This window comes from Bidens hawaiensis, unplaced genomic scaffold (assembly GCF_021521415.1).
Source record: "Bidens hawaiensis isolate Kalapana, Puna unplaced genomic scaffold, B.hawaiensis_p1.1 tig00017242_1, whole genome shotgun sequence".
NCBI lineage: Eukaryota > Viridiplantae > Streptophyta > Magnoliopsida > Asterales > Asteraceae > Bidens > Bidens hawaiensis.
In genome coordinates, this window is record NW_027492610.1 from 355,890 (window position 1) to 427,978 (window position 72,089).

Below are 72,089 nucleotides of genomic sequence, written 5' to 3' on the forward strand. Positions count from 1 at the left end.
TCCAAATCGGCTGCCAAAAGTTGTCTTTTCGTTTAGGTTTATAACCCTCTTTATATATAAACGTGATGGGCCTTAAATTGCAAAATATGGCTGATCAGGATGCCTAGGCGCCCCACGACCGGCCTAACCTTCCCCGTCGCACGGCGCGGCGCCCTCTAGGAGGAGATTTTCCTTTTTTTTTAATTAAATATCTTGTAAAATCTTGATAAATCTTCTTCCTTGAACTTCAAGTAACGCTTAGAACCTTCTAGACCTTCTTTTCCTTGACCTTCAAACCACCATCTACATGCAAACAAATCAAAACACTAAGTGGAATAATCATGTAATTATTAACGAGCAAAACGAACTTAAACTTCTTATGAGATGATAGAAAGAATTAGATTTAACGTTCAAGACACCAAATGATATAAGACATGATAACTATAAATAACTTGACTCAAAACCTTAAATAATAAAAGACTAACAAAACACGAACTAAACCAAACTCAAAACATTAAATAAACATAACTTTATAAGGGATTTGAAATGTATAAATAGACGTATATCAAATATCCCCACACTTACTCTTTTTTCGTCCCTGAAAAAGTCTGATGCAGTTGGATCAGAATCAGAAAATATAGTCTTACAAACATATAAGTTAATTTTTAAAGCTTAGAAAAACGCAAAAACCGCGATCACCGATATTGTTGTCCAATTAAACTCATGCCTTAATCTTTACCAGGACAAATAAGACCCGACAATAATATTACTCAGTGGTTTACACAATTAAGACCCGCCTATTTTCAGCTTTTACCGGACCAGACCACCCCAACTTGACTTAACCTCAAAATTAGCATAATTAAAACTTTTGTTGCTCTCTTTTTTTTTTTCATGAATAGTTAAGACGATCAAGGGTATTGTTTATCCACCTAAGCTTAAGCATCAAAGTCTACCAAGCAGCCATTAGATACTATTAAGGTTCAATTAATTAATAGCTAGTGTTCCCCACAGCATGACATGCCCCCGTTATCAAGTAATACCCCGAAACCATCACCGTAGGTGAGTATGCAAAATTTCATCTGTAGGGCTTACATGTAGCGTGTCCCTTGTGGTACGTTTCTTAATGGTAATGAGACGCGAGCAAGGGGACCCCACATGGCTAACAGCATGGATGATCAAGTCTGTAATGTATTTGTACTTTTGTACACTTGTGATCATGTTTATAGACTTATAAAGGTTTGCTCTTTTAGGCTTAATTTTAAATATTCACAACCCCACTTAGGAATTGTGAATACCCAGATGAATAAATTGCATACAGACCCATGGTCTCCGGACCCGGGGCATCCCATCAATACAAGATTTAAGGTTATAAAACCATACGCCAATGATGTGTAAAACACTAAAACTAAGCAGTTTAAGATTTATATCACAGGCTACACGGCATACTCTAACGTTAAACCTACCCAAGCATCATATGATAACGTATTCAGATTTTTAAAACTTATAATATTTCCACTTTTCATACCAATAATTGAGACTTGAGTATGGCCCGACCTTTCATTACTTATCTTCCACGGACAAAACGCTTTACCCACAAGAGATTTCCATTTTAACCATTTTATCAAATTACCCTTTCATTTTCAAGGCTGAGCCTACCGACAAATCCCAAGTTAAGTGTGTTTTCTATTATTTATCTCATATTATTAGTAGTTTGAAAAGCTAATTTCCGATAAATATCATCATCTCCCACTTTAACGAAACAAAAACTAGATTCAAGGGACATTTTTAAACATTTTTCAATTTTTTTAAAAAAATATATTATTTGTTTTATTTTTTTTATTTATTTTTCTTCATTTAAAGAAAAATTAAACTACGACTCAAATATCCTATCACCACACTTAAATTATGCATTGTCCTCAATGCAAGGATAAGGACGACTTAAAACACAAAATAAAATAAAGTCGGACCACAAAAACTAAGACTCTAAAAATTATAAAAACAAAAAAATAAAAAAGTTAATATGCTAGATAATGGAAAAGACTTAGCTGGTAATATGCGCATGAAACATGATGCCAAAGTCTTCTTCCAGGAATGCTCTCCAACTACGAACGTGCTCAGCAAATGGTAACTCCTTCTCTCACGAACGTAAGCGGCCAAACAAAACAAATAAACATGTCTAAAAAATGTATCTTATCATAACGATAGATATTATGCAATTAAAGTATTTTACCAACCAACGAATAAATCATGAATAATTAGCAGCAAATAAATAAATAAAAAGTATACGGCTCGGCTGCTCCATCCCCACACTTGTCTTTTTCATTATACTCTTCCTTGGGGATCGTCTCTCTAGCTCAATCAAACTCTCTACTAGCAAAACTTAAAAACGCAAAAACAAGACGAACTACAAAAATTACATTAGTAACTCGATTAAATATACAAACTCCGCGAAACCTCCCCACACTTGAACTTAATCAGGAGGTTTCTCCTTGATCTGGACCATGTCCAACCCGTTCAGTTCCACCCGTAATTTATCAAACAGTAATATATCAATAATGGAACCACAAAAAATTAAATAAGAATTAAAAATCATTAATGGGTCATACCACCTATATTTAAACTTACCTGGCAAGAGCCGAATGCATGGCATGTATCGAGAAGACTGGTCGTTCTTGAATTTCAATGGCTTCTTCTGTCTCGTAGACCATATCCTAAAATATACGCAAGTTTGGTTTTCAGGTAATTTCTCATCCTCGACCTTCTCCCGTGGTTTTAATTCCCGATAAGCATTCAAAACACAGTCCACGGGCTGGAAATAGTGTTCTTCCTCTAACACCACATCCTCATCTACACTATCCTCTACAAGTCGGGCCTCGAAAAAAGCAACATCCTCATTAACGTCTAATGTGTCTTCCCCGTCATAATCCGACAATCCATCCAACTACAGATTCAACAATTCATCTTCCTCGTTAAGCTCATTATCAACCTTAACCATATCCTCAACACCAAACATTAGCTAGTGTGACTCTCTCAATTCTATCTCTTCCTCAAACACAGGTTTCACCATAATTGATCTCAGATATGCAGCCCACTCCTCCTCGTCACAATCATCATCGGAGTCACTAAAAAACTTAGTACAATTAGCAACACATACCTGTGAAACCTGAGGTGGGACTTCATTAGCCACTCGTGTCTCCGTATCCGGGACGAGCTCCTCTTCTTCATCTACATATTCCATGATTGGCCCTTTCCCTTCTTCTGGAAACGTCAGGAACAACTTGCCCAACTGATTCATGTATCCCAAATAGTTGCCTTCCGCATCATACTTATAACCAGGTGTCGGTTGCTCCTCCAGCTGCACACTCTCCTCCTCGATTTCTCGAATAAATTCACACTCTGACTCGTACACGCATTGGGAGATCTGCTTTGGCCCTTCTTCCACCTTTGTCAGTTTTCTGGAGATTTCTTTAACTTCATCTTGGATCCTGTAAAACAGAAATTTGATTTCTTAGTATAGCATCATGTTCAGCTAATGTTTGTTGGTATTGGGCATCTTTCTCCAATGGTTGGGTCAACAACTCCTCGATCTTATTCAAATACACCTCAAAACCCCTGTTGGGGTTGCTCTCGGAATGTTGGCCATAACTTTGCCCTTGGTTGTATTGATTTCCCTGATCTGGTTTATTATAATATGATGAGGACCCCTGTGAAAGATAAGACTGTTGCTGCACATAGGGGTTAGTACGATTATATGGACATGCACGAGTCATATGAAAACCACAGAATCTATAACAAATAAAGCTAGAACCCTTATATGGACAATCATAGGTTAAATGAGGATCACCACACGTATCACAATTAAGGTTACTATTGTATGGACATTTAATGGTAAAGTGAGGTCCATTACAAATTTCACACATAATTACAAGAATCTAAACAAGCAAAAAACACGGACAATTAGACACCTACGACTCACAATAAAAAAAATAAAAATAAACACGTAAAAAGCTAATTAACTAAAACCCTAAAAACTCAAAAGCAAAAACGCAATAGCACGTATATAGAAAGTAAGTCCAATCAAAACTAATAACGCAATCGCCAAGAGTCCCCGGCAATGACGCCAAAAACTTGATGTGGTGAAAACAGTCAATTAAATATTAACTAAACTAAACAAGTAATAAAAACTAGACTTAAGACTCAACTACACAAAACACCGGCAAGTGAACCGGTCACTTGTACTAAAGCTAAGTAAGTCCGGAATATCGAACCACAGGACTCTATAAATTACGTTAATTAACTAATTAGACTCGACTTACGACACGACTATTTATTATTATTGTTTTAAGGGGGTTTTTAAACTAAGATTAAACTAAGAAAGCAAATAAACAAGTAAACTAGAAAACAAACACATCGAAACCAATCAGAGAAGGGATCAACCTAGGTAAGAATCCCAGGCATCAACAATCATCAAGCAATGGACAAATAACATGATTATGGAAACTGATTTCTAAACATATTCATCTAACAAACCCTAAAGGACCCTTAACTGAATCAAACGAAATCCCAAAGAATGATTATTAGATTATTAAGCAATCAGTTATATCGATCTCCTCACGGTTATCAAGTAGGGTTAATTAATAGCATCTAAAGCAAGCAATCTTACGAAACACTAAACCCTAGATAACTTGATAATCTTATCACGACATCATGAACAAGGATCAACACAATAAGCAAGAATATTGTCACTAATCTATCCTAGCATGCAATTGACCAAGACACATGAACAACTATTCACCTTACAGCTATTGGAATTTACCAGGACATTCACAACCCTAACCAACTATCAACAAGCTTCTATGATCTAATAGGCCTATTCAATCACAATAATCAAAACACCAAGTAATGATTAAACATAAATCCTAAATCTAAAGAACACAATCAAAAGATTAAAGATCTATGTGAAGCTATAATTAACAATCAATCAAGATAATAAACACCCATATGCATCATGAAAGAAAAATCAAGTCTTTACTATTAAATAATGAAATCCATAATCAAAACAATTGTCCAAAGCAAGAATCAAGTCAACACATGTTCATCAAACCTAGGTAGACATGAAGTCTAGTCTAGCATAGTCATAATCAAAGATAAATAACTAAAACCAAGTAAACAAAAGAGATTCATAATAGATAATGAACAAAGATGATGAAAAAGAACGAAAGAACCCTTCTTAATCGACCCTTGAACAATCGTATGAAAGCTCTATGATCTTTAATGCAATCAACCTCCAAAAACCCTTCAAAACCTTGGTTTCTTCTCTCCAAATCGGCTGCCAAAAGTTATCTTTTCGTTTAGGTTTATAACCCTCTTTATATATAAACGAGCTGGGCCTTAAATTGCAAAATATGGCTGATCAGGATGCCTAGGTGCCCCGCGACCGGCCTAGCCTTCCCCGTCGCTCGGCGCGGCACCCTTTAGGAGGAGATTTTTCTTTTTTTTTTATTTTATTAAATATCTTGTAAAATCTTGATAAATCTTCTTCCTTGAACTCTAAGTAACGCTTAGAACCTTCTAGACCTTCTTTTCCTTGACCTTCAAACCACCATCTACATGCAAACAAATCAAAACACTAAGTGGAATAATTATGTAATCATTAACGAGCAAAACGAACTTAAACTTCTTATGAGATGATAGAAAGAATTAGATTTAATGTTCAAGACACTAAACAATATAAAACATGATAACTATAAATAACTTAACTCAAAACCTTAAATAATAAAAGACTAACAAAACACGAACTAAACCAAACTCAAAACATTAAATAAACATAACTTTACAAGGGATTCGAGATGTATAAATAGACGTATATCAGTGATCAAACCCAGTCTTCCCATGAACATTCCAATTACCCTCGTTATTACCATTTTGCCCATGATCTTGATCATACCAATCCCCTTCACCTTCATACTTTGTGTGAACACTAACATAATCTTCATCATGGTTCAATTGGGTTCTACGACGAGGGGTATTGTGTGGAGCTGATGGTATGGGTTGACGGCTGCTTTGGTTTCTGGATTGTTGAGCTGATTTGGTATCAATAGGTGCATTTGGGTGGTTTTCAGGTTGGTTCTGTTGGTTTCGCTTATTGTTGTGGTTGGGACGAGAAAATTATCTTCATGTAAGGGTTTTGAGTATGGTTTGATCTTCATCTCAGGTTCTCTTTGTTGAGCTTTGTATGGTCTCGATACTCTTTCAATCTCTAGCTTAAAGGCGAGTGGTGATTGTCTTCTTGAATGACGAGTATGCATACACCTTTCACCTGCATAAATAACACACCATGCGTAAAAAGGAAACCAAATAAAACTAAGTTAAAATAAAAATAAAAATAAAAATTTAACTAAAACACAAAAATCAAATCTCACAAGAACACTAAGCGCACAAACTCTCCGACAACGACACCATTTTGATCAAATGTCGAAGGACCGGATAAAAATAAGAATAACTTAGTGTTCCTAATCACCCTAAGCTAGTTAGGGCAAGTATGGTGTCGAACCAAGAGGAGTAAGTGGTCGATGCGTAGTGTAAGTTTGGAATTAGCAATACTTAACAAATTTGTAAACAATAATGAAAAACTAGCCACACCCAAGGTTCAAGAATATAATCAATCAGCAATATCATGTCATATATGCAATTCAATCATTAATTGGCAAATATGGTTTAACAGAAAAAACCCTAATCTTAGACATCAACAATTTCTAACACACGGTGCTGGTAACCAAAGGTTCTTTACTAGCATGACACAACTAAGGCAATTGTATGCTTCATTAACTAACATAATCAGCAAACCCAATGAAATAAGTCTCACAACAATTGGCAGACTAATCGTTCTGATTGAAATAAACCTAAACCGACTAAATACTCAACAATACCAAACATCAAATATCGTAGATCGCCGAACAATTACATGTAAATTAATTCAAAACATGATAAAAGCTAAAAATATTACAATTCTTTACACCCCAGGAATGACTCGAAGGAGATTAACCACTCAAGATCATCATTTGATTTTCAATTCTTAATGTCCAAAGTTCATCTCAAAAAAGGCTATAGTGAATTCCTTTCTATTGGTTCAATATGGGATGTCTCAATTACCCAATTCAAGATGGTAAGTATTCAATAAAAGGTTGAAGAAAAAACTTAGATAATAATAATAGTAAACATTGACATCCTCGTCACTAAAACAAATTATACAAATAAGAACTAGTAGAATAATAACTTGCCCTAAACTTCAGCTACCTTTATTAGTAGAATAATAACTTACCCTAAATTTTAGCTACTCGTTAACCCACTATCCCCTCTTTTGATAACTAATTTGACCAAGATATGGAACTGTATCAGTACATCCCGGTCGTATAAATGACTTGTCCTCAAGTCAAAAATATGATAGCTGTTCCAAGCGATCAACCATTCAATTGAAGGCTAAACCGCTTCATGGATCCATCCATAAGCTAGAGCAAATTTTGAAGGCCTAGCGATTTCCTTGTCTTTTACATCTATACCCCCCTTGATGACGTTTTCATTTTAGCCATTTCCTTATAATAATGTGTGTCCCTGTAATTGAAGTTGGCTGTTCAGAGTCGGTGTTATTTCCTCTTCCCCTGATTCCAACAATTTGCATGTTTGGAATCGCCCGTGCTTCATAAAAGCATATATTCATGGAGGGATTTTAGGTGTAGATTACGATGACTGAGTAACAACCGATTAGTTAGGTTTGACGGAAGGTGTTGCTACGAGATTTCTGTAGGGCTTTGTATTGCCAACTTTTCACTCAAATTCAAGCGCCAAACTCATGGCATTAGGTTTATCGGATTTACTTTCCAAAATCGGCATGACTATTCTGGTTATAAGATTTGACCATCTCACCTCTTTTGTCAGTCATTAAACTGCCGTCGCCCTCATGTTCTTCCGATCCTTATATGCTTTTTCATAATAATAATAATAATAATAAGAATTGATATCCTTTTCATTAACAGGACCGGCTCGTGGAATTAGGCCTCCACCTTTCACATGCCTCAATTTTAAAACGCGGTGAATTTAGTTGATGTGTATATTTCTTTTTATTTAGGAAAATTGGATTTAAATAATCCCACCTTTAATGGATTGGCCGATAATAATCCCACCTCCGGTATTTCCCGCTGGCAGTCCCACCTTTTCAAGGTTTTTTTGTTTTATGATCCCCCGTTAAAAATAATTAACGGGGTTAAGTTTTTGCTGATGTGGCTAGTGACTTGGCTTTTTCATTATCCTACATGGCTTTTACCTATATTTTTATTTTCCTACATGGCTTTTACCCACTTTCCAATTTCAATATTTCTTTCTCCTTCATCAATCAAACCCATATTCAGATTTTAATTCCAATTCCAATCACACCATGAACGACCTGCTGACTAAATCCTTCACCAGCTACGTCGATCTCAAGAAAGCCACCATCAAAGACCGAGACCTCGAATCTGGACCCGACTCCCACCTCCAGATGCAACCCATCAAGCAAAACTCCAAGGATGAGAGCTCAAACCTTGAGCAGAGTCATTTCCGGCATGCCACCAAACTTCTTCCTCTTCTTCCTCCTTTGCCACAAAACTCATTTCCGGCAGGCCACCACCTCCGTCTGTCTTCTCCGATGAACGAAAGTCACACATCACACAGCCGGCTCACACCATCTGCAAAATCGGTGGAATAGCCCTACCTTGGAATATCCCTGAAAGCCCTAATTTCCACCTCAACTTAATTAATAAACCAAGTTTCGTTATGGAGCTGCAAAATTCCAAGGATGAGAGCTCAAACCTTGAGCAGAGTCAACGAATATAGAACACGGACGCGCGGTAGAGTGTTGATTGTCGCGGCGGAGGAGGCACGTAGTGGTAGAGCAGGTGCTACTGCATGTAATGCAAATGGAGGAGCTTAATCGGAGATGGAACTTTGGTGAGTAGATCTGGAATTGATCGGAGAAGACGGACGGAGGTGGTGGCCTGCCGGAAATGAGTTTGGTGGCAAAGGAGGAAGAAGAGGGAGACGGGAGGTGGGTTGGGTTAAGTTATAATTAAATAAATAACATATTGTGTTTTTTATGTTTATATCAAATACAATTTTTAAAATGCCAAGTCATTAGCCACGTCAGCAAAAACTTAACCCCGTTAATTATTTTTAACGGGAGATCAAAAAAAAAACCTTGAAAATGTGGAAACGCCAAATGTGGGATTATTATTGATCAATCCATTAAATATGGGATTATTTAAATCCAATTTTCCTTTTATTTATTTTACTATGTATCTTAATGTGTGAGGGGTGGTTTTTTATTAACATGTGGTAACGGGAAACAAAGACTTATAATTTTGGCTCCTGTTGAATTAATATTAGTCCTATTGAATTAATATTACCAACTATTTTCAACTTCAAGTGAATATTTCTTGTTCTTCGTGTGGTTAGTAAATTACTGCAAGTATATTATGATTATGAGTTTTTTTTTCTTAATAAAGGCTCAAAATTGATATCTTGTTTTAGATCTTTAAAGAGGTTGAGCCTACCCTACTCACTAAAACAATATAAGCACTAGTGAAATAATAGTTTGTCCTAAACATCACATAAGCTACCTTTTATTAATAAAATAATAATAGGCCCTATAAATTTCATGTAAAGTACATTAATTAACACTATTTTCTCTTTTGATAACTGATATAATCAGGATATGGGACCGCATCGGACAATGTATTTGTTTGCTGCTCTTTAGTTGAAATTATTATCATGAGACTATACGGGTGGGTATCGATTTGCCGCCCAAACAGCACACGTGGACAGCGGCGCCGACGGCAAACACCATCCCTGCCCTCTTGGTGCCACTGGCGGTGAAGTTTGGGTGGAAATTTCGCCGGTCAAATTGCCGATGAACTTTGTATTCTCTGTTTAATTTATACAGCAACAAACCTACAACTTACTTGACAAACTAAAGTAAATATGTTTTCATGTTTTGTGTTTTTGGTGAGGATAACGAGTTTCAAAAATGGTGGAATTTGAAATTTGTGAAAGAAGACACGAGATGTTTGGTAGAGAATATAGGGGGTGTTTGGTAGGTAATATGGACAACATATATTGAATGGATGTACTCTTATTTTATTTGTTTGTTTTTTTAGCTACATTTATATTTATCAGTTATATCTTTTTAGGTTTTAAATTAAGTAAATTTTATTCTTGTTACTTTTTTTTATTTTGAATGAATGTAATTATAATTTTATTGTATTTTTTATTTTAGATATTATAAACTTATTTTAGTTATAATAATTATTTTTTTTAAACGAGAGAATGGTAAATTGGTGACCATTTCCTTGATATTATGGAAAAGAATGAAGTGGAGTGGGGTATGATGTGACGCTGATGTGACAGTGTGAATTAAGAAGTATAATGGTGTCCACACCCTTTAATCTGATCATAAAATCATACATAAAAGATGCTTTTTATAACATGTTTATTTGGTTGTTTAGAATTGTATGTGTGAACAAATTAGTCTGCATGCAACCAAACAAAAAGAAATAGATTTAAGATTTTTTTTTTCTATCAACTCATTCTCTTGTGTGGTCAGGAAATGCAAAAGCACTCCCAACATTATCTCCATAATATCGTTTTTATATCTATGGCTGAAATCAACTCATTCTCTTGTGTGGTCAGGAAATGCAAAAGCACTCCCAACATTATTTCCATAATATCGTTTTTATATCTATGGCTGAAATCATGACAGATAGATAGCTTAACGCTTATATAAACCAAACACATCCTCCATCTTTAAACACCCAAATATAAATCTTCACAAATATCCTTTTAACTCTATTTATATTTAAATATTTATTTCTCTAGTAAGAATGGAACCTTCTCTTGCCATAGAAGTACAGAATCCCCTAGAGGTGGAAATTACATCTCATGCAGCAGCACTTCCATACAGTTGTAGTAATGGTGAAGTAGAGTGTGACACCATCAATGGTGTGTGTTTGACATGGAAAGACTTGTTGGTTATGGTGCACGATGGACAAACCAGAGGAAGCCGATCCATACTTCAAGGTGTTACGGGGTATGCCAGACCCGGAGAGATCTTGGCTATTATGGGTCCTTCTGGGTCGGGCAAATCGACACTCCTTGACGCCTTGGCTGGTATATGATAATCTTCTCATCATGCAAACCTTAATCATTGTTTTGAAACATCGCAAAAACTATACAGTTTAAGTCTCTAAACCAATTTTTTTGTATGATTCAGGGAGACTTGACCCCAAGACTAGGAAGAGTGGTGATATTTTAGTTAATGGAGTTAAGAAAACCCTAGCATATGGAACATCGGTAACCACTAATAATATGATTATACTTATTTGGTTCATCTTATTCTTCTTGGACTAATTTGGGATTTTTTTTTCTTAGATTAGTAGCTGGTTTAGGATTCATTTACAACGTACATTTAACTATTTTTTTCTTTAAGTTTTCGTATTTGTAGGCTGTTATTTACCCTTGCAACTTGCAAGAGAACATATGCAAGTTAACAAGGACAGTTCACTTCTATCATAAGCAAACTTTATAAAAAATTTCATCGAGTTCGCTTGACAACAAAGCTAACTTGCAAAATCCGCTTGTAGGTGTAGCGAACTGCCAAAGAGTACATGACTTTCTAAAAAGTACCTAAAAATACATAGCTTAATCCTTGATCACCTAAAAATCTAAAGAGTCGGTTTTTCTGTGGATAACACGAAATAAAGCTATACACATCTATATACAGGCTTATGTGACTCAAGACGATACGCTGATCACAACACTTACTGTCCGTGAAAGCGTCTACTATTCAGCGCAGCTCCAACTTCCGGACTCCATGTCTAAATCTGAGAAGAAGGAGAGAGCGGAAATGACCATCAAAGAGATGGGACTTCAAGACTCGATGGACACGAGGATTGGAGGGTGGGGATGTAAAGGGTTGAGTGGAGGACAGAAGAGACGAGTTAGCATATGTATGGAGATCTTAACTCATCCTAAGCTTCTCTTTCTTGACGAACCAACAAGCGGCCTCGATAGTGCTGCCTCATTCTACGTAATGAGCAGGATCGCAAAGCTTGATCAGCACGAAGGAAGGACCATCATTACATCCATTCACCAGCCATGCAGCGAAGTATTTGGGCTTTTTCATAATCTGTGTCTTCTTTCTTCTGGAAGAACAGTTTACTTTGGGAAAACAAGCTCCGCAAATGATGTATGGTTGTAACACAGATTTCAATTCATATGTCTTGTTGATTTTCTCTTTAAAAGAAAGGTAAAGTAATTTAGAATATCGATAAGCTAAGTTTATATCTTGTTTGGATGCAGTTTTTCACTTTGAATGGCTTCCCTTGCCCTCATTTCCAGAATCCTTCTGATCACTTTCTTAGAACAATTAACAAGGATTTTGTTGAGGTAACATCTTTACCCAATACTTGTACTTGTTATTTTATTGTGTATGATTCTAACATACTATTGAAATTCACAGGATATCGAACTTGGTTCGGCTAGAAGGAAACCTACAGAGGAAGTGATTAATGCCTTAATAGATTCATACAAGTCATCTACCACTTACCAAGAAGTTAACAATATTGTTGCTGAAATATGCCAGAAGGTGAACTAGAAATTCATAAGGGAAATCAACAAAATAAACATTCGGGCCCATGAAATTAAACAAATAGGCATTGAGTTTATACTTTTTAAAACAAGCATATCCAATATTAAACAATCAGAGAATGTCAAATAAGTGGAACCGGCTAAAGGCTGGAATTTAGAGTCGCAAAAATCAATAAATCCACAAAACAAAAAAATCAAATCTAAGAGCATTCTCATTGAATTCCACATCCCCATCTCTATAATTACACTAAAAAACACTAAATTTCTCTCTTCTGTTCAATTAAATAATATTTTTTATACCATTAACATTACAGTTTTCTCTCTCCTCTACTCACAATCAACCCAACAAATATTAAAAAATAAATAGGGGCAAACAATGTTCCACAAATGTTTCCCCAAATTTACAAAAAATCACTACATTTCTCTCTCCACCCTATAATTTACACTCACAATCACTCACAACCCCATCCCATAATTTACAAACTCCCCACACATAATTATAGGGGATGGGATGTGAATGCTCTAAGCACGTGTAAATTGCCGAATTTATCTTAGCTGACAGTTAAAATTTAGCCCCTTAACCACGGTTAAGACAGACAAAAACCCCTAGCCAACTGCTAAAATATAGAAGTTTTTTACAAAATAGGTGGTCGAGAAAAATATTTACCAATATAGGTGATTTTAAAAGTAGTTACTAAAACAGGTTTTTTTTTTATTTTGGTTTTAATAATTAAAATAAAAGAACCAGTGTACAATGTACATTCTTTCTCCCACCATCTCCGACTATAACCTTCACCGCCGGCCAACATGTCCGGCTACAGCCCCTCAACGACCACAATTTCCGACCGCAATAACAGAATCGAAGATGAAGACAACCCCACTGTCCCTCTTTGTTCGGGGAGGCGGATTTCGCAACCACCAAACCACCGCAGCCCCTCTTTGTTCGCCGAATAACATAAAACCCATCGCCTGAAAAACAAGATCTAAGCATGTAAAATCGACCTGCAGCATATATCTATCGTCTCTATTCTTTTCTCTCTTAAGCTTTGCGGCGTTCTGAAATATCACCATCTCACGAGTGGCGGCGATGTAAGTGATGCACGATGATGATGGTGGGATTGGTGGCCGGCCGGAAGCCTTGATGAAATGATGGTGACGGAAATGACGTTGATAATTAGGTTTTGCTAAAATCAATTAAAATATAGATGGCTTCATACATAAATATAAGACCACCCACTATGGGGCGGGGTTGGCTGAGTTGGCTGGCGCCATTGGGCGTTCAACACCACCAAGGGGTGCCCTTGGTGGTGGGGTGCTGGCGCTGAAGGTGGATGCAATGCTGGGCGCGAAAAGAGGGGTTTTGGTGGCCCTCTCTCTCTATCTCTCACACACACATATGTGTGTGTGTGTGTGTGTATATAATGGGCGCCCTTACCGTTGTGGAGCATTATTGGATGGGGCTTCAATGCTCCCGGTGGTTACGTGGCGCTGACGTGGCACGGTGGAGGGGTTTCGAAGCCCCCCACCATAGAGGATGGTCTAATAGACATACATACGTATACAACTTAATATAATAGAATGTAAAATGGTTTTTTTATTTTAATTATTACAATCAAATAAAAAAACATATTTTGATAAATACTTTCAAAATCACCTGTAAACATTTTCTTTTTTTGGTAAAAAAAAAACTCAAAATATTGTCTTTACACGTATATGGATTTGTTTTGAGTGTTTTGTGATCCGTCTTACCTTTTAATATTTTTAGTGTCGGTTGAAAACTTATTTCGTTAGCCAGCTTTTATTTGACGTACGTTTTCAGATTGACTGATTTTGGATGTGTTTATTCTTGAAATTCTAACACTCAAGGCGTATTTTGTCAAAAAGTGGGCCAAAATGTTTATTTTCATGATATTCTAAGTTCATAAATTTAGATATATAATCAATATATATTGTTCAGATTTTGTTAATATATAACAATAGAATGATTGTTTTCCTGGGAATTTCTTAGGGAGATGCAACAAATGATAAGATTAAAGACCATGCTAGTTTCTCAACTCAATCTCTTGTACTCACGAGGAGATCTTTCGTCAACATGCATCGTGATCTTGGCTACTATTGGTTGCGCCTTGCTATCTATTTAGCATTGTGCTTAGGTCTTGGAACACTCTTCTATGATGTTGGCTCAAGTTACAGCTCGATCGAGGTGTAAATACAATATTTAGATATTCTTCTTTTTATAATACAACCTCTGGATCGATTTGATTTTGCAAGCTCAGTTTTCTTAATATACACTATGGATATAAACTTGCAGGCTAGAAGTTCAATGCTTATGTTTGTGGCTACATTCTTAACATTTATGACCATCGGCGGATTCCCCTCATTTGTGGAGGACATGAAGGTATTCGAACGTGAAAGATTAAATGGACATTACTCAATCGGGGCTTTCGTCATAGCCAACACACTCTCTTCGACACCATACTTATTACTAGTATCCTTGATTCCAGGGGCAGTAGCATACTACCTCACAGGACTTCGTGAGGGATTGGATCACTTTGCCTACTACACAGCCGTACTGTTTTCTTGTATGCTGGTAGTTGAGAGCCTAATGATGATTGTAGCGAGCATAGTTCCAAATTATTTGATGGGAATCATAACGGGTGCCGGGATCCAGGCCTTCATGGCTTTAGGTGGAGGGTTCTTTCGCTTACCAAATGATATGCCACACGTGTTTTGGAAATACCCATTATTTTACGTCGGATTTCACAAGTATGCGTATCAAGGACTATTCAAGAATGAGTTTGAAGGTGTGAGGTATCTATATAAAGAAGCGGGCGTGCAAAAAGTCGTGGATGGGGAGTATATATTAAGAGAGAAATGGGAAGTTGAAATGGGTTACTCCAAGTGGATTGATTTGTTGATAATATTAGGGATGATGGTGATTTCTAGGATTTTGTTTTGGGTTATAATCATGATTGTTGAAAAGGTTAAATCTGGTTTAATGTCTTTAGTATTTTCTACTCCAGAGAAGCAGAAAGTGCAAGTGATGGTCAATCCTCTTGCCACACCTTCTCATTAAGTAGTCCTTCAAGTGATTGCAAGTAACAGGATTCGAGTCTAAAAATGTCGTAAGTTATTAGTAAGCTCTAGCACAAGTATATCTACAAGTAAATGCTTATATAGTTTGAAATAACAAATATGTATTGATCAAGGTAATGGAGATTCTTGTTTTGTCTAAATGAAACTCTTTAATTTAATTAATGTTAATTATTAGTACGATCCTCTAACCCCATCTATGGTGTTGCACTAAGTGCATTCAAATCCCCTCCGCCATCTCTATATTCAGAATTACACTAAAAAACACTATATGTTATCTTTTAATTTAATTAAAAAAATTTTTTTATACTTTTATCAATACAATTTATCTCTTTTTCACTAACAACACAAATATTAAAAATTTATAGGAGGTGAAAAGTAACTTTTCAAATATTCAGAAAAATAAATACATTTTCTTTACCATCTACTCACAATACTCTAAACCACTTCTTAAATTATAAAAGACAAAATGGCAAAAGGCGTCCTTTATATTTGTACGGTTTTTCAATAGACGTCCTTTGGCAAACTTAATGACAGAAAATATCCTTTATATTCAAAAAACGTTGCACGGTTAGTCCTTTTCACTAACGAGGGTTAGTTTTTCTCATTAAATCCAGTCATGTGCACCTCATGTGAGGGCAATTTAGTCTTTTTAACCCCTCAGAGGTTATTTGTGTAATTGATTTAAAAATTTGGACTTTAAATAAATAAAGTTTTTTTCTTTTTAACCATATCTTCTTCCCCAGATAATCATAACCCACCAACACCACAACCAAACACCAGCCACCACCCATCATCATCATCTCAGTTCTGATACAATCTCCAGAGACATGAACTTCGTCCTGTACTCATCATCCACCTTCAAGCACCCGTCAAACAAACCCTTAATCTCATCGGATTTGTATCACACTTTCGATTATCACCAAATTGATGAGAGTAGTAGTTTTCGCGGTAACCAGAGCTCGTTGTTGAGGTACCGGTCTACTCCGACCTCCTCTTTCTCGAATCTGCTTAACGATGAGTTTCTGGATGAGGCGCGTGAGGTGTACGCGCCGGAGGTTATGAATATGAAGAAGGAACGAGATGATGATGATGATGTTCAGAAGCAGTAGCAGTAGAAGGATATATTTATCCATGGCCAAATTAGATCCCAAATTAGCCATGGCCACCATATCTCTAGAAAGCAGCAGCTCTCGATTTATCCGACGACGCCGATTACGCCGCTGCGTCTAAACAATTAAGCCACACAGAAATTGAATTGGATGTAAATGGTTATTTGAACGTCCATTATTGCGATTTTTAGGTTTATTATAGACTTATTGTAGATTAATTTAACAGGTAATGATCTAAAATTAGGCATGGCTAATTTGGGATCTAGGTCTGGTAAATTGAAGAATGGTAGGAGAGAGAGAGAGACTTTTATATGTTTTTAAACTTTGGTGCTGGCCGGAGTTGGTGGTGGTGAACAGAGTTGATGGTGGTGGAGGCCGGACTTGAGGTGGCCAAAGTTTAGAGACAGAGGATGGTGGTGGTGGCCTGAGACAGGGGGGAGGAGATATATACAGTAAAGAGAGATGTAGGGGAGAGAGAGAGAGAGAGTGAGAGAGAGAGTTTTATTCTTTTAAATATATTTATTTATTTAATTCTAAATTTTTAATTATTAAATAAACACATGAATTTACAAAACTACCCTTATGAGCTGGACCATGAAATTACGCATTTACCCTCACGTGCAGGTCATGTGATCAGAGTTAACGAAAAAATTTAACTGGGTTAGTGAAAAAGGACGTAACGTGAAATATTTTGGAAACACGGAATATGATTTCAGTCATTAAATTTTTCAAATGACGACTATTGAAAAAACATGAAAACATAAAGGACATGTTTTGCCATTTTATCATTATAAAAAGTCCACTCATAAAATTTAGTGGTTTGGATGAATGCTCAAACCCCATTCATAACCTCCTCACCTACTATTAATCTCAATGGTATATTCGATCATTGCATTTGCACCTTATTACCTTAACCACTTTGTCCTATAGTTCTTTAGCAACCTCAAATCCCAACTACTTCTTACACCGTCCGACCACAAATACGATAACTTACAACCATTGTACTCAGCTTCTAATTTCCCCTTTACACCTACTTTGGTGAAGGTAATCCATCTAAATCCTTCACCTTTTAAGCGCATCTATGAACTCCAACAATTTACTACTATGGATTTATAATATTCCAAGAAAGAAAACATATACTATACCCCCTTATGCTTACCCTACACGAACAACTCGTCACCGAACACAACATCACAACAGCACCATTAGCAAGAATAGTACAGTAATAATAATAACTTACATAAAAGAGTTTTAGTTGAATGATTTTATTGAAAAAATATACATGCTTACCAATGTGTTCCTTTAAATGTATTATAGCTATTAGAGTTATTTACATGAATGATCCCTTTGGTAATACATAGATTTTGATTTTCTTTAACTTTAGAAAAGTACACCTTTTATCCAATATTATGCATAATTGTAACATTATTGGTAACTAATTTGAATGGAAACTTTGAATGTTAAATTTTATGAAATGATTAGAATATCCTTGAATATTAAAAAAATGCTCATTGGTTACCCCCCCCCCCCCCCCACCCATCTCTTTTAGTATCAATTAATCAAACCATTTGAATTCCTCGTCACCATAGCTTACTGACACCAACATATCTTCCATGCCACGTTCTTTCTTCACCACCATCACCAATCGACCCCGCAACATCTTCAATTTAAGGAAGCTTGGGAAAATTTATGAATTTAAATGATAACCACTTTTGATCATCCCCCTCGCTTGGAAAAATTGAGGTTGTTTATGGAAATTGGTTCCACGTGGAATAATCAGAATGATTTTATGAAATCATAGCGTGAGAAATTCATGAACACTGAACACCATATATATATATATATATATATATATATATATATATATATATATTATAGAATTTGGTTCATTTCAAAAGTGTTTTTAGTGCGACAAGTGCGAGAAATGAATCCAACCAATCACATTTTTTTCTTTTATTTTATCATTAATTTATTTATAAGGGTATTATAGTAAAATGTGTATTATTTTCCTATATGGTAAGTCATGATTTATGTGGAAGTTACAGTAAATTTATTCTTAGATTTCTATATATCCAAATCAATCTATATGTTTTTTCATTTATCAAATTCAATTTGAAAATTGGTGTGCTTTAAAATAAAAAATATAAGCTGAAACAATGTAATACTACTATAGTCTTTTGACGCACATTATATGCTGTTTAATCCATATTATCTTTTTTTTAATTTAAATTTCAAACGTCTATTCTTTAATTCACTATGGATAAAACAAATCTTGTTATACCAAATCAATATGGCACACATTCATCGTTTTATGGTTAACTTGATCTCATAGATGTGTACAATATAACAACAAAGTCAGTTGCAATTCAAGATCTTATTATACCAATTTTCTTGACCTATTGACAAATCTTGGTTTGGACAAAAACATTTCTGACAACCAACCTAGATAAACAAAACTTTTTGGAATCACATAAACAAAACCTATTAACAATAAAATCAAATACTTATTGAGTAACTCAAGCAAAACACTACGTCCCATACATGAGTTAAAACCAATAAACAAACTAGTCATTATTTGCATATTCCTTCATCAAACAAAGAAGTCATCCTGAACTAATAAGCTCCAAAATATATGATTCTAGTGTTTACGTCTGAGCGAGCCTCCCTGTTTGTCATGTCACCTTTGATAGCAGAATCTATCATTCGTTTCAACAATAAAACACAAAACAAAGTTTAAAAAGATTAAATATTAATGCAACCAGTTTTCATATCAACTATATTAGTATAAAAATATATAAACAAATATATATAACACCTTCACATATCATCATACAACTACACTTTCTACACTTGTTCATAATACCACCTACATAGATAATCATATTATTCATAATGTACCATGTAAGAACTTTTGAGATTTTTAATGGTTGTGTAGGGATATTCCTACATATATACACCATTAAACTAACCACACAATTATAGAGACTACACATATGCAGCCTATAAATCCATACACAACCATTAACTACGCATATGCAAAGTAAATCCTAAACAACCAAAACATAACATAATTCGGACTCAAATTGATACTTACACAGAATACACAATTTGCAAATAAATCTTGTATAACCTACAAATAACAGATTGTATAGTTAAATTAACACCTAAACAACACAATTTGAATATAAACTCTACAAAGCTTAAACATAACCAAATGTATACTCAAACTAACACCTACACAAGTTGCACACTTTGCAGATAATTCATACACAACATACACATAACAAAATGCATACTCAAACTAACACCTACACAGCCTACACATTTTGCAGATAAACCTTACGCATCATACACATAACTGAATGTCTACTCAAACTAAGACCTTCACACCTTCACAACCTACACAGTTTGCAGATAAACTCTACACAGCCTACACATAACAAAATATATACTCAAATCAACACCTACACAACCTACACATAACATAATGTATACACCAATTAACACCTACACGACCTACACAATTTGCAGGCAACCCCTACACAGATACAAATACATATTATTACACTAAACACTCATTGTTAACTCTAGCTGGATAATCTTACACAACCTACATAGTTTGCAAATAATTCTACACAACCGGCACATATACAAATACATATCATTAGACTATCCAAACAATAATATAGCTTTATACTAAAAACCCCCAAAATAATTTATCATAAAAATTATCATAATTAAAATAAAAAAATAGCACCAAACAATTACGTTTAGTAGTTTTGGTTTAAATAGAAAAAGAAATTACCCAAAAACTAATTTTTTTTTAAATCCTACTTTTACCCAACTCATCAACGAATTGATGTTCAGATTACGAATTTGGTATATTGATTAATAAATCGAGGTGTATCGGGATATTACAAAAAAAAATATAAATGATACTAACCTTAGTATAAATAACCAATCAACGTATTGGAGATTGAGGTTCTGCATATTCTGAAAATCAATTGGTGAATTAGAGATTGAAGATTGTGGGATTTCATTAGATGCAAAAAAAGGGGGAATTGCTATGGAGATAGATCATGATGATGGATGTTGATTAATGATTAGGGCATAAAAAAGGGGAACTGCTTCTGCGAATGTACGCTACATTGATCAACCCTGCATCTGAAAGACTAATATGCCCTTTTACTCAAAAAATCAGTTATCATATTATTTTATTAATTACAACTATGCCACTATTAATCTACACCATTGATTGCACATGATTAATGGTCAAGATCAACTTCTCGCACTTCTCACTATAAAATTACTTCTCGCATGAACCATCCCATATATATATATATATATATATATATATATATATATATATATATATATGAGAGGGTTATCCTAAAAACAAGTAGTTTTCTAGGAAGGCTGGGAATAAATCATAACCATTGGATCATGTTAATCAATGATTGAGATTTAAAATTACCAAAAACCGACATAGTAGTTTCCTAGAATTACTCTTTTACCATTATAACCGACATAGTTTCCTAAAATTGTTCTTTCACCATAATTTGTAATGTCACGTCAAAAATTTATTAGTTCTTACCATTCTTAGGAAACTTCTTATTTTTATTTGAATCATTTTCTATATATATATATATATATATATATATGGGAGGGTTATCCTAAAATTAAGTAGTTTCCTAGGAAGACTAGAAATAAATCATAGCCATTGGATCATGTTAATCAATAGTTGAGATTTAAAATTACCAATAACCGACATAGTTTTCTAGAATTACTTTTTCATCATTATAACCGACATAGTTTTCTAGAATTGTTTTTTCACCATCATTTGTAATGCCAAATGTCAAAATTTTGTTGGTTCTTACCATTCCTAGAAAACTCCTTATACTTATTTAACCCTTTCTCTCTCTCTATATATATATATATATATATATATGGGAGGGATGATTTGAGAACTTGTTGAGTTTTAAAAACTTCGTTTTTAACCACACAATTAATTAAATGGGATAGATTATGTGGTTGAGATTAAATCTGATTACAAAATTAAGTAGGAGAAAGAATAAAGATGTATAGTGATTACACTAATTTAAACGTTCGTTAAACCTATATAAAATTCGATTCGGTGCGTAAAAAATGTTGTAATTTTTCTACGTGCATGTAACTTACATATATTACCTATATGTAAAAAATTCAAAAAAATTATTACGTTGAGTTTTATATTTTGAGTTCTTAAAACTCAAAGTGATTCTCAAAAGAAATCAACTATACACACACACACACACATGGGTAGGTTAAAATAAAAGGAGATAGTTTTCTAGGAAGAGTATGAATAGATATAGGCCATTGGATTTAATATCTAGAGGTTGAGATTGTTAGTTTCCAAAATATCAAATAGTTTCCTAGGATCTAGTATTTATGATACATAGTTTCTTAACTTCAAATTTTATGTCATTCTTACTATTCTTAGGAAACTTTTTCTTTTTATTTTCACCATTTTCTATACACACACACACACACACACATATATATAGAGAGATATCTTTAAGGAAATCGATGGTCTCTTCAAAGAAGACCGTTGGTTTTGTTGATTTCAGACCATGCTTCCCTTATCTTTTTCTCTTGTTGTATAGTTGATTGAATTGACACATACAAATGTTCGTTGATGGTGGCCGGAAAACCAATAAGTGCCTAGAGGGAGATGGGGAGCCGTCGGTGGTTCGGTGGAGACTGATAGGCAGTGTTGCAAAAATCCCGATTAGGCACCAATTAATCCCTGATTGATCGATAGTCTCCACTTTACTGATTAATTTTGGGCTAGTCAGCCAACTAATCAGTCAACGGTCAAATCCGGCTAATTGGTTGTTTTCGGCAAGATTCCGACCAAAATCAGCGTTTATGGTGAGATTCCAACCAAAATCATCGTTTCTGATGAAATTCCGACCAAAATCAGCGAGTTCCGGCGAGATTCCAACAAAAACCAGCTGTTTCCAGCGAGAATCCAGCCAATTTCCGGCCAAAACATGTTTATGCATGCATAAAACTGAAAATTACATAAACAAATGTGTGTGTGTGTGTGTATATAAAATTGAAAAATATACATTAAAGTGTGATCCGATTAACCTCGATTAATCTCGATTAATCGCTAGTCTCCACCCCACCGCCCGACTAGCGATTTTTATAACACTGTTGATAGACTATTGTAGTTTCACGGAAGGGTGGTAACCGTCACATATCCATTAGCCAAAGAGTTGCAGATCCGCAGAAAAAACGAAGGATGGTAATGGTTGCAAGCAGTGTTGCAAGGGTGTTAGAGCATCGGCAACGGACTTCAAAGCCCGAGGTTTGAGTCGATGTGGCACTGATGTACTTTCCTTTATGGACTAACCTGTGTTGTGGGAGTGAAGTTTGTTTCTAAATTTGCATTGTCTGGTGAAGGTTGGTCCTCTCCGACAGCTAATTTATAATAAAAGAATAAAAATAATTAAACTTTTAAATTTAATGGCTACTTGCTATTAATAATCATCTTCATCGGTCTACTCCGGCTATTTGAAAATGAGTTGATGCCATAATTTTGGTCCCGGTGTGTTTTTGGTGTGTTAATACATGTGATACCACAACAAAATCGTGTGATTAACCGAAGAAACAACCGGTGGTTATGTTCAATCTAACTCCCACGAATAAGAACCGACTCAACATGCAAAACAGAACACCGTGAGCTCACTACGAGAAAGGGGAATCAAAGGTCTTCTCGTAACAACCCTCAAGTGTGTTAATTAGTATGAGTATGGATAGAGTAACCGCAAGAATGAGAGAATGATGATCCTTAAACCGTTGGTCCAAATGTGACATTTATAGCAAGAGTGGTTGATAAGGGTTGGTTGAACTGTCACTATCAGTGGAACAATTTATTCTTGTGGGGGAACACGTACGAGGTTTCCGATTGGTCATGACAGTTGGTAGATATAGACGTTGGTCACCTCGAGGTACCATGCTGGCGGCCCGTGATTGGCCCATCGTGCAATCCCAATTTCTTGTGTCGTGGCTGTCATCATCAAGGAATCTTGGACTGTGATTGGTTCTCGGATTAGCCGTTATGCATTGTATCTTCTTTGTGGGTGATAAGTCTTTCTACCCGCGGGGGGGGGGGGGGGGGATATTGCCTGTGGTTTCTTATAATGTGATAAGGATCCTTCCACGAGTATGTTTCAAGACCTTTTAATGGTTTACTTGGTTCCACGGATGGATCTAGAAATACTACTAAGTTGATAAGGCTAGATCCGCGAGTGTGACTCGAGCTTATTTTATGGTCCAAAGGTGCCTTCGGGACCCTATCACTTCATTATCGTTTTTCATTGTATAGAATTCGATCATACTAGTGCAGAAACACAATAGTTACTTCGATTAGCAAAGTGGTGACTTGGAAGAAAAATGGTTGCAACAATCTCAGGGTTCTAGGGTTATAACAACAACTAAAACTTTGAGTTTTGGGCTGGATTATAAGATAGCCCAAGAGTTGATGCCATAATTTGGTCCATATACTTTTTATTTTTGTTTCTAAATTTCTATTTGTTTTAAAAAAATATATATTCTAATACTATTTAAATATATAAAAATAAATTTATTATAAAAGTTATTTGGTTAAATAAAAAACTTATTGTAGGAGTAGGTGATGATGTGGCGGCTTATAAATACTTTTTGTGTTAGAAAGTGAACGTTTTTTAAAAAAGTTTGGAATCTAATGTGATGTTGATATGACAGTTTTTGAAGGGTTGTTGTTATAAATAGGGGTATTCAAAACCGGATATCTGAAGTTTTGGATATCCGAACTTCGGATATTCAGACCTTTTGGATAAGTGAATTTCACTATCCGAATACGAATCTGGAAAAAAAAAGAAAGAAAGAAAGAAACCACACACACAAACTATATGTTTTAATCCAACAACCAGGTTTTTAATCCAACAACCTAAACAAGAAAAAGGTTTCCAATCCTAGAAAATAACAAACAAGCAAATCCAATCAAACAACATCAGGTTCAAAGAGAGAGCAAAGATGGAGTTGAGAGAGGGAAGGAACTCTTGAATGAAAAAGGCGTGTTTGTTTTAAATTAGGGTTACATCTAACAAGGTATAGAATGAAAATTAATATATATATATATATAGAGAGAGAGAGAATCAGGATCATAAGAGAACCATTTTTAAATTGAGAACTATGAGAACCATTTTGGACCACAAAAAACTCAAATATAAAAAAAATCATAAAAATCAAAAAAACACAAAAATCAAAAAAGTAAAAAAACCAAAATTCTTATTTTATCATCCCGGTCTCATAAAAAAAAAACTCGGTTTAGCTAAATTATATACACATATGTATAATATATACATATATGTATATTTACATGTTTTTTTGTACACATGTGTATAATTTAAGATAAATGATACTGTACATATGTGTATATTACGTAACTAAAGATTATATAAAATTATACATATGTGTATAATACGACGTTTTTTTTATTTTTTTTGTATTTTTTTAATGAAACCAGAATGAAATATAAGAATTTTGGTTATTTTACTTTTTAAAAATTTTTATTATTTTTTGTTTTATGATTTTTTTAAATAAGTTTTTAGTGGTCCAAAATGGTTCTCAAAGTTCTCAATTTGTAAAGGGTTCTCTTAGGATCCTTACCCTATATATATATATATATATATATATATATATATATATATATATATATATATATATATATTTTCAGATAGTTCGTATATCCAAACTATTCGAAAAATCCCAAAAATGTTATCTGAATTCCAATTTTCTGATAACTGGGGTTAATACATATCCAAAATTTTGGATAGTTCGGATACTGATAATCAGTTAATTCGGATTTGGATACTTTTAAACACCCCTAGTTGTAGATGCTCGTATACACGTATTGTTGTTTAATAAGAGGTGTCCCACGTGATTTGATTAAATTATGAAAATTATATATTAAAAATATACAAACCATTGGAGTAATTGTGTAATTTCTTTAATGTTGGAAACTAGAACTAAAATATGTGCATAACATAGGGAACATTCATGTAATTAACATTAGATATTATATTTCTTAACCAATTTGTTATACTTTTTTTTCAACTGTAATCACCAACCACGTTGTATACCTCCAGGTGTTTCTTTCTTAATTCGTCGCCACCACGTTTCTTTCTCAGTTGAGAGAGAAGAGGATGCTGACGACAAGGGAAGAACTTAAATTGCTTTAAATAAATTTCAACCACACTAGAAAAAAAAATATTTGGTGGTCACTTCCCAAAACAATGGATACTATAATACATGCACTTGATAAATTGAGCCATAAAAGGCTTCCAGAATTCGTTATGTTGTCCTACTATTTGTTATTTTTTACATTGGTAAATGTTATTACATTTCAAACTTATGGAGTCTATCTCGGCTTGACTTGTTTACATCCAAACTCATACCATAGCTCGGCTCGGCTTGTTTACAGCTATACTAAACATCAATCGTTTAAAAGATCCAAAGACATCTTGTCCAATTATCATCCATCGAAAGAATTTGGTCTTAAAACTTAATTCTTTTTGTCAACACTCGTATCAACTTTACAAGAATCATGTTGGCTACCCATGATGTTTACATCTACACGTCAGACGGGAATATAACTCCAATTTTGAAGATCTCGAAAATGAGATATTTAGGGTTTAAGCTGATATTTGCATCTACATGTCAAACAAGCATATAACTCAAAACTTTGAAGATCTCAAAAATGAGCATGGAGATCCCATTGTCTGAAATGCACGTCAGAGTTTGATCAAACTCAATGAAATAAGTCAAACTTTGACCAGTTCTTAACAGTCAACAACTTAGATTCGATTTATTAATCCATGTTAAGCGGGTACTCACCGTCCATAAAGTCGGCCAAACATGTTCATAAAATCAACTTGTGGGCTACTTTATCCAAATCCACCTCACACTAAAAAGCCTGAACTCATTTACCAATCAACACAACAAGATAGACCCGAGCAAGTCGAGTTGTCTTAATTTAACCCAAACCCGTATACCATGCAAACAGAACCCGCAAAGCTGAAACGAAAGAAAAGATGACCAACCATCATGCCAATCATCGTATCAGACTATAAAGACAACATTGGGCGTGATGTTTGTCGAATTGTTGACAAGTGACAACATTAACCTCGTTGACAACTATGTTGCAACCGCCATCTCAGATGGAATAAAAATCCTTCAGAATCAACCAGGTTTATGATTCTGCATGATCCGTCCTTTTCGGCCGATCGTGCTATAAAAATCTCAAAAATCTAGAATTCATGGTATAAATCCACTAAAAGGTGACCAAGACAACCTGTATGTTATGATCCACGATTTCTTATTTAAAATCTCAATAACAAAACGGCATCTAGCAATCCACAGTAAATATTATAAGGATCATATCGGCACCACAAATTCATACAAAACGAGTCTTATTGAAGTAAACTTGAAAAATCCACTTATACAACCCACAACACCATCTCGGTCGGATGCAAGCCTCTAAATCATCCGGTTTACCAACCTGTTTATATGATATTATTTACCTATGTAAGGTAACACTTATAATTATTTTTTGGTAGCTCACCTCAGTGGTACGAGTCCGATACCCTGCCACCCGCATAACCGCCATCTGTCGCACGATGGTTAGAGTAGCCAGTAGAGTATGACCCTTCACGCATCTGAGAAACATTCAGAAATGTTAATAATATTGTTATTATATAATTAAATAAAAGAAGAAAAAAAGGTACAAGAAAATGAAACATACTTCTGATCGTGACGGGATGTAGTCGCGTGACTCACGTTCTCGTCCATATCTAGAATACATCTCTTCTGGATCGTCATTGGCAATATCGACTGATAAAGGTAGATAATTAAGAAACAAAATAACAACTTTAAAAAAGATTATGGACCAAAATAGTATTATACCTCTTCTGTAGCTTACACCTGAGTGCCCAGCAGAACCCTGATTACGGGACCCGCGTGTGAGCCTGATAATAAGTTACATTAATAATAAATACAAATCTATGTAACTAGAGAATTTATTGAACGTTTCCAAAAATAAAATTATGTGCAGTACCTTGTAGGTTCGCTTCCATAAATTCTGTCATTGTACGCCAAATCCAAATTATTGTCATAATCAAAACCTGCCCTTGACCGCCTCCGAGATGATTCCGTATAACGAGGACGGTATTCCTCCTAGGTTTACAAATAATTAATGCGTTAAAACATCATTACAAAAATTTATTGAAATAAGTAACTGACTTACAATTGAGGAGTAAGGACGTTTAATACTGGAAGATGAGCCAAAATTACGGCTACCGCCATCATTGTATCTTGATGGACGGTCAACATACATGTACCTACTGTCGTCGTCATCATCATCATAAACCCTCCGACCATGAACACGAGAAACGTTTCTAGAAGTATCTTCGACGTAACTAGCATCACGTGAAGAGTAAGAATCTCTATAAACCGGCCACTCGTCATTTTGCCTCGTATACTCTGTTCTGAAACCGCTCCTTTCGTAAACTGAATAAGCAAAACGTGAATATAAGTATTTATTATAAATATGCCAATTTGAACCTGTTTATTTATAAAACTGGCTATGAATTATCTCTAACATGTCAATGCATAATACCCCCTATATTGTGTTTATTAATTTAAACAAATTATTATTATTATTATGTTGTAAAATCTTTTAAGCTATGACATGCTAATTATTTATAAAATAATTGAGAATATTATTATTGGTTTAACATGAACCCATTTTTATATGTTTCTTAACTTGCTGGGCCAAGCCAAATTGAGCAAGCTTTTTTCAATCTTCTTTTGAACAACCCTAGTAAGCATATGTGACACTAAGTAATTATAAAATGGCTAGAAACTTGAACAAATGTTTAGGATCAAAAGTCAAAACGACCCAACCAGCAAGTTTGACTACTGCATACCTGGAGATCTTCGCCTTAAAGATCTGTCTGTAGAACTATAAGTTCTTTTACGATCGGACGCCGAGACATCATATTCTCGGTTGTCTCTAGTATCATATGACCTTCTGCGGCCCGAATCATACAGGCTACGGTCCCGCATGCTTCTTCTACCCCTATCTGAGAGCCTATGGCTATCCATACGATTTGAACTCGGTTCCCAAGAGCTCCTGTAACCACGATGACTCTCGACCCCAACTGTGTAACCGCCACGCGCATATTTAGCAGATTTACCCCTCTGGCGTGGCCTAGATAGCCTTGCTCGCACTTTCACCTGTAAAAAAAATAATTTTATGAGTTCATAGAAATAAAATCATATACCAATATCACATTGAACAATATATTTGATGGACTTCTCAAATTAGAAATTAAATCTACAAAAATGTTTATTGAATAAAAACTACCAAGATCACATACAACAATATATTTAAGGACTTCTCAAATTAGAAATTAAATCTACAAAATTGCTTATTGAATATAAACTCAAATTAAAATTTCATATATTTTGATTTAGATACGCTTTTAGTCCCTGTAGTTTAACCCAAACACCATTCAAGTCCATTAGTTTAAATTTGACTTTTTTTAATCCATTAGTTTTATTTTCGTATCAATTAAAATCCAACCCACTAACCCCATCCAAAATTTCTGTTTAACTTTTTATTAAAAAACCAAAATATCCTGGATTATTTGTGTTAATTAATCAAAATAATAAAAGCTTTGGGACCCACTTATAACAAAATATATTAATACCAATAGGTACAATCTAGTAAGCAGAATTAACCAGAATAAGAATAATATAACAATAAGAGCAATACTAATAGTAATAATAATAAAAATGTACAAACCTCTTATACGAAAACCCAAACTAAAAATGTACAAACATCTTATACGAAAACCTCTTATACGAAATATGTTACAAAATAATCTGAATATTTGATTACACGATTTAGGAGCTATTATGTACTAAAAATGGACTTTGGGACTTTTTCATCCCTTATGACTCATTTGCCCTTGGAACTATTTTTTTTCCCCGTTTGAGGTCAAACATAACCCAAAAAAACGACATAATAAAACAAAATTTAAACAAACCGAACGTTCACCTTTTTGTTTCTGAAAACAAGCTCGGAATCATTAATACCATCAACACAAGACACCGCAGATTCATGTGTGCTAAACGTTATAAAACCAAAATCATCACGTTTAGCAGCCGGCATATTTCTAGCAAGTTCAACCTTCTCGATTTGCCCAAACTGCTTTAAATGTTCTTTTATAATATCCTCCTCCCAAGAAAGAGGCAAACCATCAACAAACACGGTCCGCACCTGCATTTTCCAAATATTTAATAATATATTAATATGTTACCATATTTAAGTCAATTTAATTACAAAACGAAGATATAAGCTATAAAGAGCAACATATACTTGTGCCATGATCTCATCATCGGGTTCAATAAAGGTGTCGGCAAAAGCAACCCTAGCCGTTCGATCAGTTCCAAATATTACGTCTCGTTTCTGCAAACGTCTACAAGCTTCCAACGCATCGGCTCTTGTTGGAAAATCTAGAAACGCAAATCCTCTATTCATGCCTTCGGTTTTAGCATCTTCAACTAAAGTCAACTCTTCAAACTTATCTATACCGTAACGCACTAACTTTTCCTTTAACTGAAAATTTGAAAAAACAATAACGTTTATCATGACTTACGTGCAAAAAAGATAACGCAATTGAATATTGAAAGAAGTTGAAACATACCATATCTTTTGACCATGTTTTGCAGATATTACCAACAAACAATGTATCACTATCTTGACTTGGAGCGACTCCACATTGCTTTCCATTAATCTGAAAATTGTTAATTGACTTGGTTACTACCGGCGAAGTGAAAAAGTTGTCCCTGAAATTATATAAAATAAAAGACTATTACCATTGGACGTTTGAAATCATTTAGAGCACGTCTTGCTTGCTCGACGGTAGCAAACCGTATAAATGCAAAACCTTTGTTTTTGTTTGTCATAGGATTCATCAAAAGCCTAACTTCAGTAATATCACCAATTTCACTAAAAACTTCTCTAAGATCAACTTCAGTTGTATCTCGATCTAAACCACCAACAAATACTTCTAATTCTTTCTTCTTTTGTCTCTCTCTAACTACATCATGTCTTTCTTTCCTGTAACCATCTTGATCAAATCCATGTTCATCATACAAATTATCATCACCTAATTCATGTTCTTCGAGTTTCCGTTCATCATGCTCGTTCATATATTCTCTCTCAAACCGTTCATCTTCATAAGACGGATTCTTATACTCAATCTCCACCCTCTCATGCTTTTCCGACACGTATTCGCCATCTTCCTTTTTTTCTGATAAATCAAAAACAACAAAAGTATTTTTATAAAAAAAACATGTTTTCCTTCTCAAAAATATTGAATTTCATATATCCAACATAATTTCTTGGAAATACCATGAAAATCACCATATTTATGGACTCAAAAATAACAAAATTACATTCAAGAAACATGTTTCCCTTTTTAAAAATATTAAATTTCATATATCCAACGTACTTTCTTACCATCTTTTTATTAGATTCAAAAACAAAAAAAATTGCATTCAAGAAACATGTTTTCCTTTCAAAAATATTAAATTTCATGTATGAAAAACACCATCTTTTTCAATTCAAGAAACTCAAAACTGCAAACCAATTTAAAATCATGAAAAAAACCCATCTTTTGAAAAGCAAGAATCACCCACAAAAAGACTTCCTTTTAAAAGAACAAAAACCACCCACTCGACGAAATTAGAAATCTTTTACGTAATCATTTAAAACAAATCAGATTTCCGGTCGAATTTTACCTAAAAAACTGAAACATTAAAACTGAACATTCAATCCCCAAAAAAACCCTAAATTCAAAAAACCCTAATCGAATTTTAACCAAATTCCACATCCATCATCGTAACTTGAATTTAAGCAGAATCCATTACTAGGGTTTAGAAAAACCCTAAATTCAAACAATTTGAAGCAAATTCACAAAAACCCTAATCGAATTCGAAGCAAATTCCAAAATCCACATCCAATTTTATCATCGCAACTTGAATTTGAGCAGAATTTATTACTAGGGTTTAAAAACCCTAAATTCAAAAGGTTGGAAGCAAATTCACAAAAACCCTAATCGAACTAGAAGCAAATCCCAAAACCCACATCCAATTTCATCATCGTAAGCTAAATTTGATAAGAATTCATTACTAGCGTTTAAAAAACCCTAAATTCAAAAAACTGGAATCAAATTCCAAAAACTCTAATCGAATTTGAATCAAATTCCAAACCCCACATCCAATCTCATCAACTTAACTTGAACTTGAACAGAATTCTTTACTAGGGTTTGTAAATTTCAAAACAGAATTAGGGTTGATTGAATACAAATTGTACCAGTAGGAGATAAGAAACGAGTATCGGAGTCTTCGACTCGATGAAGAAGACGTTTCTTGAAAGGGGTCATCGAAGGTGGGTTTGGGTCTTGCGGCGGACACTGTGGCGGCTGCTGTTGTTGTTGCATTAATATTATTAATAAAGTTTGGAATCATCAAAGTTTGGCGAGTGTCTTGAATCAGACTTTGGAAATAAAGTTTGATTTATTCCATCGTAAAAAAGTGGTGTTTGAGTGTCTTCGGGCTCCTCGGGCTCAAGATTTCTTAAGTGTTCTCTTTATTGAAGGATTGGGCCAACATATATCGGCTTTGTAGTACCGGGCCATCCTGAAGTATCAGTTAATGATCCCTTTGTTTCCGGTAGATGAGCCGTGCCCGGTTTGCCGTAAGGTTTGTTTGGATTCTTTTGGCGAGCATGCGGTTCACTGCAAAGAGTTGCCTGGGTTTAAGTACAGACATGATTTGGTGAGGGATGTTCTATGCGATGTTCTTAAACGAGCCGGAATTTCGGCTAAAAAGGAAGCCCCCGTAAACTTTCTTACCGATCCTCAAGAAGGAAGATCTACATTACGACCAGCCGATATACTTGTTTTTTGGTGGGTAGGGGAAAACACGCTTGTGTCGACCTCACAGGAGTGTCCCCTCTTGTTGGGATTAGGGACATTGGATTTGTAGCAGGCTAGGCAGCATTGAAGGCGGCATCGGGCAAGGTTGCTAAACACGAAAGAGCTTGTTTGGAGAATCAACACGTGTTTATCCCCTTCACCTTTGACACATTTGGTTTCTTAGCTCCGGATGCCGTGGACCTTTTGAATAAGGTTCAGAAAGTTATGTATAGTAACGTATCAGCCCATAAGAATCAAAATTTTGTTTTTAGTCGGATTGGGTTTGCTATCCAAAAGGGGGTTATGGCGCAGCTTGTTGCCCGCTTACCTGCCACTTCATTGTAAATCGTTTGGATGTTTCTATAACACAGGATAAACTTGAATTCTAAAAATAATAATAATAATAATAATAATAATAATAGTATTATTAGTTATTGGATTGAATACATCAATGATTTGGGGATTTATTTCAACACTGTTTCGTTAAACGTCGTCGTGAAGACAAAACTTGTCGACAAACATGCTAATATTTTAGTGGGGACTTTTAGGGTCAATGGTCATTATCCAAGTTGGGCTTTTTGTGAACACACTTTTGTAAGGGGGTTAAAGACTTTAAGTTTATTTAGATAAATGGAATTTAAAGACATGCAAATTGAAATGTTAAAAAGAAAAAAAAATATCTGGGAATTTTTTTTTCTTTCAACGGCTAAAAAAATGGGTATTTGACGTACATTTTGATAGGGGTGGTAGCTACAACATTATACGTAATGGTAACGGTAGAGGAAGGGTATCTAAAATACCCTAAACTTAGACTAATAATGTATTTTTATCTTATTTTTATCCTGAGCTATCCTGGATAACTGCACATCAGCGAACTACCCTAAAGAATTTTAATTTTTAATAATTTAAACACAATAAAATTAAAACATTCATTTAAAATTAAAAATTACATAATTCAAACTAGACAAAATGGCAAAACACGTCCTTTATGTTTGAACGTTTTTTCAATGGTAGTCATTTAGCAAACTTAATGTCAGAGAACATACTTGATGTTTCAAATCTCTATCACGTTACGTCCTTTGACACTAACCCCGTTAACTTTTCTCGTTAAATCTGGTAATATGCATTAAGGAAGAGGCTAATTTTGTAAATTCAAATATTTATTTAATAATTAAAACTAAAAGAAATAATATGTATCTATGTTACATTATAATAGGTACAGACAACTTCTCGGATTCCAATACGAGACGCCGTAACTTTAATTATCTGTTCACCGGCAGGCAACTTCATACCTTCAATCCTTCAGCTATAGTTTAACCTCGTTCAAGTGCTTTAATTGCTCCATCAATCGTTGCTTAACATCCTTTATTTGATCGAATTGCTCCTTCAAACGATTTCAATTGAACTCCTACATCATCGTTTCAATAATATGTTGACAATTCTCTCTCTCGCTCACCGGATTCTTCAGCTCATTCATGTTCGATTATAATCAATACTACTTGTCGGCCGACACCCTCATCTCCAGGCTATCGTATCATCACTCCAACCCACTTCCTGTTATGGTGGTAAGTGTGGGTATTATTTATCTCTGAATATGGGATTCCAGAATTTTGAAGGTTTTGTTGTCTAGCTTCACTTGATTAGTTCATTGTTGATTTTGCCCTAATTTTTAATAGTTTTATTTATGGTTGGATAGGTGAACCATTTACCAACCTTGTCTGAGTTTAGGGCTTGTAATCTTGGGTCAATAATCATTTTAATTCTTCGGTGCATTTGTCTTATCAACCACCAAGGTGAGTACTATACTTCATTGGCAGCTTATTTAATAGTTGATGACAAACATTGATTTTGCAATGTTCTTGTTCTAATTTGGATGGACTCGCCATCGAATATGCATTCAAGCGTACGAGAAATTCTATGACGATTCTGATGTCCTACATGTTGGCAGAAGAGGTAATAATCAACTAATCCATATCTATATAAATCTCATGAAATCAAGTTAAGAATAATCAAAATCAAGTCCTAAATAAAGGGTTGGTTTTTTTTGGTTTGTACAGTTATTTGAACTCAGTGAGTGTCTTTTTTGCTGGGGTTCTAATGTCACACTATGCATGGCATAATTCAAGCTCTAGGTATGTATGATTCAGATATATATATTTTTTTTTCCAATTTTATACTCATTAGTTTATTTGCTAGGTCATACTTTTGTTTCGTGTATTGAAAATTCTCCAATTTCAAGCATGCATTTGCAACAATGTTTTTTATTGCAGAAACATTTGTATTTCTCTATGTGGGAATGGATGTACTGGACTATGAGAAGTTAAAATGACCATATTAAGGTATTATTGGTCTTCAATTGAAGTTAATCTCCACACATTTTTCTTTTTTTTATAATTATATTTTTATTGCAGCTGTTGGACTCCAATAGGCATATACATTACTGTGTACTGATGTTGATTTGCTTAGATGTGATGTGCTTGTGTATCCTCTTTTATTTATTGCTAATTATATACATATAGGTGATGATCTTTCATAAAGATTACAGGGCAACACCAGGTAATTCTTTTTTCTGAGCATATTATCATTATGAGCATTATTAATATTCTTATTATTTTTTGAAAGGCTTTGAACATTATTATAATTTGGGTATAAGAACTTAGTTTTATCATCCATAAGATGATCTTAACATGATATCCATTTTGTTGTGCCGCATCAAAGTATCTCGTTCAGTTATTTCTTAATTTATTACTTTGTTGAAACTAAATTTATTAAAATAATTTTTTATGTGGTGCATTTCGAATTTTACTTGCTTTTGCACACATTAACGAGAATGCATTTGTTGTCTTTAACTTGTTAAAATGGGCTATTCTAGAATATGTATCAATATGGTTCGGGTCACAACCTTTTATTTTAAAAAGGTATTGAATTGGTTAGGGTGAAAACTAATCATTTTGAAAAGCTATCGTTCTGGTTCGGGTCAAAACGGTCCATTTTAAAAAGGTATCAATCCAATCATTGAAGGCATCATCGATGATTATATTATTATCGGCTTAGTTCGGGTTATTGCGTATCGTTTGCTTCAGGTTGAGTTCCTGATACCTGATCACGCATACCTGAACTAACTGAACCTAACCCGACATAACCACTCTAACCTGTATCCAGTGACCAATTTTGAACAGTTTGAATTTACCCTTACACATTGTTCAAAAGTAATGATACTAATAATAATGAAATTATAATAATAGTTCATACTATTTCAAAAACAATACCTTTTTTGAAAAGTTCAAGCTGGCAGGTGACTATATATGTTATTTTAAACCCTACCTGATTAATGAAACAACTTGATTTATACGGGTTAAAATACAGTGCCATTGGATACATGTAAGACTTGTGATGTTTGGGTCTATTGTTTAGTCACGTTCGGTTACTTCAGGGTTGTGCACTCGAGTTTTGTTTGCTTCGGGTTGCGGTCGTAATACCTTTCACTTATGTGTTTTCTTACCCAGTTGTTGTTGCTAAAGTATTAATTACTAAATCTACTTGACATTTGAAATTAAGATTGTTGCTCTACGATTCATGTAAGTCTAGGAAGCTTACTAATTTACTAGAAGTTAATATGATGTTTTTATTTTCCTTGCACATTTTGATACTATGGATAGTAGGGTTTTTGTATTTTTTTGGGCTAATACTTATGTATATATATGATCATAGCAATAATGATTAAGTATGAATTTTGATCATCATTATGTGATGGAATTTGTGTTTGAGTGATCACTGTACATATTGTTTATCGCTTAGTTTTTGATTTAATATTATGAAAAGTTGTTCTTTAGTATAGTTTCCTTTAATAATTATATGTGTTTATATGACTATAAAATGGTTTGGGTTGCATAATTATATTAGCAACAACCCTCATGCATTAATAGAACAATACAACTTTTATAGCTTGGGTGGCGTGATGATTATTGAATTTACAGAAACAAAGCCGGTTGGATCGTTGAAGCTAACGATGCTGCATTTTGTTAACCAAGATGGATCCTATCTTTCTCTTTGTACGTTCATAATTACTTCCTACATTTTTTTGGTATGAACCCTAAAATGCTCTGGCTTCTTTCTCAGATTGTCTGTAAATTGTGTATGCAGGTTGTGTGTATGTGTAGTTTAATGTTTTTGTTTTTAGAATGCTTTGATACAATATACCGTACGTATGTATCCGTCGCTTAGGTCCTTAGGAGTTAGGCGGACTAGGTGTGTTGTATTGTTAATGCTTTCTTAGTTGTATCATTGCAGTCTTAGTAGGTTTGTTAGCTTGTTAATTATTTTTATTTAGTTGCAGTCTTAGAATCTTAATTGTTTTATTATTAGCACATATTTTCTAGACAGAGTTAGAACTTTGTGGAACTTTTTCAATAATTGAACTTGAACTTTATGGTATTGTTAGCATCTTAATTATTTATTGTTAACATATACTTCTTTGGATTTGAGCTAAATGGTATATGGAGAATTTGTAGTTTGACCAAATAAGTCAAAGCTGCTGGTCTTGGTCAGTTCTGATTAATAGTTATAACTAATAAACGGAAGTATTAAATTTTTAAGCCCATACTTAGGCATTTTTTTTGCTTATTTGTTATATAAGTATAAACATTAATTAGTAATTAGTTATGTTTTAACTTAACAAAATAAATACGTAATTGTCTTAATTCACTTTTTATGATAACGTCTTTATATAAATTTCTCGTTTTATGTATCGTGATAACTTTTGGATAGAGAGAATGTTAATACCATAATGAATCAAATCCATACCGATCGAATCAATACTACGCCTCACTTGAACACACATAATCTTCTACTAGGGGGGTTGAATGTATATAATTTAACAATAACGGATGGAATTAGCATATTAGACGCACGCTTATATTACTAACTATTTTTTGATAGACATTAGTGCTTATGGCTATTTTAGTTACCTTACGCAACGCGTAGGTTTGCTTACTCTTTTTTAACATTTGAAAGTTTTTATCACAAACTAATAAATTAATATAAATTATAAAAATCAGTTGCCATGTGTTTATTTATCATGTTCTAATATGAATTTTTTTCAAAACCAAGTTTACCCGTCGCTAGATAGACTCTATACATGGACTTTTTGGTCATCTAATCTCTTGTTGTTTTAAATAATACTTAGATCGACGTGCTATACAAACCAAATTCCTGTTGTATCCCTCCACAACAAGCGACCGTCTTAAAAAGGTATCAAATTATTTGAGAAATATCTGGGAAAACATTATTTGAATATTAATTAAATTATTTCATATTTATGAATATTTAGGTTTTCTGTTGTTTTTATTGAATTTCTTTATAATATTTATTAGTGACTAAAATATAGTTAAGTGTACGTTGTTAGTTACGTGTATGCACGTTAGAGGTGCACAAATCGGGTTCACCTTGAAAACCCGAACCGGTTCGGAACCGGTTTTTTTCACACCGGGTAGAAAATGAAACCGGTTCTAGTCAGGAACCGGTTCGGTTCCCGACCCGAACCGATGCCCAGAAATGCAAACTTTTAGGAACCGGGTAGGTTGGAACCGGAACCGGTTTTTACGTAAAAACTGGTTCCACCGGTTTTTTTTGAAATTTAAACATTATAGCCGTTAGGAACCGGTTCCAACGGCTATATAGCCGTTTTTGACCGTTGGAACCGGTTTTTTTACTATAAATAGGTTATCTTCTTTCTATAAATAGCAAGGTTTGTTTGTGTACTTGTTAAACCACTCCCAAAACTATAAAACACACTCCAAACCACAATTAACCTTAAACCGACAACAAATGGCAACCAATGATGACGTTGTTATGGTGATCGAAACAACAAGATTCCCCGATGTTTGGGTTCATTACGATTTGTGTCTCATGACCGACTCACATGAGTTGGCACGTTGCAAATATTGCTCGAAGTTTCTTAAAGCAACGTCCAACTCGACATTACGAAAACATACGAATAAGTATTGTCGAGAGAAAAGAAGAATGGAAGCTAAAAAAACGGAAGTGGGAGAGTCGTTCGGCTCTACAACCCAAAAATAAGTATTCCCGGATTAAAACGACGGACTTTGTTTTTTATGTTTTAGTTGTTATGTTTAGTATCGTTTATGTTTTAATAATGTTTGTAATAGTTATTTTTTAGATGAATAAAATGTTCGTCGTTATTAAAAAAGTAACAAACAATTAATCATGAGTAACAAAAGTAATTATAATAAAACAAATCAAAACTAAATATTAGTTGAACAAGTTACAAATAATTTTACCAAATCAAATAATTACAACTCTTCTTCGTCTTCATTCTCGTCTTCACCCTCGTCTTCGTTATCGGAAGAAACCCCGTCCTCCGCCTCCTCATCATGAATATGACGCTCTATTGGTATTTCGTCTTCAAAGTTCGCCTTGTGTTGTACACGATCCACCGCATCCAAATGGTCCTTTAGGCAAATGCAAACCTCTAGAGACTCGGGAGTTAGTTTTGTTCTTCGCATAGATAACACCCTCCCACTAAGAGAAAAAACCGATTCGGAAGCAACCGTTGAGGCTTGTACGGCAAGCAAATCACGAGCCATGGCGGATAGAATGGGAAATTCGTTTTGTTTACCTTTCCACCAAGCCAACAAATCAATATTACGAATTTCGTCGACCGTTGCGCCCTCAACATAGTTTGCTCCACTATATCGACCAAGTTCGCTACTTGGTGTGTTTCCTCTTTGCCTCTTAGATGCCGGTTCACGAATCCCATTCATCAAGTTTATAAGTGGGTCATTGCACGGCCTACCAGTTGTTGTTTTTTTCACAAAAGACGATCTCGTGCTTGGACCATACATTTGAAAATAATGGTCATAAAGGTCTTAAAGGTTTTTGTTGAACTTGTCATTCGCTTCCGTCGACAACTTCGGGTCAATCTCGTGCATACCTAAGTTGTCGAATATTTCCTCAATCGTTGTTTCAACCCCATTAACATTCCAATAGGGGTTTAATGCGGCGGCATAAGTAAAGACTGGCGGTATGATTTCAAAATATTTTATGAACTTTTCTTTCATCATCGCAACAATATTTTCGAAGAGTTTGTTCTTCTCCGCAAAGCTTTTAAAAACACAAGACATATAGTACAATTCTTGCAAAACCCAACAACTAGTAGGGTAATAGACTCCCGATAATTTTGTTGTTGACTTTTTGAACACATCAAGATACTCCAACAAATAACCGACTTGGATCCAAACACTTTCCGGAAACATATCGGCCTCGCGTTCTTCAACAAGATTGTTATGAAAAGCTTGTAAAGTTTGGCGTTGGGCAAAAGCACACTTTAACATATGACAAGTTGAGTTCCAACGGGTTGGAACGTCCCAATTCGGCCCCAAATACTTTCTTTCAACCGACTTGCAATAGTTCTTATATTCAAGATGTCTTCTTTTACCACTTTTGAAGACATCTTGTAACATAAGTCTAAAGTATTTTAAATCATCACAAATGTGTTCATTGTCAAGACCTATTTGGACAACCAAGTTGATGATATGTGCAACACATCGGACATGAAAAAAATCCCCGAAACAAGGTGGTGAATATTTAATGATAAATTTTTCAGCCGCCTTAGTATTGTTTGAAGCGTTGTCAAACGAAATCGAAAATATTTTATTTCTCAAGTTGTAAGTCGTTATAACTTCATCAAGTAATTCAAACAATTTTTCGGCGGTATGTGGGAACAGGAAGTTTTCAAAAGCGATGGTGCGTTTCATCAATTGCCATGTCACCGGATCAACCCAATGAGCGGTGACACATATGTATGATTCGGGCAACCCGTGTGGTGCCGACCAAACATCGGTAGTTAAACTAACCATGGCTTCTAAAGAATGAAAAGACTCGATTAACTCTTTTTTAGCACACTCCCACAACCTGATACAATGACGTCTTAAGGTAGTACGACTTACATGTGTGTATCTCGGTTGTAGAGTTTCGCGAATCAACGACGTCAACTCCGGGTCATCAAAGTGGTTAAACGGCAAACCTCGTTGAATAACGAACTTTGCCATTCTATCTTGAACTTTAGTCGTGTTGTAACGAAATAGTGTACCATCTTTACCCAAGTCAATTTGATCGGTCGCGCCAATCCCTTTCAACGCCTTGCAATATGGCTTCTTGATGTGCTTTCTCAAAGTAGAGTTGGAATCGTGCTTTAATATTGAACCACATAGTTTGCAACGAGCCTTTTGATAACCTTCGTCATCCACAATCAAATCCCAATTCTTCCATACGTCTTGGTTGCAGTTATGGTTGACTACCGTAACAACCCTTGGGTCCTCCGTAACAGGAACGGGGGCAACAAAAACACTCTTCTTAGCCTTGTTGTTAGTTTTTTTGATTGGTGCCATAATAATATTTAGTTGGATGGTCAGGTAAAGGAACGGGTTTGCTAAAGGAGTAGTATTGTAGTTTGTTTTTGAGTTTGGTGGTGAAACAAGTAATGGAAACAACTTATATATAGGTTTGGCCCAAAAACCGGTTCCAACGGCTATATTACCGTTGGAACCGGTTCCAACGGATCTATTGTCTTAAAAACCGGTTCCAACGGCTATATTACCGTTGGAACCGGTTCCAACGGCTAATTGGTGTCTAAAAAAAACCGGTTCCAACGGCTATATTACCGTTGGAACCGGTTCCAACGGCTAGTTTTGACTTTTGTTTGACCCTTCAAAAAAACCCGTCGGAACCGGTTATTCCGGGTACGAACCAAACCGGTTCTAATTAAGAACCGGGTAGGAACCGGTTTGGAACCGGTACTGACATATAAATATGAGAACCGGGTACGATTTTCGGGTACAAAAATACCCAAACCGGGTATTGTTCCAACCGGGTTGGAACTGGAACCGGTTCCGGTTCGGTTCCACCAGTTAGGTTCCGGAACCGGTTTTTTTGTGCACGTCTAATGCACGTTGTGTTTGTTGGTAAAATTGTTATTAATAGTGTTTCGATTATTTACAACTTACGATATTTATATTATTATTTTCATTGTAATTATTAGTACCGGTATTATTAATATAACTGTTTTAAATATTATTATTGTTATTTGATTATGTGATGCTTATGACACACTAATGCTATTAACTCGAAAACTTTAGTTAAATGAAACCATAAAATAAATAAACTAATAACGAAACTAACAGATTACTCTACAGTATACCACAATATGATTGAAAAGTTAACATAACCAAGTACCGTATTGCAAATTATCATATGTTGACCTTAAAGATTTCTCACTCTCTTTGTCTTATTTGTCTTATTGTTACTCAACCTCTACTAAGATATCTTGCATTGACCTATAACGAACTATGATACGGTCATAAACCGTACCAATGCCATCAAATTCATGTAGCATCTCTGCCCCAAACTGAGCTCATATCGACCAAATCTGTGTTGTGTTCCCGTCGCAACGCGCGGGCACACTTACTAGTATATATATATATAAACCTCTCTCACTCTCTCTCTTCAACACACCAATCTTCATCCTCTGGCCACCACTACCACCACCATCCACCCCAAAACCACCCCCACTAATCATCACCAACATACTGCAATATATAAACCAGTTTAAAAATTAAACTATCAAACCTTAATATTTTCCTTAAGAACACCAAGAAGCTCATCAACAACCTCCACATGTGACCACCGCCGCTGCCGAAACCACAAGCACCACAATAGCACCACCATCGTTGATCCAATCAACAAAAAATTAATCGACTGAACTGTCACCGGTTCATATCTAAATGGAGGTGAAGTAAGTTTATAAACTCTAGATCTTGAAGGGTTGGATGAATCAGACCAAATCCGACCCGAATCAAAGAAAAATTACACTTGAATCAAAACAAAACGAAGATTATGTGAATAACTAGGGCATAAAAGATCCGAAATCGGACTCGAATTGGATCATCATGTTTGTGAATAGCTGGGTAATCTGTGCCGGTCAGATTAAAGGACGGGTTGAGGTGGGTGGTTTGACAGTTGTGAATATGATATTTATAAATGGCGGCGACGGCGGGTTGAGGTGGGTGGCCCGTGGTAGTAGATCTAATGGTTTTAAATGACGGTGGCGGCAAGTTAAGGCCGACATCCGGTGGAAATTCCGATAGTGAGATGCAAACCGACGGTGTCGACGGTAGGCTTCCGGCAGATCATCAAACGATGATTAAACAGGGGGGAGAGAGGGGGGGAGGGAGGGAGATAGAGTTTTAATTTTAGGTTTTATTTTTAATTATTAAGTAAATCCGTCAATTTACAAAAATACCCTCATGTGCCTTGCACATGATCAAATTTAACAATAAAAGTTAACTGGGATAGTGCCAAAGGATATAATGTGATATAGTTTTTAAACGTAAAGGATGTTTTCTGCCATCTCTTTTGCTAAAGGACGTCCATTGAAAAAACGATCAAACATAAAGGACGTCTTTTGCCATTTTGTCTTCAAACTAAAAAAACTAAAAGTCACAAGAAAAATAGTATTTTTCTGCTATCTCATGTTCACATTTAAAAATTAATTTCAATAGTTGGTCAAACCTTCATATAACTCTCTATAAGTCTTCATGTCGTTCTCAAATTCTTGTCGCGTCACCGTCGCCCGTTGCTCTTCAATTAAGCGCGAAGTGTCTTCTCTTTGTTTCATTTTCATTTCTATGGCCTCCTTTTGTTGTGTAAGAATCAAATGTGTCAACGAAACTATTTTTTCTTGACGCCTCGGATTTTTTTTTGTTTTGTTTTTTAGGTTGATCTTGATGGCGCGAGATCATCATTGAGGTCCGGCATATGAGCATTGAAATCCTCGTCATGTGTGGAGCTTGAGGTGTAGTTTCCGACTTCCCATGACCGTCTTTTGTCCGAGTGAGTGTTGGACGATTCACCAACCAATGGGACTTGAAGCCATTTAGAATGCTTTCTCACAACCTCTCATGCTTCAATTATGTTTAAAACCACCCTTATATTTTATTTATTTATTTTTGAATTCCTTCAAAGCATTTTGCACCACTTGAAGATCATTACACCCACTCTTTCTCACACGATAATATATAGTTAAAAAAATTAATACGATAGTAAAAACAAATAAACATAACTAGTATACTAAAAAAAGGTTTACCTCTTGTTGCCATAATCCGTTAAAATATGTAACCTTTGTAAGCATTGGAGTCCACTTTGAATTGAGTTGATGAAGGGTTCTTTCACTTTCACCCACGAGTTGGTTGAAATGTTTAGAGATTCCACCACGTAAACTATCGCTTTTCGTTAGTTTCTTACCTTTTTTGTCTTCGGAAATATGAACTCATGCTTTCGCCAACGCCACCTCTTGATCGGATGTCCATGGTACACTCGCCATCCAACCTTGGCATTTTTTTTGTTGGCCTAGTTGTTCCTCTTGAGTTTCTTGAACCTCCATTCCATTATCCTCCTCCTCATCATCAAGTTATATTTTTGAAATAAAGGTTGATAGTATGCTTGCATCTCAGGGACTTCTTCATCATCCTGGCTATAATATTGGCTTCTCATTAAAAACGAATCAAGTGTCATCACATCCTCTATAGGGTTGTGGAATTGCACATGTGAAATTAGAGTAGGAGGTGTCATAAACATTTATGGTGGGCTATAAAACAAATCTTGGTACTAGCTCCTACCGAACTAGAACCAACACCTCTACCGGCTTGTCTACCTCTAGAGTTGTTCGGATCCATTGGGTATGGAATGTGTAAAAATTATGTAGAAAGTGATTGAAAAATTAGTAGAAAGTGTATGTATTTTGTGTTATAGTTTTTGATTGTATTGTACGAAAATTGAAAGAAATGGGATTAAATAGGAAAATGAATGTATTTAATTTGGAATCTATTGGAAAAAGAGGGGGAGACGTTGAACGTCTATCTTTGTTTTTGGATTGTCGGGTGATACCACTTCTTGCAAGGACCCGATGGCGAAAAAAGAGGGGTTGGCGGCGGTATACCCCGCAGGGAGTATCACCCCTTAGCCAGTAGCCGACCTCCACACCATCCACCCTAACGCCTTGTTCTTGAGTTTTTAACCAAGGAAAGTGAAGGAAATGAGAGGGAAGGATAAGAAAGGGAAGGGAAGGGAAGGAATTTTTTTTTAATTAGGTGTGTTCTTGAGTTAGAATGAAATTAGAGGAAAGGAAATGATAACTACGTTAAAAAATAGTTATCCTTAGTAATCATCCCATTTTTGGGAGGATAACTTATCAGGAAAATACATTAATTTAATCTCTCCTATCTCCTCCTACTCCTTTCCTTTCCATCCTTAAAAAAACTCAAGAACACCCATTTTTTAACTATCCTTAGTTTTCCTTTCCTTTCCCTACTTTAAAAAAACTCAAAAACATGGCGTAAGTGGTGTTAACGATGTGTGGCAAGGATGACTGTTGCAATGATGGAGGCATATATTTTGGTGGTCATTTTGTTCATGTTTACTTACAATAGTTGTCACGACGACAATGGTGATCGAAGGAGGCAGGACAGACCTAGAGGCTTGTGGTAGTGGTTGTGTCGTCAACATATATGATAGTTGTCATAGCGACACTAGTGGAGGAAGTAGAGGTCCTAGATGTAGTGGTGGCTATGGTCGTGGTGGTAAAGTCGTCGGTGGTGGACACAAAACCATGAACATTGTATTCCATGATTCCGTCTTGGTAGGTGTGACAAGTTATTAAGCTTAAATATAAAACACTAAAAATTTATATAATAATAACATTAAATAAAAATACTCGATTATTTTAGTGTTTTATAAGTTTTTATTACTAACTTACCTTTAAAGTATACTCTCATTAACATTACCTTAGTTTAGTTCTACTAACGTGTCGTATTATTTGTAAACAGTCATGCTCACTTATATGCGTGGCATGAGTCATGATAACTCTTTTCGAGCATTTGCATAGTGACCCTCGAAAGGTCATATCTTTTTTCTACATGTAAGTGTTCATCACGTCTTGTAATGGGCACTAGGGTGAGATGGATGCTCCAATAATGTACCCTAAGATTAACCAATAAAATTTGATCACTTCAAACTTACTCTCAATTACCTTAAACTACCATTTTTAGTGGCACCATGGTACCACTCCTTTCATATACCCTCAACTCTTGCTCTCTCTCTCGCCACAAACACACGCATGGCTCTCTCTCATCACCTTTTATCGGGTGATATAACCTGATTTCATATCTTTTAAACATTATCCCAAGTGGTGGGGGTGGGGGGTACGTGGGTGAACCGCTACCTAAAGGGATACCCAAATGACGCCCCTTTCTCCCTTATGTAGTATGGGTTGTCGAGTCAAATTATGTATTACACAATTGTATTGGGTTGTAACATGTTGCGGTGGGATGTTATGGTTCGTATTATGTTGTGACATGTTAAGTTATACATTGGTGAAGCATTGTTAGGGCTAGGGTTGGCCTGGACCCCTCCTTTATTTTGCGCAGTAGTGTAAATTCAGATTTTGTCCAAAAAAATTTATACATAGTGTAACACCCCGACCAAAGGCGGCGGAATATGTCGGTGTGTGACGGATTGCCCATAAGCGCATAACACTATTTAAAGTGACAATATTTAACAACACATTTAATTTCACAACATCAAAATGTCACGTAACAATATTTATAGATAATCATAACGGAATATAGAAAATAGATTTATTGTTCAACTTGCTAATATCCTAACGGTCTTCGTTACGTTTTCTCCAAAATCCATAATCAACCTAACGTCAAACCTGTAACATTGCATAAATTAAAGTTTATCAACACAAAGGTTGGTGAGCAATTCCTAGTTTGAACAAATATGTATATAAAAAAGAAATGCCACAACTTGTATACGAAACAATAAATAATAGCAATAATTTGGATAAAAATGAGGTCGCTAATAAGAATACATTCGCCGCACCGTCTATAAGAGAATACCAAATAGATTCGGATTTCATGAGGTCTTTAATAAGAATACATTAACGGAACCGTACTATAAGAGAATACTAGATAGTTCACAGATTTATGAATCAACCAACCAAAAGCGGTAAACACATAAGCATATACGCATGTAAGCATAGAACACCAAATCGAGCATTTATTTAAGTAAAGTATACAATAAAGTATAAAGCATTTAGTTTGAATAAGTATGAAATATCACCCCCAAAATGAAAGATGAAAAACGGGGTATGAAAGTACTCACCTTTCAAGTATAAACTTGATCGGTAAAAGACGGGAAAACGGAAGGACGGGGTTTAACGAGCAAAGCCTAAATAAAAAGTAAAAGCCTTGAATTAGAAAGGTTGTTTTAGAAAACTTTAAAATAAAAGATAAGAAATGTAAACATAAAAAGTTTAAGGTTTAAAATGTAACTATCTAAGAAATTGTAATAATAACTCTTTAAAAATGTAAGTTTCCTCAAAACCGGGTTAAAGTATCTAGCATTAATATTTACTCAACCTATGTTAAGTAATAAGGTGGGTAAAAATGCAAGAATGCAAGTCTCTTTGGAATATAGATACTAAAATGGGTTTTTAACGAGTGTTTGGGTTGTTGGTTCGGGTTGTTAGTTCTATTGTTTTAGAACTAACAACGCACGTTAAACAAGTGTTCGGTTTTGTCGGTCCAAACTTTGTTATAAGATCAAGTTGGATTCAACATTCCAAGTACTTTAATAAAATATTTAAAATTATTTTTGTAAAGTATTTTTAAATAAATATACAAGTCTTGATAGCTAGAAACACACTTGTGTGTCTTAAGCGAGTGAAAATCGGTTTAGTTTGATTTGGTTCGGTTTCCATCTCACAATAAGTTCATTGATGGTTTCCACATGTCCAAATATCAAAGACTTGTATAATAACTTATAAATGATGAAACTTAAGTTTTACAACCAAAAAGTTAACAAAAAGTCAAACAAAAGTTTGGTTTTTGGTTCGGATCTAGTTTCGGGTTAAGACCGAGGTTAGAATCTACAAACCCATAACCATAGAACTTATAATAATGATTTTAGAAACTTAAATCCAACATAAAGCATGTTTAAACAATTATTTAACAAAACTAGTAAACAAAATTTTGGTTTACGGTTTGGAGCTATTTACGGTTAAACCGAGGCTAGTCTCTTCAAACCTATAACCATGGAACTTAATAAATAAGAAAGATGAGTATAAGTTAGCATGGTTAGTAAGCAATAATAAAGTTAGATTGTTAGATGCGGAAAATATATAACAAAGACCACGGAAGTCCTTCATGTAGCCTTGCCTTACGAGGCCTGAAACTTAACCAACCGGGGCCGGATAAGTAACTACCAAAGGTAACAAGGGGTGTATATTATATATATGTTGTGCCATATGATTCAAGTATTAATTTAGACTAAGTTAAGCAAACAAAAATGAGAAAACTTCAACAGGTCGACTTTGAAAGTCAAACCCGACATAAACATGAAAATAACCTTGTAATGTCTTTGAATTTGAGTGAGGAAAGAGTTTATGAGCAAGGATTTATGTTGGAGAGTGCCTTGTATTTATAGGATGAGCTTAGAGGGGTTAAACAAGTGATTTAATGAGCAAAAACCGGATTTTGGATAATAACACAAAAAAGAAAACATGCTGCAGCAGGTCTGTCTGGTGACCCCGTCGCGGTACAAGACCATAGGTTGGTCTAACCCATCGCGTGGCGAGATGGGTGGGCTGGAGGATTTTTCAAATGTTTTAAAAATGACAGTTTGGCCCATGGAGTTCGTTTTAAGTGTTTTTAACGTGTTTTAAGGACCGAAAAGGATGTTTTCAAGACCCAACAAGTGTAAAACAATATTGTAACATAAAAACCATCATTTTGATTATATCATTAGTTTCGGTTTACAAAACGAGTCGGTTTACATAATAAACAGATACAAAAACGAATACAAACGAGACCCGATTTGACGAATGTAACACATAGTGTAAATTTATCCGTTTGCTCCCGAAAATTTGAGCTCTGACCCTCTGTTTATGAAAACTTTTATACGCATTTTCGTTTACCCCTTCCACGTTTTCGTATAAGCTTCGTCACTGAAGTTATAGTAAGTTAAGATTGGTCATTAATTATAGTCTAAAAGTAGCATACATGCACATGATTGACCATTAATGATCCTGACTATACATGAATTATCGAATGTGAATAATCTTTGTTAGCAACTAAACTAATGACCCTAATGGAATATAAGTGAACTAACCAATCATCGTTTTCCTTAATTAATCATCATTGGTCATGAATAATAAGTCATATTAAGTCATAACATTCATAAAAGCTAGAGGCGGGCATATAAACCGGTTAACCGAACTGACCCGAAAATTGAACTGAAACCGAACCAATTTGAAACCAATTATGTAGTAACCGGTTTGAAACAGGTTTGTGATTTTCTCCACCAAAACCGGTTCCAAACTGGTTGTTCGAACCGAAACCGGCCAAAACCCGAACCGAAACCAATCAAAACCCGAACCGAACCGATCGAAACTTGGTCGAGAAACCGGTTTCAACCCGAACTGAAACCGGTCATAAACCGGTTTTAACTTTTGTTGAACAAACTGAACCGATTTCAACCCATACCGGTTTTAAACTTTAAACCAGCTTGTGCACCTCTAATAAAAGCATTTGTTTACCATTTTAAACGAACCAAATTCAACATTTGGCCCTTAACTAACCTAAATTAAAATCAAAACCCTATATGAACTTTATTGACAATGACTCAAATCTACCTATATTATTAAAATAATATAGTTTTTGACACATTGTTTATTTTTATCTGTCCAACTTTATTGTTTCCATATATAACAAGCACCTCTTTGATTTTCTTTACAATTAAATAATTCAAATAGAAAATAAAACATCAAGCATTCCTAGATTTTCTTCATGTTTAAATAATTCTAAATTCATATTGAATTTCAACCTATATAATATGGCAATTAGAAATATTTTTAAGTCATAGTCAATACATTTAACTATCTTTAAATCATAGTCAATACATTAAATCTATATTATATATAAAGGAAGAGTGATGGACACAAGCATATTTTCATAATTGCAGGCGAATGACAAAACCGATATTTCATAATAGAGCAAGAAAAATAATTTGTCAATGTATCCATCAATTCTTAAAGCTTTTAGTACAACATTATGAAGCTTCATTTTTTTGTTAGATTACTCTTTAATCCTATAGGAAACACAAGGTTATGATTTAAATATGTTATTATTATGATGGCTATCCACATTCATAACTCGCATGTTTGATTATGTCTCTATTAACTTTGCTAGCCTATATCTAGTGGATTCTTATGCTTGTATTAGATACACATACATACATACATACCAATGAATAACAACCCCCATTTTCTCTACTTATCATGCTTTCTATACACTATTTCTCTAGGTTCTAAGGATGTAATAAGGAACTGTTGAGGCTATTTGGGCTAAGGAAGAAGATGCTATATAATGTCTGAATATTGTAAAAGCTCGGAATAAACTAACACACTTTTGGTAGTGTTGGAAATTTGTAAAATTGTTTGTCTTGGTTTACATCAATTGGCGGCTTGCCCAATAGATACAATATGTATGAAATGCTTCAGTTAGCAAACGACTAAGTATTCCCTTACAAACCACAATATATGTCCTCACTTGTCTTCTCTTTGTATTATTGTGGATTTTTAACCATAAGAAACAGTTCTAGTTTCAATGTATTTCAATTTTGTATGAAATTTCTTATTTAGACTCAACATTATAAAACTTCATTTTTATCACATTTAAATCAATAGTTTTATATAGTTTTAATAATTATTAATATAAAATTCAGATTTCTATAATAAATAAAGAGTCTAAATAAGTTAAAAAAAAACAAAAGGTTATGGTTTAAATATGTTATTATTATAGAGACTACTCACATTCTTAACCCCCATGTTTCATTATGTTTCTATTAACTTTGCTATTCTATATATAGTGGCTTCTTGTGCTTGTATTATACATACATACATACACACATACATACATACATACATACATACATACATACATACATACATACATACATACATACAAATAACATCCTCCCTTAACAGATCATCAATTGAATTAGCCTTCGGTCATCTCTAATCCCTACCTCATAAATTGGTCATCTTAGACTTCTTCCATACACATGCCCTGTTAAATATTTGATGATATCACATATACCCACTGATGACTCGAAATGAGGTTGACTATTTGACCTTGTGACCCGATAAGATGCTGATCCGTGACCCGTAAACAAACCGATTACATTTAACCCAACATTATAACATTAAGAAATTTGGAAAACAAGTTATTTCACACTTTTTGGGCAAAAAAAATAAAAACTAACCAAATAATGCTTCAAATAACCAAAGACTCCAAACAAGTATCACGTTCGCTTACAAAACAAAACTGCCAAGAACTGTCAAGAGAAAGGCCGAAGTTAGGTTTAAATATCACGAAAACTTTGCCTAACACCCTAGGCGAAGTTGTCCCTAACTTCGCCACATTACAAGTTCGCTAAAACCAAACAACTACACTAACAAGTTCATCAAAACATAAGAACAAAGTAACGTTTACAGACACAATAGACACGAGATAAATGAACTATTGGCATCATGCACCAACAGACTCCCTGTGGCAGTAGCTTCATATCTCTAACACCTTTGCAGGTACACTTTCCAACCCATCTAGCAAAACTGTCATCACTTCTATTAATCAACCTTAACCGAGCCAAATCCTTCACTCCACACTCAGGCAACGTATTGAGAGATTTCAACCTCTTAGTAAAGTACCGAATCCCATCATATCATTTCACCACAAACAACTTTAACTGATCATCATATAACCAACAAATAATACCTTTCTTAGATTCAACATATCTCTTGATATTATAACTTTTCTTGAACATCGCTGTTTTGAAAAACCACTGAGCACATCCTTCTTTCCACTTTGGCTGTTCCTCCCACTCAGAATCACCCGACACACTTTCACCTTGACCCAAACTTTCTTGACCAGCACAAGGAATGTCATGCTCAACACTGTCATCAGGTATCTCACCTTCCTCTAAGCCACTATCGATCTCAATCTGTTCACCAATTTTCTCAATCTCCATAAAAGACATCACATCATCACCCATATCATCCTCATCATCTACCACCACGGTCTCACCACCTGCACTTCCTGATGGAGCAGTTGAATCCCCCCTGAGATGTAGGAGCCCCAAGAGTTTGTACAGTTCTTGGCAGCTCACCACCAGCATCTTTCGATGCATTGGGATCATCTTCTATGTCATGTATCTTCTTTGTTCTCAACTCATCACCTTTGCAACTCGACTACCCCTGAGTTGCAAAGAACTGTTTCAGGGTATCAAACAACTTACCATGCTCAACAAGAAGTGTGGTCTGAAGTTGCTTTTCGGCCACCGGACATTGAATAGCCTGAGTTTGAATAACATTCACCCTTGAATGCTCAGCAACCGCCCTTTCAAGAGCCGCAAACCTCTCAGAATCCGACAGAGTACTGTCAAAATCAAAAGACATGTGAGAAGTATCCTGAGCATATTGCGGTGGAATGCCCAAGCTTACTGGAATATCAGATGTAGATGGTGTAGTAACAGTAGGTGAAAAAGAGACGGATACCCCAGTGGTAGCCACCAGTGTAGACTCAACAAACATAGCAACCACCTCCGATGGAGTAACAGAAGGAGGTGGTAAAGAAACAATCTATGGTGTAGACATCTGTTCCGTAGTGGGTGCTAGAGATGATGTTGACAAAGGCCATGTCGGAGCATCGGACGGCACTAGTAAAGGATCAGATGAAGATGTAGGCTTGTTGACATACCAGACAACTGCGGAGGGGCAAAATGAACAATACTCGAGCTTTCACCAACTCTAGCCTTCTTTGATATACGGACTAAGGCATACATCTCCTCCTCATAATCTGACTCACTATCATCTGAATCTTTCTTTCATTTTCCTTGAATCCTTTCTTGTGCACCAAGAACTCTCTGAGCTTCAACAACTTCATCAGTGGAAGAATCAGATAACGTTTCCTTAGAATCCTCCACTGAGGCAATAGATGGACCCACAGATGTATCAACCAGAGAAGCATGCACACTAGAAACATCAACTACCGAGGCTTGAAGTTCAGCAGGATCAACCTTAGCCATATCAAAGAAACCTTGGCCACCAAAAGCAACCTCAAGATCAACCTGCTCAGTGGGAGCTACGACTGGGTCAACAATAGGAGCTTCTTGAACCACCTGTGGTGGTTGAATCACAGGAGGTGGTTGAGGAATATCGACGTGTTGCAGAGCAGGATCATTAAAATCATCATTCGGTGGAGCAACATAAGCAGGATTGACAAGATACCCAAACAAGGCAGTGTGCCTCGGACGAAGGTCAGCTTTGCTTCGAGCACTAGATGACTTGCACTGTGTAAAAATTCTCTTACTTATACATTCCACATAAGAGATAGGGCGACATTGTGGCAGATTGGGGGCGACATGATTAAGAATCATCTGTAAAAATCTGGGATACATCAAGAAACATTCCCGTGCCACAGCTCACCTCTGACGGTCAATCTCATAGAATACCATTTGACTGAAGCTATAAGGTTTATTATACGCCAACGCGGTCATAGAAGACTGCATTGTTGCACCCATACCATCTGATCCTGCCTTACGACCAGACATGCACACAATCAACACATGTATCAAAAAACGCCACTGGTCTAACAGAAAACCCTTTCAGCGTTGTGAGTCTTCCAAAGGACCCGAGTACCCCATACGAAGAAAAGCCCCGTTTTTGAAAGTAGCTGGAAACTCAGTAGGATCCTGAGTGGTTTCAACCCTGTAGAGCTTCTATGATCTGATTAGTTGAGAACTGTACCACTTGTCGATTGACTGTAGCACGCATAAATGGAGGTTCAACACGACAGTCATATTCAACTGTTCTCCAAAAGTCTTCAATATTTGGGAGAGATATCGGCAGAGTAGTAGTGATAGCATGAAAAATTCTTAAGCGAATGAGGAACGTGATCATCTGCGAATAATCATCTGCTCCACGAGCATCTGGATCTAATGTCACATACATGTTATGTCCAGGAAAGAACTGTCTCTTATCACCATCACCTTCTTCACCACCAGTGCCACCAGCACCTGCCACAGCAGACATATCTGCATAATAAACGAGCTAAGTTAGACATATGTGTACACAGGTTGTAACTCGCTCAACATGAAAGTAGCGAAGTTGGTTTTAGCGAAGTTGTGACCAAAAAGTTTAACGCAGCGAAGTTATGGAGTGATCGAAGTTAGAGTTAACTTCGCCAAATGGCAACCTCGCTGTACGAACGGAGCCAATCACCAGATCCTTGTCGATTGTAAACACGAACAATCAGAGATTGAAAACATGTATGGGGATGTCCGATTAAGACTACGAAAGTCCAAATATCATCAAAACATTTGAAAATCGATGAGTATTAATGTCTTTTAGGGTTAGGCAATAAAACAAATCAAAATCTTACATTATTGAATTGATTAACAAATGAACGTAGTAAATTATGAATCGATAGGTGCCAATGAACCTTATTATTAGACAAAAACCAAATTATAAGAGAGTTGATTCACAAGAATAAGTTCTCCGAGGGTTTAGAGTGAGTTTGACCAACAATTAACCCTAGTCTCCTTTTACACTTTCTGTAAAAACCCAGGGGCGAAGTTATTACAACTTCGCCATTTGGATAACTTCGCCACAGAGAAGTTAGATACAACTTCGCAGTTAAGATAACTTCGCCACAACGAAGTTAGGTTTTGGACAAAATTGAAAGAAAAGAAATTCGAACCGAGTAAACCAAGTTTTTATTTTAAACACAATCAAAACAAGCAAATGAAGTAATACAAAACAAAATTGTTGGTGCATTTTGTGACCGTCGCTATGTAATTCCGACTAGTTGGGTGAAGTTGTGGAGGGAGCCAACTTCACGTGTTGGTGAAGTTAGGACAACTTCACGTATTGGTAAAGTTAATACAACTTCACGTGTTGGTGAAGTTAGAACAACTTCACGTGTTGGTGAAGTTAGGACAACTTCACCATAGGCCCAAGCCCAAGCCCAAGCCCGCGAGTTTGTGTATCTATATATACGTGTGTCATGTTTAGGGTTTGGTATTCAGAAAAAGTTAGTAGTTGAATTGTTCAATTGTTTAGTTGCATAGAGAGAAACAGAAAGAGAGAGTCGTGTGGGCAGACCCGAGGTAGAGCTCACCTCGGGTCGGCCGTGTTTTGTTTTCTCGTTCTGAATGTAATGCGTTTTGACTGTTATATAAAGGATCTGCAGATTCGTTTATATCATTCGTGTGTATGTTTGTGTTTATCGTGTTATTCGTCTCCAACACCATAAACGAGTCTAGGAGGATTCCGCACCCTAGATATCGTGCAGATCTCGTATCCAAGCCGTAGGCTCTTATGCTATTGTTCGAGATCTGCGTTTTGGTGTTTCTGGCCCGTTTCTAATATGTCTTTGGCCGAACAACCGTTTTGGCGAAGTTGTCGCTAAAATTTTAGGGTTTTGGCGAAGTTAAGGTTTTGGCGATGTTAAAGTTTGGCGAAGTTACAGGATGGTGAAGTTAATGAAGGGAGAAGTTAACAATGGACGAAGTTACTGGTTGGCGAAGTTATTGGCTGGTGAAGTTGTTGGTTGGCGAAGTTATTGGTTGGCGAAGTTATCAGGTGGTGAAGTTATCTGGTAAAGTTATCAGGTGAAGTTATCAGGTGAAGTTAAAGATATGCTTCCTTTTCCTTCCGACATTCAAGATATGTTTATCCAAAAAAAATAAATAAATAAAAATTGGGAAATTTTCTTGAACGAAAATTTTCATATGTCATTGATATGAAGAGAGGATCATTGAGGAAAAATTTATTGATAATATTTTTTTTGTAATTGACCAACTGAAGAAAGTCAAATTTTGTTCGGGTTTTCGTTATTATTGGATTGTGTTCAAAGCATATTATTTACATTATTTTGAAGGCGTTCGAGACTTGGATCCTGAAAACATGGGATACGAGCATCCGAGATGCTTATTTATTAAGATGATAATTTTTGAATAAGTTGGAGGAATTAAATTGTTTAAGCTCTCAACCTGAAAATGTGGGATACGAGTATCTGGGATACTTATTTATTAGGGGTGAGCTACTTAAATAATTTCATTCTCGGAAATAATAAGAAAGTCATTTGATCGTTATCCCTGGTGATTGAAGATGCTTCGGCTTTATAGGGTTGATTCGTGAAGATGCGAGACATGGTTCAATGAAGTTTTGATATCATAAGTCAAGGGGGTGATTGTAAGGCCAATTTTAGTGGCTTGTGATATCAAATGAGTAAACCCGTTATATATTTATGGTCAAGTGTGTTAGATTCTGTCAAGGTGGTTTTGTGATGAAACTGATCACTTGCCGTTGAGTAGTTGAAGATTGAACCTTATCTTACTAACCGAATGGTTGAGATGATCGATTAGGCACCGGGATGCAGGTCAAAGATCTCGATCGATATAGTTCGGAGGGGCTTACACTAAAGGGGAGATCTGATATGGAAGACGCCGGGTGATTGGTAGATTTGTGAAGCTACAAGACAGTTTCAGACACGGCTGGTTGAAGACAGGATTGATGTTGCATGTATATGTGAAGTTCAACCTTGAAGATCAGAGTGCAATGTCTGAAGATCGAGTCCTACAAGAAGAAGAAAACAGAAGATCATCAGTTAAGGGGGTGTCTGTTGGTGCATGTTTTGTAACAGATTATCTTTTGTGTTTGTTAGAATTAAGAGCAACGGTCAAGGGGGAGTCTGTTGGTGCATTTTGTGCCGTCGCTATGAAATTCCGACTAGTTGGGTGAAGTTGTGAAGGGAGACAACTTCACGTGTTGGTGAAGTTAGGACAACTTAACGTATTGGTAAAGTTAATACAACTTCACGTGTTGGTGAAGTTAGAACAACTTCACGTGTTGGTGAAGTTAGGAACAACTTCACGTGTTGGTGAAGTTAGAACAACTTCACGTGTTGGTGAAGTTAGGAACAACTTCACGTGTTGGTGAAGTTAGAACAACTTCATGTTGGTGAAGTTAGGACAACTTCACTATAGGCCCAAGCCCAAGCCCGCGAGTTTGTGTATCTATATATACGTGTGTCATGTTTAGGGTTTGGTATTCAGAAAAATTTAGTAGTTGAATTGTTCAATTGTTTATTTGCATAGAGAGAAACAGAAAGAGATAGTCGTGCGGGCAGACCCGAGGTAGAGCTCACCTCGGGTCGGGCGTGTTTTGTTTACTCGTTCGGAATGTAATGCGTTTTGAATATTATATAAAGGATCTGCAGATTCGTTTATTTCATTCGTGTGTATGTTTGTGTTTATTCGTGTTATTCGTCTCCAACACCATAAACGAGTCTAGGAGGATTCCGCACTCCTAGACGTCGTGCGGATCTCGTATCGAACACCATCGCACCGGGGACTTACAAAAATTAATATAAGAAGACGGGAGCATATTTCAGTCTTTCAGAATACCCTGCATGTTTAAGAAAAGATCCGAACCGGAATCATACTGATTAAGAGGCTATCACAAGGATTCATGTTCAGCGTTATTATGACATAGAGAAATAGGTTGCAGGCAGGTATGAAACTTAGCATGGTTTTCATTTCTTCTGTGATACGGATTAGGTTCAATTAGGCTCAAAATTTAGATAGACATCACTTAAGGAATTGTGATGCCTCCTATCTATTCTCAAAGCGTATTTGGCTTTCCCCAGATCACCCAGACTTGACTTTGATCCGTAGTGTCTGATCGAACAATGTACATTTGAGACGACTTTACAATCCTTTCACTTAACTTTCACACGACTCAGTTGGTGCCTTATCCTTGTTGTTTTTGACTAGATGAATTTCAATGGCTATAATAATAATAATAATAATAATAATAATAATAATAATAATAATAATAATAATAATAATAATAATAATAATAATAATAATTTTTTTTATCATACTAGAGAACACAATATTCGCGGGGATCAAGATACCCACGGGCTCGTGTATGACTGGGTAATCACTTTTCTGCCAATCATTCGGAAAGATATATATGTGGAGACATGCACGAATCAAAATGACTCTCCACGGTAAATCGAGCAGATTTAATTTGTATCACATTAACTTTTATGGACCATGGAAAGCTACCGTACCAAACAATGACTGTCCTAAAGTCTTTTAGGCCTAATAACTTCACCCGTTAGGCACACAAAATCAGTTTATCTATCATTTTCCAAAAGTTGGATCAATTGTCAATTTAACACCAATTAGGAAGCTTCATAGAAGCTTTAGACTGAAAAAGCATATCACTTCCAAAAAAAAAAATTATATTCAGACGCCCCGATCATTTCTAAGTCTTTAGATAAATGGCTATCCTAAAAATCCAGTCGATTAGCAGGACCAATCACATATGAATATGTGTCCCTCTGACTAAGTATAATCGACATAATATTCAGCGAAGGAATAAAAACTCATCATAAACCGCCCCAGTTGCTCTCATTTATTAGGTTAATGGCTATCTTTTGAGTATACAAGTAGATGCAAGGACCAAACATATTCAAGAATATGTCCTTCAAACTTCAGCTACTGATATAATTCTCAGCGATAGTGATGTTTTTTTTACAACACAAATAGAATTCAGTTAATCGGGATTCATCATCCCATTAAGCTCAATAAGGTTTTGAAAACGGGACCGGTCAAACGCTTTTGTAAAAAGATCGGCAAAAGTTATCCAGTGAATCAACCTTTTCAAGCATGATTAGTTTCTTCTCAGCACAATCCCGTATAAAATGATGACGAATGTCAATATTTTTTGTTTTACTATGTTTAAAGGGATTGTTAGTTACTGAGATAACAGAAGTATTATCAATGCAAATAGGAGTTTGAGTGAAATTTAGACCATAATCTCGCATTTGTTGTTGTATCCATAAAACCCGGGAGCAACAGTTCGATGCTGCCATGTATTCTGCTTCGCAAGTGGATATGGCTACGGAGGTCTGCTTCTTGCACTGCCAAGACACTAATCTTCCTCCAAGAAAGTGACAGCCATCAGTTGTTGACTTCTTGTTCTGATTGCATCCTCCATAGTCAGAGTCAGTGTATGCTACCAGATCCAGTTCTCCTCATTTTGGATACCAGATACCCAACTTAGGCTTTCCTTTAAGATACCGCAAAATCCTCTTTACTCCCTTCATGTGTGATTCCTTTGGGTTAGCCTGAAAACGAGCACAAAGACAAACTGCAAACCTAATGTCAGGTCTAGAAGCAGTTAAATACATCAAAGAACATATACTAGCTCGATACTGAGTGGGATCCACATCTTCATCACTTTCAAAGTCAACACCTAGTTTGTGGTTGACTCAGATTGGAGTGTCAAACGGGGTGCTTTCTTCCATCTTAAAACGCTTAAGCACATCATGAACATATTTAGTTTGACGAATGAACATTCCATCCCTTTTCTGATCTATCTGTAACCCCAAAAAGAAAGTTAATTCACCCATGGCGCTCTTCTCAAACCTTTTCTTCATGATCGCTTCAAACTCCTGATACATAGAAATCTTTGAGGCTGCGAAGATGATGTCGTCCACATAGACCTGGACGAGAAGAAAATCATTCCCATTCCGTTTTACAAAAAGGGTACTGCCGATCTTTCCTCTCACAAACCCATTTCCAGCAAATAGTCAGACAGAGTTGCATACCAAGCTCGTGGAGCCTGATGTAGACCATATAGAGCTTTACTGAGCTTGTACAAATGATCTAGAAAGTCAGGGTCAGTAAAACCCAGAGGTTGCTCGACATATACCACTTCATCGACCTTGCCATTTAGGAACACACTTTTCACATCAAGCTGAAACACCTTCATCTCTTTATGTGTAGCAAAGGCCAAGAAAAGTCGAATTGCCTCTAGTCTTGCCACGTGAGTAAACACTTCATTGTAGTCGATTACTTCTTGTTGGTTAAATCCTTTGACTACCAACCTTGCCTTGTTACGGAAGATTACGCCTTTCTCATCTCTCTTGCATTTGAATACCCACTTCGTACCGATAGCATTCACATCTCACGGCTTTTCAACTAACTACCAAACTTCCATCTTGTTAAACTGAGCCAGTTCTTCCTGCATGGTTTCTACCCATGAGCTATCCTTCAATGCCATCTGATAGTTCTTTGGTTCAATCTAACTAATGAAACAGGTATACAAGAACTCATTCATAGTACCAGTGTCCCTAATGCTTGCATACACACATGTGTTTTCCTCCAAACTTCTTCTGGTTCGCATTCCTTCGGAAGGATTACCGATCACGTTGTCCAAGGGATGATCCCTGTGGATTCTAGTGGTTTGAACAGGACCAACTTCTAAATCTTCTCCAAGATTTGAAGAAACTTCGTTTGAATTGTGTTGATTGTGAAACGGATTGTAGAAGTCATCATCACTAGAGACATTATGACTTTCAACAGAACTTGACACAGTGGGTTGTTTTTCATCACACTGTGGACGTTGCATAATGGTCTCATCATCTTCGAGCAGCATTTGAGTGGCCATCCTTTCTTCTGTGTCTAAAAAATCTAAATAAGTTTGTTGGTGCATAATGCCAGTAGTTCAATATCTCGTGTTTATTTGTGTCTGTAATCGTTTAAACTGTTTGTTTTGAGTCGAATTTGGTATTATATGTTCGTCCTTGTTTTAGGCGAACTTGATGTTAGCGAAGTTAAGACAACTTCGCCTAGGATGTTAGGCGAAGTTGTCGAGGTTTATAAACCATCCACTTCGGCTGGTTTTGGTGAAGTTTGGTAGAACAATTGGTTTGTGTGATTCTTGGTATCACGTGTTAGTCCTTGCAATATATCAAGTATTATCTTACATTCTTGTGTGTTTTTATATTTTCAACGTATTAATCATCTCGACACACGTATCGTATACGTGGGGATTCCGCACCCTCGTGTTACGAGATATTCCTGTGTAGGTCCGGCTGGGAACCTACAATTGGTATCAGAGCAATTTGCTCGTGATTGTGTGGTTCGGGATTATCACACGGTGTTATGATCGTTCCATTAGACCATTCACGGAACGAGTTTACGTTGAAATACCTTGCTTTTGTTAGTCGATCCTCATCCCTCATCAAATACATCTTTCAATCACCCTCGCGATCTTCAAAATCGACCTACCTATCCTGCAAAACCTCTCTATTCTTCTGGAGAACTTGCCGTCACAAGAATTAGGGTTTTAGCGAACATATAAGTTTCTGGCGAAATTGATTATCGGCGAAGTTAATAACAAGAGAAGTTGTCAAGCCGGCGTAGTTGTCAAACGAAGTTGTCAAGCCATCGTAGTTGTTCAGCGAAGTTGTCAGCCAGCGTAGTTGTTCAGCGAAGTTGTCTAGCCAGCGTATTTGTTCAGCGAAGTTGTCATCCAGCGTAGTTGTTAGCGAAGTTGAAAAGAAGGCGAAGTTGTATCAACTTCCCTGTCGTACACTGTTCACAGAAGTTGATATTTAAGGTTTGAATCTTGTTTCAGTCAAGTATGACTTCGATAAACATCACAGAACTGGTAAAGATGGAGGTTGAAGCTGGTTCAGCAACTAAAGCTCCAAAACTGCTTCAAGGTACTGATTTCGTTGCATGGAAAGACAGATTTGAACAGTATGTGAAGTATCAAGACGCAAAGATGTGGGTCTGCATTCAAGATGGGTACATCCCACCAATAACTATGTTTGAAGGTCGTGAACAGATTTAGAAGTACAGTAAGATGGATGATGATGAAAAGAAAATGTATGAGGTAGAAAGTAAAGCACATGCAGCCATAAAAATGGCTCTTCCACAAGAGATTCTCCACACATTTAAGAAATACAAATCTGCTAGAGAATTATGGGAAGCACTAGAGAATCGATATGAAGGAAATGTTGGAATACGTACCTCCAAGACAAAGCTGCTGAAAACTCAATTCTCTGTATTCAAGTATATGAAAAATGAATCACTTGATGATATCATCACACGATATTATCATCTGATGACCGAGCTAAATAACTACTCCATTGAATACAAGGAAGAAGAGATAGTGGAAAAACTTCTTGATGCTCTCCCACCAACAATGGGAAATGTACACAGTTGTGATGCGAGAAGATAAAGACTTTGAGAATATCGATTTGGAGACGGCAGTAAACAAGTTACGAAACTTTGAACTTAACATGGTTCGATAGGAGACACCTACTGATCAGGTTCAGGATCCGGGAATGTATAGTGCTAAAGTCACTACAAACTCAAGTTCAAAAAACAGAATCCACTGCCTACTACTCAAAGGGGGAACCAAACTCCACTCCAGATGGTCATGTGATTCTCAATATGTATGGTGACGTATGTTTTGTAGTAGGAGGTAGTAGTTCCTCAAAACCTCAAACCACACCTGGTAATTTCTCAACCAATGCTTCTAGCAAGAGCTACTCACAGATGCCTATGAGTGTGAAATCAGCTGAGCAACAGTTTGCTCTTTATGCCTCTTTCATTGCATCGTATGAGAATTACATCAAAGGTAAAATAGTCGACCCTGCAACTTTGGATGAAGACTATGATCAGATCGAAGCTGATGATCTGGAAGAAATGGATCTGCAGTGGCAGATGGCTATGTTAGTAAGAAGGGTAAAGAGATTTATGAAGAAAACTGGTAGAAAGTTTGTTGGAGAAAGACCGGGGTTTGACAAGTCAAAGGTTCGTTGATATAACTATCAACAAAATGGTCACTCTGCTAAAGAATGTACAAATGAGAGAGTATAACGAAGCCAAAACAGGACTGCTCAACAGAATGGGAGGGAAGTGAAAATAAGGCTATTGTATCTCAACAAAATGATGGATACAACTGGAATATACAAGTTAAGGAGGTGTTCGAACAGGCAAATTTGGTAAACATCGAAACTGGAGGAAGTGACCAAGAGACTGGGGAAGATCAAGCATACATGGAAGAAGTGAACGATCAACTCTCCAAGGTATGTTCTGAATCTCATTGTGAACAATGTGAAAAATTGTCTGATCAATTGAAAACATTAACTGATCAGTTTGTTACTTTGGACACTCAATTTAAAAATATAAACGAAAAACATCATTATTCTAAAAATAAAGAAAATAGTTAGTCGGTAAAAATAAAAGCTAGTGAAAAGGATATCAGAAATCTTAAAGCCACTCTAGCTGAAAAAATACAAGTGATTGATCTTAGTTATGAAGTGTTAGAAGAAAAGACCAAACTAATTGCTGAAAAAGATAAACAAATAGCTGATTACCAGGTAAAAGTGGTGGAACTGAACAGAAAAATTGAAGAATTTAGAAATTCTTCTGGGATGTTAGATCACATCAGAAGTGTTCAACGTTCTCCGGTTATCAAAGAGGGAATTGGATTCTCTGAAGTTCCACCACTATACAACAGCAATTATACATATAATCCTAGTAATCAGCACTTTGCGAATGTTGAAATTAGTCAGACAGTTCCAATAAAAGTTTCTGCTAAAGAAACCGAAGTTCATAAGAGTGAAACAAGTAAGACAAGTTCTAATGTCACGAGTTCTGTCTCTAGTTCTGTCTCGTCTAACTCGGACAAGTCGTCCGAATCGGGTGAGATAAAAGAAGAGGTTGTGTTACTAAAACGAGGGGAGGACTATAAGTTTGATGAAAAGAAATCTTCTCTAAATCCGTTCGTCCCACCATATGTGAGACAAACGGATAGTAACGCAACCTCGACATCTGCAACGACTTTTGATACGAAAGTTCAGAACAGCCAGAATAGTTCGAACATAAGTTGTTTTAGATGCAACAAGATAGGACACCTTGTCGCTGATTGTCCTCTAAGACAGAGAAAATCTAGAAATATGAGGCCTACTAAAACTGAGAGTAACACGAATACTAATTATGAAGCTGGTAAGAAGGTGAAAACACCAAATTTCAATCAATGGACTAATCCAAGATTTCAAAGAAACCAGTCTCGTTCTTTCCCAGTGAATTACCAAAACAATAATTATAATTCCATAAATTCACGAAGGTTTGGATGGCCTCATAGCCAGTCATCTAGAAATTTTCCTTTCAGAACTTATAGAAACTCTCCTCAAACTGACTTTGGGCAACCAAGGTACTGGATGCCGGATAACAGGTTTAATCAACCCAAGACCAGAAGGTCTTGGGTCCCCAGATTTTAATTTATCTCTTTAATTGTGCAGGAACAGTCAAACAGGGCTGTAAACAATATGTGGGTTGTTGACAGTGGCTGTTCCCGGCACATGACTGGTAATAAGAAATTGTTAGGTGACTGGAAATTTGTTCGAGGAGGAAGGGTTAGTTTCGTAGGAGAAAGTGGAGGAAGAATTAGTGGTATTGGGACTGTGACGAATGGAAGAATAAAGTTGGAAAAGGTGAATTTTGTTGAAGAGTTGAATCACAACCTGTTGAGTGTCTCTCAGATTTGTGACAAAGAATACACTGTTCATTTTACTAAAAATGAGGCACTCGTACTCTATCCCGGTTTCAAGATACCAGAAACCTGGGTTGTGATGAAGGCTCCAAGAGAAAAGAACATGTATGTAATGGATATGAGATCGACCGAGACAGCAGCAGAAGAGTCATGTCTTTTATCAAAAGCAACATATTCTGAATCAGAGTTGTGGCACCGAATAATGAGTCATATTCATCTGCGCAAGATGAATTACATTGTTAAGAACGGGCTGGTACTTGGGGTTCCCTTGAAGAATTTTAACTTTGAAGATCAATGTATGTCATGCAAGAAAGGAAAACAACACAAAAAAACTCATCACTCCAAGAAGGTTAACTCAATTGTCAGCACCTTAGATCTACTTCACATGGATCTCTTTTAGGTGAATGTAAAGAGTCCAGGAGGAACTTCATACTGTTTGGTGGTGACCGATGATTACTCACGATACTCTTGGGTGTATTTTCTGAAGGCAAAAGATGAGACAGTTCAATTGGTAATTAACTTGATTACCAAGGTTGAATATTTATTTGGGAGGATGGTTAAGTACATCAGGAGTGATAATGGTACAGAGTTCAAAAACTATCAGATGGAGATGTTTTGTCTGCAGAAAGGGATAGAGCATCAGTACAGTGCCCCATATACTCCGCAACAAAATGGAGTAGCTGAAAGGAAGAATATAACTCTAATTGAAGGCGCCAGGACCATGCTGGCAGATGCTAAACTTCCCGTGGTGTCCTGGGCTGAGGCTGTTGCTACAGCCTGTTATATCCTTAATCTAGTCTTAACTGTTAAAAGATTGAATAAAACATGTTATGAACTTATGCATGGTAGAAAGCCTAACTTGAAGGGTCTTGAACCTTTCGGGTCCCCATGTTCGATATTAAAGACTAACTCTAAATTTGGTGAGAAAGCTGACGAAGGTATCTTAGTTGGCTATGTTGTTGGGACACCCAACAGAAGAGTCTTTAATCTATCAAACAACAAGGTTGAGGTGGTCTGTAACACTGACATTACTAGTTACAAATCACCAAGACCTAGCATGGGACCAGCAGAGGCTTTCGACTATGAAAAGCTATTCAAATATTTTAATGTGCCTTACTTGGATTTTGCAGACATTGATGAGAAGATGGCCTCACAGATGCTGTATGACGAAGAGGAGACCATTGTGCAACGTCCACAATATTATGAAAATCAACCAACCTCGTCAAGTGTAGTTGAAACTCTAGCTGATTCGAATGAAGACGAATTCTACAATCCATTTCACACTCAACCTCAGCCTCACTCTGATGAAGTTTCGTCAAATCTTGAGAATGATCTGGAGGTCGGTCCGGTACAGACCACCAAAACTCACAAGAACCATCCTTTAGAGAATGTGATCAGTAATCCTTCTGATGGTGTACGTACTAGAAGAAGTTTGGATGAGCACACATGTGTGAATGCAAGCATTAAAGACACGGGTATAATAAATGAATGCTTGTACACCTGCTTCATCAGTCAGATTGAACCAAAGAATTATCAAATGGCACTGAAGGATAGCTCATGGGTTGAAGCCATGCAAGAAGAACTGGCACAGTTTTAGAAGATGGAAGTATGGCAATTAGTTGAAAAACCACAAGATGTGAACGCTATCGGTAAAAAGTGGGTATTCAAGTGTAAAAGAGATGAAAAAGGAGTAATCATTTGTAACAAGGCAAGATTGGTAGTGAAAGGGTTTAATCAGCAGGAAGGAATCAATTACAATGAAGTGTTTGCTCCTATGGCAAGACTGGAGGCAATTCGACTGTTTCTGGCATTTTCCGCACACAAGGAGATGAAAGTGTTCCAGTTAGATATGAAAAGTGCCTTTCTTAATGGTAAAGTCGATAAGGTGGTATATGTCAAACAACCTCCGGGTTTCCCTGACCCAGATTTTCCTGATTATGTGTACAAACTGAGCAAAGCATTATATGGGTTACATCAGGCTCCTCGTACCTGGTACGCAACTTTGTCAGATTACTTGCTAGAGAATGGGTTTGAGAGAGGGAAGATCGACAGTACGTTGTTTGTCAAGAGGAAAGGGGGAGATTTTCTACTCGTTCAGGTTTATTTGGACGACATCATCTTTGCTGCCTCAAGAGTTACTATGTGTCAGGAATTTGAAGCAGTCATGAAGAAGAGGTTTGAGATGAGCGCCATGGGTGAATTAACTTTCTTTTTGGGATTGCAGGTAGATCAGAAGAAAGACGGCATGTTTATTCATCAAACGAAGTATGTCCATGATGTGCTTAAACGATTTAAGATGGATGACAGTACCCCATTTGACACTCCAATCTGAGTCAACCACAAACTAGGTGCTGATATCGATAGTGATGAAGATGTGGATCCCACTCAATATCTAACAATCATAGGTTCTTTAATGTATCTAACTGCATCTAGACCTGACATTATGTTTGCAGTTGGTCTTTGTGCTCGTTTTCAGGCAAACCCGAAGGAATCACACATGAAGGGAGCGAAAAGAATCTTGTGGTATCTTAAAGGAAAGCCTAAGTTGGGACTATGGTACTCGAAAGGGGGAGAACTGGATTTGGTCGCATACACCGATTCTGACTATGGAGGTTGCAATCAGAACAGGAAGTCAACAACCGGTGGATGTCAGTTTCTCAAAGGAAGATTGGTGTCGTGGCAGTGCAAGAAGCAGACCTCTGTAGCCATTTCCACCTGCGAAGCAGAATACATAGCAACATCGAACTGCTGCTCCCAGGTTTTATGGATACAACAACAAATGCGCGATTATGGTCTGAATTTCACTCAAACTACTATTTGCATTGATAACACTGCTGCTATATCAGTTACCAACAATCCCATTAAACACAGTAAAACTAAACATATTGACATTTGTCATCATTTTATACGGGATTGTGCTGAGAAGAAATTAATTTTGCTTGAAAAGGTTGATTCACTGGATAATTTTGCAGATCTTTTTACTAAAGCGTTTGACCGATCTCGTATTCAAAATCTTGTTGAGCTTAATGGGATGATCAATCCCGAGTAACTGTGTTTTCTCTTTTATTTTATTATTAAAATAAAACATCACTATCGCTTAAAATTATGTCGGTTGCTCAAGTTTGAAGGACATATCCAAGGATATGTTTGGTCCTTACTTCTACGTGTAGATTATAAGGATAGCCATTAACCAGATGACTGAAAGTGACCAGGGCGGTTTATGATGGGTTTTTATTCTTTCGCTTAAAATTAGTCATTCATACTTAGTCAGAGGGACACATACTCGTATGTGGTCGGTCCGGCTGATCCATTGGATCTTCAGGATAGCCGTTTACCTAAAGAATTTGACTTGATTGGGGCGCTAGAATTAAAAAATTTTTTTTAGGGAGATGATATAATTTTTCTAGTCTTTAAATTCGCAAGAAGTTTCTTTAATGGTGTTAAATGAAAATTGATCCAACCTTGGAAAGTGATAGATAAACAGATTTTGTGTGCTTAACTGGTGAAGTAATTAGGCTTAAAAGACTCTAGAACAGTCATTGTATTATATGGTAGCTTTCTATGGTGCGTAAAAGAAGAAGTGATACAAACTAAATCTTCTCGATTTACTTTGGAGGATCATTATGAGTTGTGCTTGTCTCCACATACATCTTTCCGAATGATCGGCAGAAAGGGGACTACCCAGTTGTAACATCCCAAAATTTCCAAAATAATATTAACTATATTATTTAAAATTGGAGGGAAAGTTTACTCGGGTTAGCGGGAAATAATTAAATAGAGGGCTAGTGTTGGGTTATGGACTTGGGCTATGAAGGAATGAGGGAAGGACCATGGGCCTAAGCCCATGATCCATAATTATATAAACCTTAAATCACCAATTATCATTCATTTTCTCATACTCCATACACCACCCAAAACACACACTTAGCTCTCTCTCATCCTACTCTTCCTCTCTCTAGCCGATACCAAGAAGAAGAAGAAGGAGAACCGATTTCCGACCCGAGGTAATGATAGCATGATATTGTAGAGGTCCAAAACCGTTAGATCTAGTTGCGAAATGATGAACCGACACCGTTAAACCGTTGAAGTCACGAGATCCGGGTGGAATCGGGTATAAACCGAACCTAAGATGAGCTTAGGGGTCGCCCTAGCTCAGATCCGGATCGAACGGGACGAAAAACGGTGAAAACGGTGCTAGAATACGTTTTTCCGGACACCGCACGGTTTCCGGCGAAGGCGGCGCCGGAGTTGGCTGGTACGAGGATAAGGTAAATGTCAGAGAATGTTCTGACATTCTCTGACCTAAACCTAATTCGTTAGCGGAAGGGAGACGAACTAGCCTTAGTTCGTTATGCCAGTTCGCTAGGGGAAGATAACGAATAAGCCTTAATTCGTTATGTCAATTCGTTAAGTCAAGGATGACGAATGAACCCATAGTTCGTTAAGGGTTCAGTTCGTTAAGGGCCAGTTCGTTAACAAGGTCCAATTCGCTATGGAAGATGACGAACTGGATTAACGAATCAACTAAGGAAGGATAACGAATCAGAAGGTAATCTGGATAGCGAATTAGAGTGTGATCTGATAACGAATTACACTTAATTCGTCAGCTCAACCCCAGCCAGGGGCTCTGCCCCTTGGACCCTGCTAGGGGCTGCCGCCCCTAGACCCTGCTGCCAGGGGCGCTGCACCCGGACCACCGTTCGTTGAGGGTTGTAAATAGACTAGAAACGCGTTATGGATAGTAATAGTTAATTGATATGTGTATTTGTTATACAGTTAGTCACGAACAGCTAAAGAAGGAGTAACTGTTAACCAAGTTCAGGTGAGTTTCTAGCCCCATTTCCTTGTTATGTTTTCGGGGCTGTGTGCATACTTGATGTGAAGTGTGAATACACTTACCTTAAGTGGTAAGTGTATGCTATAGATGCTATACGAGGTAGCTATTATATAATGTTTGTCGGTACGTGAACGATCTTCGGATATTGCACGTATCGCCAAGGATAGTGAGTGCCAAGTGGTTTTTAGTGTGTATGAATGCTATGATGTGACTTGCTTATTATGTAAATGATATGAAGCGTGCTGTAGACAAGTAGAGGTAGAGTGTGTTAGAAGTGGCAAGAGTCTAGTAAGAGTGTTAGTGGCATGACGATAGTACGTGGTAGGGTAAGCCTATACGTGACTATGTTATTAAAGTGGCAAAGTGGCATAACATTATACGTTATTAAAGTGGCAAAGTGGCAAAGTGGTAGGTGTAAATAAGAGGCTAAGTGGTAAGGTGAGTAGGTTAGATAGTGGACTACGTGTCTTCGAATACGTATATGTTGTATGTAGTGGTTGTATGACTAGTTGCTTGATTAACTAGAACTCACTCAGCGTAGCTGACTTTTAGTATGCACGCAGGTGATCAGACCAAAGAACTAGCATGAGGATGGCACATGGCATGGATTGAATAGCTGGCATCTGAAGATGGAAGAAAATATGTTTTAAATATAATGTTTTGTGTTATGGTATCAAAGAAAAGATTTAGTGTTTTGTAATGAATTATTTAAGTTGTCGTTTCTGCGAAAGTTTTAATTAACTCTGATTGTAAGAACTGTGTTTATGAGTAAATCCGACGCTAAAGTAGGGCTACCGGGTACGGGGCCTTACACCAGTCATACACGAGCCCGTGAGTGTTCTGATTCCCGCGAAGATAGTGTTAAGTATCTGCAGTGATCCAGATTCGGGACTTGCAGTTGTCTTAGATTTGTTATTGTATTATTGTCTTTGTTCAAAAAAAAAAAAAACTTCAGTTATTATTGATAAGCCTTATGAAGCTAATTTTGTCACAAGTATCTAGAAAGAGGCAAGATAGAATATTTAAAAGGTTAAGAGAGATCTGGAAGACGAGTCAGAAGATCGCCGTGTGTTAATTGATTAATCAGACACTACGGGTCGAAATCAACTCGGGATGACTTGGGGAAAGCCAAATACGCTTTGAGAATAGATATGAGGCATCACAATCTCTTATGTGATGTGCATCTAAATTTTGAGCTTAATTGAACCTAACCCGTATCACAGAAACGATGAAAACCATACTAAGTTTTATGTCATAATACCGCTGAACATGGATCTGAGTGACAGCCACTTAATCAGTATGATTCTTGTTCGGATCTTTTCTAATACATGCAGATTCTCGTCAAGACTGAAATTTGATCCCGTATAGTTATTTGTATTTTATTTATGTGTTTTACCTTTGGTTGGACTTCATAAATTCTTGGTTACTGGTTTTTGATCACTTTTGTTTTAAATTTTGTTACAATAACGACGGGCTACGTTGTTCTTTTAAAAATCATAGTTAATTTTGGTTTAAGCGAAGTTATTAAAAAGAGGCGAAGTTGACCTTGCGTTGACTGAGGCGAAGTTGATTTTGGGCGAAGTTACATCTAACTTCGCCTATGGGGTCTCTCTAAACTATATAAATCGAAGCGGTGGTCAAACTGGTCAAATTATTTTCAAACTCAAACCCTCGGCGAACTTAATCCTCTAAATCAAAACTTGTTAAAATCTGTTTTCGTCCGTGTTAAAAGGTTCGTCATGTTATTGTGTTACATAATTCTTTCGTATCAACTGGTAATCTGATCCACAATGATATGTTTTGAGTCCGTTCAAGTACCAAACCCTCGTCACACTATGTCGGTCCGAGTTTAAGGCTCTTTTAGTGATAATAAGTGATTCGGCACTCTAATCGCATTCCTCTTTTCGTATTGATACTCTTTGATCGGAGATTATTAGCCTTACCTGGTTGTTGAGTATGCGCCGTTCATATGGCAAAGTTAGGGTTTCAGGCGAAGTTAAAGTAACTTCGCTAGTCAATTAACTTCGCCGAAGCTATAACTTCGCCTGTACCATGCAGTGCGAAGTTGTAGCCTGCTGACGCACAGATCTAACTTGACTCGTTTGTTTTGCAGAGATGGCTGCTGTGGCAGGTGCTGGTGGCGCTGGTGGTGATGAAGGTGGAGATAATAATAGACAGTTTTTTCCAGGTCACAACATGTACATCACCTTGGATCCGGATGCTCGTGGAATTGAGGACTTTCGTGAGATAATCTCGTTTCTCATACGCTCACGTATCTATCATGCAATTACTACTACTCTTCCGATTTCACGACCAAATATCGAAGACTTTTGGAGAACTGTTGAATACGACTGTAGGGTTGAGCCTCCAGTTATGCTTGCCACTGTCAATAACCAAGTGGTCCAGTTCTCGGCTAATCAAATCAGAGCAGCATTACAGTTCGGGGATGAGACAACTGATGATCCTACTGAGTTTCCGGCTACGTTCAGAGATGGTGCATTTCTGCGTATGGGGTATTCAGGCCCGTTGGGTGACTCTCAGAGGAGAAAGTGGTTTTTGTTAGACCAGTGGCGGTTCCTTATGCACGTGATGATTGTGTGCATGTCTGGTCGTAAGGCTGGTACGGATGGTATGGGAGCGACAATGCAATCGGCTATGACTGCTTTAACCTACAACAAGCCTTATAGTTTCAGCCAGATGATTTTTTATGAGATTGATCGTCAGAGACGTGCGGTTGCGCGGGAAAGATTTTT

The 72,089-nt window shown here is 36.3% G+C and overlaps 2 protein-coding genes across 3 annotated transcripts; one reads left to right on the forward strand and one right to left on the reverse strand.

The window, feature by feature from the left end:
* Positions 1–10,834: 10,834 nt before the first annotated feature.
* On the forward strand, positions 10,835–15,880 carry LOC143553461 (ABC transporter G family member 1-like). Its single transcript, XM_077043462.1, has 7 exons — positions 10,835–11,175; positions 11,279–11,358; positions 11,789–12,253; positions 12,367–12,453; positions 12,527–12,652; positions 14,663–14,857; positions 14,966–15,880. Exons 1-7 carry the CDS (start codon positions 10,890–10,892, stop codon positions 15,728–15,730), a joined length of 2,004 nt encoding a protein of 667 aa, XP_076899577.1. The 5' UTR covers positions 10,835–10,889; the 3' UTR covers positions 15,731–15,880.
* Positions 15,881–27,260: 11,380 nt separating this feature from the next.
* On the reverse strand, positions 27,261–32,467 carry LOC143553462 (uncharacterized). Of its 2 annotated transcripts, XM_077043464.1 has the most exons (12): positions 32,332–32,467; positions 30,831–31,267; positions 30,659–30,748; positions 30,331–30,570; positions 30,010–30,231; positions 28,874–29,183; positions 28,192–28,454; positions 28,003–28,121; positions 27,852–27,913; positions 27,691–27,779; positions 27,511–27,604; positions 27,261–27,447 (listed from the first exon to the last, which is right to left on the reverse strand). In XM_077043464.1, exons 1-11 carry the CDS (start codon positions 32,456–32,458, stop codon positions 27,512–27,514), a joined length of 2,052 nt encoding a protein of 683 aa, XP_076899579.1. In that variant the 5' UTR covers positions 32,459–32,467; the 3' UTR covers positions 27,261–27,447; position 27,511. The 2 variants fall into 2 exon arrangements, with proteins under 2 accessions (XP_076899579.1, XP_076899578.1); XM_077043463.1 differs by having other exon boundaries at positions 27,261–27,604.
* Positions 32,468–72,089: the final 39,622 nt, after the last annotated feature.

Excerpts from the sequence above, each read along its gene's own strand:
- LOC143553462 (XM_077043464.1), bottom strand. The coding sequence starts at position 32,458 with ATGCAACAACAACAGCAGCCGCCACAGTGTCCGCCGCAAGACCCAAAC. Across the intron at positions 30,571-30,658 it reads AAACATGGTCAAAAGATATG|TTAAAGGAAAAGTTAGTGCG; the intron begins GTATGTTTCAAC and ends TCAAATTTTCAG. Across the intron at positions 29,184-30,009 it reads TTGTTTTCAGAAACAAAAAG|GTGAAAGTGCGAGCAAGGCT; the intron begins GTGAACGTTCGG and ends TTTTTTTTACAG.
- LOC143553461 (XM_077043462.1), top strand. The coding sequence starts at position 10,890 with ATGGAACCTTCTCTTGCCATAGAAGTACAGAATCCCCTAGAGGTGGAA. Across the intron at positions 11,359-11,788 it reads CCCTAGCATATGGAACATCG|GCTTATGTGACTCAAGACGA; the intron begins GTAACCACTAAT and ends ATCTATATACAG. Across the intron at positions 14,858-14,965 it reads CAAGTTACAGCTCGATCGAG|GCTAGAAGTTCAATGCTTAT; the intron begins GTGTAAATACAA and ends ATAAACTTGCAG.